The sequence below is a fragment of the Amblyraja radiata genome, chromosome 26 (genome assembly GCF_010909765.2).
Source record: "Amblyraja radiata isolate CabotCenter1 chromosome 26, sAmbRad1.1.pri, whole genome shotgun sequence".
Taxonomy (NCBI): domain Eukaryota; kingdom Metazoa; phylum Chordata; class Chondrichthyes; order Rajiformes; family Rajidae; genus Amblyraja; species Amblyraja radiata.
The window spans coordinates 26615576-26674485 of NC_045981.1; the positions used below are offsets into that span (position 1 = coordinate 26615576).

At 43.6% G+C, this 58910-nt stretch overlaps 1 protein-coding gene across 1 annotated transcript; it reads right to left on the minus strand.

Annotated features, from left to right (window-relative positions):
• Nucleotides 1–208: 208 nt before the first annotated feature.
• Nucleotides 209–58216, minus strand: evpl (envoplakin). Its single transcript, XM_033044537.1, has 22 exons — nucleotides 58022–58216; nucleotides 39542–39629; nucleotides 37251–37405; nucleotides 36323–36434; nucleotides 34092–34223; nucleotides 32835–32876; nucleotides 31010–31171; nucleotides 29456–29563; nucleotides 28671–28766; nucleotides 25315–25437; nucleotides 22242–22388; nucleotides 21730–21884; nucleotides 19957–20108; nucleotides 19555–19712; nucleotides 17325–17503; nucleotides 16130–16268; nucleotides 15630–15823; nucleotides 13329–13479; nucleotides 7906–7989; nucleotides 7261–7371; nucleotides 5718–5810; nucleotides 209–3967 (listed from the first exon to the last, which is right to left on the minus strand). Exons 1-22 carry the CDS (start codon nucleotides 58072–58074, stop codon nucleotides 530–532), a joined length of 6072 nt encoding a protein of 2023 aa, XP_032900428.1. The 5' UTR covers nucleotides 58075–58216; the 3' UTR covers nucleotides 209–529.
• Between the last annotated feature and the right edge of the window lie 694 nt (nucleotides 58217–58910).

Consider the following 58910-nt stretch of genomic DNA (forward strand, 5'->3'; position numbering starts at 1 on the left):
TATCTCTGCCATAAAGGTCATGAGACATAAATGATGAAAAATAAATGCTAGCTTTGCCAATTCTCTCCAAAACACCAACATAAAGAAAGTAACGGCCTGTGATGTCATGTGATAAATGTATTTTAAACCTCTGGCTTTAAATAACTTTTGGTTCTGAAATAAATATAGTTACTTTAAACCTTTGATTGAATAGAACAAGACTCAAGACTTATTCATATACTTGTTTATTAATGAAATTATTTGATGTCGCAATGAATTATTTGAGGCGTAGAGTAAACTAATGTTTCATATCATGCATGTTACAATTCTCCACACAGTTATTATAGAAATGTTGCAGAGAGAATGATAGCATTAAAATTTCCCTTTATATAAACCTTCAAGTACAAAAAGAGATGAATGGAATGGCCTTAAACCCATGGTGAAAAAAACAAAGAGATAGGTAATATAATTTCAAACATTAATAAGAGGAAGTTTGGTGAATCAGTTGCAGGTAATACTAGCAACACTCAGTGGTATCTGTTGGCAGTGATTAATACAAGCTAGAATATTTGTTAGTGAAGCGGTTTGGCGACTGATTGCTGGAAATTGCAGTGGGGTCCGACTTGACCGGGAGAAACAGGAGGCCGGAAAACTCATCCCTCTTGCAGCGCCTCATTAGTTCTTTGTAATGGACTCTCTCATTAGTGTTGGGATCAACAAGATCCTTTACATAGTTGGATTCTTCACGCAGGCCCCTGGCAGTGTTGTTATCTATCATCTTTGACTGGAGGGCATCCGTGATTGATACTCGGCCAGAATGATTGGGGTCTACCAGGCCACCAGTAAGATACTGAGCTTCCAGATACTGGCGGCCACTATCAATAGGTAGCCAGCCCTTCTGAAGGGCCACCCCGACAGAAAGACGTTCATGTGTAACGGGGTCTTCTAACCCAGTGAATGCCTTCTGTGCATTGACCAGCCTTTGCTCATGGGTTTTGTCAATCAGGTGCCTCTCTATTGCTTTATGGACTGAGTGCCTTTCCAAGTTGGAGATATCGATGATTCCACCTGTGGCTGCCTGTGCTTCTAATAGCCTTTGAGCAGTGATGGGCTCTATTAGTTTCTTGTACAAAGCATTTGTGAGGGATAGCTTTGAGTTGGTGGTATCATCATGCACTCCAGCGATGGGTTGCTGATCCCGTTCAGTGTGAGTTCTGTAGGATGAATAGCTTGGGCTAGAATAGGATGGTGTTTGATATGATTGTAAAGAACTTACTGAACTTACATGCACTTCTGTTGGCTTATTTTCATCTGCTACCAGCAGTGCAAACTCAGATATTGGGATATTTCCTGCCCTATAACTCTTCAGCTCATTCTTTGTGATTCTTCCATCTTTCAAGGCAGCCTCAATAGAATATTGCTTCCCACTTTTCTTGTCACGAAGGACGGAGCTTTCTCCCGATATCCCATGGGTGAAAATCTCCTCCCAGTCACATTCCATCTCCTGGAGTTTGATGTATTGTTCCCGATCTATTATATTTAACTTGTAAGCCTCATAGGGTGACAAATCGTCTCCAGTATTTGGATCTACAATAGAAATCTTTGTGGACAGGTTGGTCTCCCTCATCTGGACGTCATGCTGACGAGATTCTTCCCTGTTGATCTGAGAGGACAGCTCTCTGATTTTGTAATCTTTCTCGTGGAGTTGGTCTCTCGCCATCATGATCTCCTTCTCTATCCATGACAGTTTATCATCCAGCTCCTGCTTCCTTTGTTTTGCTTTCACATGATGCTGACTCAGGCGCTTGTACTCCTCTTTATGGACAAAGGTCTTTTGCTCGCTTTCAGACTCCAGCTTCCTCAGATCATTCTCCAACGATGCCTTCTCACGGAGTGCATTATCTCTGGCCTTTCTCAAATTAGATTCTTCCTGGGATTGTGTTGCCTTCGAAACTTCGAAATTCATATGCTTGTCTTTAACCCTTCTTATCTCGTCTTCTATATCCATCCTTAAATTCCTCTCTTTGTTGAATAAGTCCCGAGTGCGTGCGCGATCCTCCTCCAAGGTCTTATCTTTTTCTATTCGGATAACTTCTTTGCAGACAAGTTTCTCTTGGGATTTTTCTTTGTGTAGAATCTCCAATTGTAGTTTAAGTTTCTTAATATCTTTGTCCAAACTAGTGGCTTTATTTCTTTCTTGTTTTAGATTCTGATGTAGAGTTCCAGCTATTTTATCCAGATATGGATCTTTTTCCACCTTGAGGATTTCTTCAGTGACAATAGTCTCTTCTATTGATGGAGCAATGTTTCCTTTCCCACGTATTGTGAATTTGATTTTCTGCATTTCATTTTTGACCACCTGGTGAGTAGCCTTTTCTTCATCAAGGTTTAATTCTTTCTCTCTTTCCTCTACCAGAGCTTTCAGATGCTGAACTTCTGTCTCCAGAAGGCGTCTCTGCTTACGTTCTTCATCCAAGGTGTTGCCCAGGCCATCATGTTCCCTGGCAAGTTTTGGATCTTTTTCTAAACGAACCATTTCCTGAACAACAATTTTCTCTTCATTCTTCTGTCTCTGCAACAGAGCGTACATATTCTGCAGGTCAAAGACTGTTGCCTCTATATTCCTCCGCTTCTCCGATTCTTCACGGAGTATTGCTTGGATTCGTGTCACTTCTTTATCCAGCATTGGGTCATCCTCATACTTTACAATATCCTTGGTCACCACTTTGGTCTCAATCTTTGAACGTTCTTTCCGCCATTCATCTCTTTCAGTTTTCAACCTCTTAATCTTCTCCTGCATATCACCATTCTCATCTTCCATTTGAGGGATCTTATGCTTGAGTTGATCAATCTCTTTTAGCATTTCTGGACTTTTACGGAGCTTCACAACTTCTTGGGTAATATCTTTATACTGAATTTGAGGTTTCCTATCTTTCAGGACTTCCAAGTCTCCTTTCGCAATGGTGATTTCCATCTCTATATCGCCCCGTCTCTTTGTAGTGTCTCGTATTTCTTTTTTTAATTTTGTAATCTCTTGTTCAGTTTCAGGCAGGACACGGAAATTCTCATTAACTATTTCCTTTATTTCTATTTTTTGTTTCTGGTCAGCAATAATTCTGTATTTCCTCTGCAGCTCACTTAGTTCTTTCTCAAGGAAACTATTATTGTGGTTATCATCCTCACAAAGGCTTCTGAGCCTGACTAAGTCCTTTTCAAGTTGAGGATCATTTTCTATCTTCCTGATTTCCTTAATCATGACCTTAGGATCAGTCTTTCCAGATTGTTTCTTCAGGGACTCAATCTGAATTCGAATGATGCGTATCTTTTCAATCAGCACTTCCCTTTTCTGACCCTCATCATCAATCTCATTCATTAGACTTTTGGAAGCATTCTGCAAAGTTGGGTCCTTTTCAATCTTGACTTTTTCAACCACAACAACCTTTTCTTTAATCTTGAATGGTTTCTGCTCAACAATGGTGACCTCTCTTGTGAGACGATCCCACTCATTAACAGTTCTTTGCTTTTCCTTTCTCATAGTACTGATTTCACTACGTAGATTTTCAGCTTCAGCATCTAAAGCAGGGCTTCTCTCAATTTGTGTCACTTCTTTGGTGAGCAGACCAGTTTTGGCATTCTTCTGACCATCTTCCAGCAAACTTATTTTCTGCTTGGTGGCATTTACATTACTCTGAGTTTCCTGGCTTTGTTTCCTCACTTGATGGATCTCATTGCGTAAGTTGGAAAGGTTGGCCTCTGCCTTGGGGTCTCTGTAATATTCAATCACCTCTTTCTCTTCCGTTTTATCCACAGGTCGACTTGTTTTCAGGAGTTTCAGCACTTTAGTTTTCTCTTCAAGAGTTGCTTCGATTAATTTTGTCTTCTTTACTTCATCGTTGTTTTGTTGCTCGTAGTTGGCTCTGCTGGCAAACAGTCCAGGCGATGATTGTACATTCTGTTGCATAACCACTTCTATTGGACTTTCTTGGTGCTTTGGAGAGATAATAATAAGTTGTAGATCAATGTTTACAGCACTGCATGTTATTTATCCCAACAATCCCTTCCATCCAACACCAAAGCCTAGTCTGATAACCGCATCACCATGGATCATCCAGTAATTTGATCAAGTCACCATTGGTAAACTGATTCAGAAGATTAAAATACACAGGATTCACAGTGACTAGATTGTATGGATTCAGAACTGGCTTACTAAGGAAAGGGCATTATGGTTGTGGTAGAGGGGTGTTATTCAGGGTGAAGGTCTGAGACTAGTGGAGCACCAAAGGGATCTGAGCTGGGACCTCTGTATTTTGTGATATATAAAAATGATTTGCATTTTGAAGATGACACCAAGATTTCTGGGGTTGCGGGCTGCTAGGAAGGCTGTCAATGAATACAGCCGAATACAGATCAGCTGCAGAAATGGGCAGCGAAATGTTCAAGAAGGAACTGCAGATGCTGGAAAGGGCAGATATGGGCAGGGAAATGGCAGATGAAGCTTAATTCGAGCAAGCGAAAGACCCTTAGCAGCATTAATGTACGGAGAGAACTTGCAGTCCAAGTCCATAGCTTTCTGAAAGTGGCAACACAACGAGATAGTGGGGTAAAGAAAATGTATGGTGTGCTTGCCTTCATTGGTGGAGGCATTGAGTACAAGAGTCAGGAAGTCATGATGCAGCTTTATAAGACTTTGATTTGGTCACATTTGGAGTATTGCTTAAAGTTCTGGCCCCCCCATTACAGGAAGGATGTGGAGCAGGTATGGTGATGTATGAAAATAATATTTGAGTTTGATGGCCTCTTATTGTCACCATGGAGCCACAACAGACCTGGTTTCCTGGATAACAGTGTTATGGAGTCATGGGTTCTCAATTTCTACTCCAGAACCTCAAGGATGTACTCTATGTAGTTTCCCCAATGCTACGTTAAGGGAGATACCAATCTCTAGATAAAACATGAAACCAAAGAAGCACCTGTCCTCTCACATAATATCCACAATGTAACACAGGAACATGGTAGTTCTAATCAATGTCCAAGGCAGCAAATGTTACTGAATAAAAAAAAAGGTAATCCGGTGGCCAACTCATTGTTCTTCATAGGATAGTGCTGCACACAGATCAAAAACCATAACATCATTTAAAAGACACTTGGACAGGCGTATTTGCCAAATTCGGGCAAATGGATGGACATCTTGGTTGGCTTGGAAGTTGCCTGTACGGTGTTTGTGGTTTCTCCCTGTGACCACATAGGTTTTCTCCCTGCTCCAGTTTCCTCCCACATTCTAAAGACGTTCAGGTTTGTATGTTAATTGGCCTTGGTAAATATTGTAAATTGCCACTAGCATGTAAGGTAGTGCTAGCGTGTGGGGTGATCGTTGGTTAGTGCGGACTCAGTGGGCCAAAGGCCTGTTTCCACACTGTGTCAATAAAGTAAAGTCTAAAATAAAATTGGGCCGAAGGGCCTGTCTCTGTGCTGAATGATTCCTTGTCTCTAAATACCAAATGCAAATCTACACTGTGAATTGAAAAGTGCACTGAGAAGCCTGAAGGACACTGTTCTTTGAATGCAATTCTCTATAGCCCATTAGGTGGTGATTTATGGATCTTGATGGACCTTGGGCTATTGAGTACCAGAGTGTCAGGAGGATTGGACCAGAACCAAGGAAGGGATCAAGCCCATGAACAGTGTGTAAATATGAGTCCCCAGGTGTTAAGAGCATCAGCAGATATCACCCGCATTACCTTTTGCTTAACATTTCTCACAAACTCCAGCTGGTTCAGCAGCTGATCGTTTGACGTTGAGACTTCAGCAAAGTGTTTGACCATGTCCTTCTCCTGAAAAAGAATAAAATATTGTTATTTGGGAGTTGCATTCATTCATCACAGGTGTGTCATGGTGCGAGCAAAGGTGATAGTGGGGGAGGGGGGGGGGCATTAAAATCACATAGTACAGTACTGGAAAAGTTCATTCAACCCCTTGTAACCATGTTGACTCTTTGAACGATTATTCAATTAGTTCCACTCCTTTCTTCCTTCCTGGAAGCCTGAAAGTTCTTCCTTTTCAGAAATACACGCAGTTCCCTTTTTAAATATGTTCCAGTCAAGTAAAGATTTAGTAAGAACCCAAGGGGCAACTTTTTCACGCAGATGGTCGTAGTTATATAGTATGAGCTGACAGAGGAGTTAGTTGATGCAGGTACTATAACAACATTTAAAAGACAGGTCCATGGATAGGAGAGGTTTAGTGGGATAAGGGCCAAACATGGATAAGGGCCAAACACCCCCCTCTCCCTCTTTCCCCTCTCTCTGTGTCTGTCTCTCTCTCTCTCTGCCCCTTCTCTCTCTGCCCTCACTCTCTACCCCCCCCCCCCCCCTCTCTATATGTGACTGCAAGTTGGGGGCTATGCGTCAGTAGATAGGGTGGTTATGGGGTAAAAGGAGCAAATTAATAATATTAATATAATATCAAGTAATTAGCGTGAGTGCGGGGGGGAGATAGTTAGTGTGAGTGACGCTGCATGCCGCCTCCCCCCCCCCACAACCGCACGTTGGGGGAACAAACCCAACGGGTCTGCACTTGATCTAGTATCTATTATATCTTCCCTTAACCATTACTGCTTTAAGGAGAGTAATTCAAACTTCTCTAGTTCTATTTATTTCAGTATCCTTGGCACTGTTCTGAAAAACATTTCACTGAGAGGTCCATGGTACATTACTGGGAGTACATCAATCCCACAGATATCCACCACCTAAAAACACGAGTCATGAATGTTTGGACAAAGCTCATAATTCATGTGCCAATCACTGGACATGTCAGGGCACTGACAAAGCATTGGTTCAGAGTCAAATACACAGTGGAACATTACATCACAGCCCCTGATCCGTTTCATCTGAATGGGATTCTTGCAGTTGCACTTAAAAATGACAGGTGCATTGCACGAAGTTCACACAAAAAGTGTTTGTCGGGTTGGCAGAATTTAAAGTCACTTCTGATCAATGAAAGCATACATAGATAACACAGAGTAATAGCATATAGAATGTACAATACATCAGAAAAACAGATCTTTGAGACCATCTACTTGGAACCAACAATCATGCTTGCCAGGTTTTCATCCAGCCACCTGTCCCCTGCCCTATTCGATTTCATCCAACTTATCAACATATTTCTCCTACTTTTATCCCTTTTATGTATCCATGTTTGTCCCCAAGACCACCTTGTACAAGCAAGCTGCACATTCGAGGCATGCTCTTGGTAACGAAGGTTCTGTCATGATTATATATTTACCTGCTCTTTAACGTGGTCTTGCAGAGTCGTAGTTCTCAGCTTCTTCACGTTGGATGAGCCAGATGTGGGGTCCAGAGATGATTGGTACTTGTCATTGTTAGTCTCGTAGTTCTTTGTTAAAAATTGAGAAGAACATCATTAATTTAATGAATTCTGGCTCAGTCCATTGAGTGCTAACAGTCCATCTAGCCCAACACCATCTTATGAAGAGCGGACCAAGCAGTAGGATTCACTAAACCAAGTAGATGGGTCGGAGCAAAAGAATGGAAGAATACAAGTTTGAGCAGAGCAGGAGTGCAGCATCAGATGAAGCAAAGTTTAACACTATTGAAAAGCATATGCCTTTATTACAAAACCTCTGGCCCACCTCTCTTTACCCTAATGCAAAAAAATGACTCTTTCTTCATTGTAAAATGATAGTTTGTTTTTTGCTAAACAGTTTTTCTTGAAGCCTGGCTGCTTCTAAAGCAGGATTCACCTCTTTAAATATCTCCTTGATCCAGAGTTCACTTTCGTCTTATCATTCTGAGAGGAAGCTTCCTTCTGAAGTCTGTTATGGATGTAATTTTATCCTTTGGATTTAGAAGCAACAATTCATACCCTGTAATGAGGAACTGGGTGAAATTTCCCAAAACTAATACCTACCTTCAGTGTCGACTGCAGGTCTTGGGAGAGACGGACGATCTCATCTTTCTCAATCTCTTTCTTCTTGATATCATTCACCAGTTTCTTAAAACCAAAGATGAAATCAACATGGTGAAATCAGTTGGTCTCCAACATGAGCATAGTAGAACATAGAATACTACAGCACAGGAACAGACCTCTTACATGCCACTATCATATCTGCCTCCACCACCACCACTGGCAGTGAGCTCCAGACAAAAAGTGAGTTCGGTATTCCGAAAAACGCAAGGAATCATGGGATTTGTCAAACTGGCTATAAAGAAAATGCATACGAAACACTGGCTGCATAAACTGTATGTAAATTTGTAACTTTATTCATGACTTATATATATATAAATATATTTAATCTGAGGGACGGGGGTGCCAGGTGGCGAGAGAGCGGGTGTAACAGCGAGAGAGAGAAGGGGCAGATGCCAGTGGGTGACAGGGGAGAGCGCGCACAGGCCCGCGCTTCATCTGCAGCCCAGGTCAAGCCCTTGTCCACGGCACCGCAGGCGCTGCCGAGCCACCACTGGATCGCCTCGTCCCATCCCGTCCTGTTTCCACCCACCACCCCATGGTGTTCTATCCCCGCCCTGGTGCCGGCCAGAGATGTTCAGAGCGACCCCGTAGTGGCGGCCCACAGGCCCGCGGCCGGCGCGGGCAAAGGCACCTGCTCTGGCCCCGGCCTAGCTCCAATTCGCAAGGTAACCATTCCTTGTCTCCGGGGATGCTGCCCGTCCAGCCGAGCCACTGCAGCACCCTGGCCAGTGCTCAGCCCCCACTGGCGCCGGGAAGGTTGGCCGGCCGCGCCCCCTGCCCCACCCAGCGGCCTTCCCAGCGCTGGCTGAGTGCTGGCCGTCGGCGGGGGTGCGTGCGGGGTACTGCGGCGGCTCGGCTGGACGGACACCATCCCCAGAGAAAAGGAATGGGTGACGTTTCGGGGAGAAACCCTTCTCCGGAAATGTTGCCTGTCCCGCCGCGGCGCCACATGTGCGTCCCTGCCGGGGGCCGGCGCTCGGCCCCCGTCGCCACCAAACCTCTCCGTCTGAGCCACAACACCCTCCACCAGCAGGGACTTTGATGCCGGAAGATTACAAGCAGCTCCGACTGACTCACTATTTGTAATGACATGTTCTCCACCGAGGGGACAAACTGACGGCCACTGGACAGGGAGAGACCACTGTCAGGGAGAGACAGGGACGGCGCCCCCGCGAACCGGGCTGGAGCCGGTGCTGAGGCCCCCCCCCGACCACTGCAAGCCCGGCCTGACACCTCCAGCCACCTCCAGACGGGGACTGGACACCCGGGGGCGGGGGATGGCCCAACGGCAGCGCCGGAGACCCGCGCCCGACCCCAACCATGGAACCCACGGAGCAGCACAAAGCACTCACTGAAATGAAGGGTTGATAACCAAAGTTAACAGACAGCAGATCCGCCCCCTCCAATGTTTATCTCCAGTGACCTATGATTTGAGCACGTGCAGTCGGAATACCGAACTCGCTTATTGCCACTTTCTGTAAAAAAATTACCCCACATATCTCCTTTAATTTGATTCAATTTAGAGATCTAGCATGGAATCTCCCAACGGCCCAATGAGACTACACTGATCATTAATCATCATTTACACCTGTTTTATGTTATCCCTCTCCCAACACACTAGGGGCAACTTACAGAGGCCGATTAATGTACAAACTCTTGGGATGTCTTTGGGATGTGGGAGGACCGGAGCACTCAGAGGATACCCACGCGGTCACAGGGAGAATGTGCAAACTCCACACAGACAGCACCTGAGGTCAGGATCAAATCTGGATCTCTGGTGCTATAAGGCAGCAGCTCTATCAGGTTTGCCATTGTGCTGCCTTTTAAGTTTTCTCCTTCTGACCTTAAAATTATGGCCTTTCGTCCCCGACAGTTCTAGTCTGGGGGGAAAATTCTGACGGCTAACCTGATCTATGCTTGTCATAATCTTATAAACTTCTATCAGGTCACCCCCTTAGGCTCTGATGCTCCAGCGGAAACAATCCAAATTTGTCCAACCTCTCCTTGTAATGCAGACAGCATCCTGGTAAAATTCCCCAGCACTCTCACCAGAGTATCAGTTTAAGAATCTCTAAACCAAACTTGAGATGCTATTATTTCCATGTATGTGGTGGGGACCGCCAGCTTAAATTATCTCAGGGCGCTTCCACCCACCTTAGTCCCAAGATCACTCTATGCCAAGCTCTGGTTGGCTTTAATGAGGTGTAGGTAGCCCACTGTGGAGGTTCAGGCCTAGCAAATATTGTGTGCTTGCCACTTTGTTTTAGCACAGATGAGAGCGTAGTCCTATCAAGAGATGATAATTTGCTTCTTTGTTCTTTAGAGTGCAGAAGACTATATCCACACATAAGATCCTAGTGAGGCTTGACAACATAAATGCTGCAATGTTTTTACCAGTGTAAGAGCCACAATCTAGGGGACATTGCTACAAAATAAGGGTCCAGTAATTTAAAACCAAAATGCATAGAAATTACTTCTCTCGTGGGTCATAGAGTCAGAGTCATACCTTGTGGAAACAGGCCCTTTGGCCCAACTTGCTGATGTTGACCTGTGCTAGTCCAATCTGCCTGTATTTGGCCCATATTGTTCTAAACCTATCCTATCCATAAACCTATCCTATCCATATACCTGTCCACTTAAAGGTCATTCCATATACCTACCACACTTTGTGCAAGAAAGTTGCCCATTAGGTTCCTATTAAATCTTTTCTCCCTTACTTTAAACCAAAGTCCTCTGGTTCTTGATTCCCTTACTCTGAGTAAACGACTGCATTTACCCTAATCATCCTCTCATGATATTATGCACCTCTATAAGATCATCCCTCATCCTCCTGTGCTCCAAGGAATAAAGTCCTAGCCTGCTCAACTTCTCTCTGTAGATCAATACAATATAATACAAAATTTTATTCCATATCATTTGAAATTCAGTGAGGCTCAAACGAAACTCAGTTTCCACAGCCATACAAACAAAGACAATTCCTACAAGACATACACACAATTCAATTTACACAAACATCCATCACAGTGAATCTTCTCCTCACTGTGATGGAAGGCAAAGTATTTTCAAAGATCAGGCCCTCGAGTCCTGTCAACATCCTCGTACCTTCTCTGCACCCTTTCCAGCTTAACAGCATCTTTCCTATGATAAACACAAAGTGCTGGAGTCCGGCAGCAAAGGATAGGTGACATTTTTTTTCCATCTCCACTCCTTTCCAACTTCCGCACAGACCACCACCTCTGCAATTCCTTGGTTCACTCATCCATTCCCACCCAAACCACTGTCTCCCCAGGTACTTTCCCCTGCAACCACAGGTGATGCAACACCTATTCTTATACCTCCTCCCTTCATTTCATCCAAGGACTCCGGCAGTCCTTCCAGGTGAGGTAGAGGTTCACATGTACTTCCTCTAACCTCATTTACTGCAGCCGGTGTTCTCGATGTACATCAGTGAGATCAAACGTAGACTCGGCGACTGTTTCGCTGAACACTTAAGCCGATGCTTATGGGATTTCCCGGTTGCCATCCATTTCAACGCCCCTTCCCCTTCTGAACATTCTGTCCTGCCTCTTCTCCATTGAGGCTACACACAAATTGGTGGCACAACAGCTCATATTTTTGCTTGGGTAGCTTACAACCCAGCAGAACGAAGTAGAATTCTTTAATTTTAAGTAATTTCTGCTAATACCCTCCCCTTCCTCCTCCCTAGTCATTTAACCATTTCCACTGTTCAACACATTTGTATCCCTCTTGAGGTCAAAATTTTCCTAGCCAACAATGGGCCTCTCAGGGCTCCAACCTGCCTGAGGTCATTTGTGGCCGGCCCTGATCGGTCCTGTACTTTTCTCATCTCCAGCACATCATCATTGTTTCAGACTGAAGAAGGGTTCCGACCCAAAACGTCACCTATCCTGTTTCTCCATAGATGCTGCCTGGCCCGTTGAGTTAATCCAGAATTTGTGACTATCTTTGGCGTAAACCAGCATCTGCAGTTGTTTTTTTTTTACTGTTTCAACATCTTTCCTATAGTAGGCTGACCAAAACTGAACAGAATACTTCAAATGTAGCCTCACCAATGTCTTGTACAACTGTGACATGATCTCCCAACCTTTATACTCAATACTGACTGAAGAAGACCAATAATGAAATATATATGAGGTGCCGAAAGCCTTCTTGGTCATCCTGTCTACCTGGGATGCCTCTTTGAAGGAACTATGTACATGCACTCCCAAGCACTCCTTAATCCCTCTGCTCTATAACAGAATCTGGTGAATCTAGTGAACAACACCCAACTAACAACAGTTGCTGACATGACAATGTATCAGGCTTTATTTCCCAAACTGCCCATTGTTTTTAAAAGGTATATGGGCAGTGGGCAGGTGCTATAGACAGTGGGCAGGTGCTATAGACCTGCACGGGAAGGTAGACGCTCCCGCCCCCACGAGTCTCGGGCAGATGGGGCTCCTCAGCCTGGGAAGGCAGTCCATCTAGGAGAGGGAAAACTCTGATTTAAAAACTCCACTGCCTTGTGGCCATATCCAGTCATGGAAAAGGCTCCAAGAGTAAACCTCAGGAAAATCCGGAGACAGAGTCCCTAAGGCAGTTCTTCATTGTCTACAACCTCGCTCTGGCAGCCCCTGCGACGGCGCTGGTGCCAAACTGTAACGGCGCTGCTGTTCCTTTGGATCGATCTGCGACGTGGAGAGGGGGGACGTGCTGCATGGGCAACAGCTTGTCCCTCACATGACATCGCCCAGGCTTGCATCCGACAATGCATCTCCCATGATCAGTCATGACCGAGGGGGGCCTACTACTACGTATACTCAATATACTCAATTAGAATGTTGCCTGGGTTTCAACAACTAAGTTACAGAGATAGGTTGAATAAGTTAGGTCTTTATTCTCTGGAGCGCAGAAGGTTAAGGGGGGACTTGATAGAGGTCTTTAAAATGATGGGAGGGATAGACAGAGTTGATGTGATCAAGCTTTTCCCTTTGAGAATAGGGAAGATTCAAACAAGAGGACATGACTTCAGAATTAAGGGACAGAAGTTTAGGGGTAACATGAGGGGGAACTTCTTTACTCAGAGAGTGGTAGCGGTGTGGAATGAGCTTCCAGTGGAAGTGGTGGCGGCAGGTTCGTTGGTATCATTTAAGAATAAATTGGATAGGCATATGGATGAGAAGGGAATGGAGGGTTATGGTATGAGTGCAGGCAGGTGGGACTAAGGGGAAAAAATTGTTCGGCACGGACTTGTAGGGCCGAGATGGCCTGTTTCCGTGCTGTAATTGTTATATGGTTATTACAAAACATGGCTAGAAATTAAGGTTTGAACGCTTACTTTCTTATGTTCATAAAATACTTACCTTCTGAGCTTCGAGCTTGGTTTGGACTTCATTGAGGCTGGCATTCTGTCGCACTTCATTGTTAGGAAGATTGTCCACCCAGGTATTATGTCCCTGCAGGGATGTTTTGTAACGCTGCTGGGCTATGTCAGCATTCTGAAGCATTTCCTCTCTGGAAAGATCACAAAGAACAAGGTGAAGTTCTGCGGTGGATCAACTAATGGAGGCTTTAACCACCAGAGGTTCCCATTTGCTTTCATACCAATCGAGAATAATCCTAATAATCACCCAATAATCCTAATGACCCCAGGATGTCATTTTATAAGATCATGGCTAACCAGCTAGATGTTTGTTGAGTTTTCTTTACATTCAAAAACTTGGATTTTTAAAGCCATACATCGATTGTTCAGATTGCTGGACCGGTTTTACAAAAGCATAGTAATAGTAATAATATATCTTTATTGTCATTGTAAAAGAACAAGATTAGGCTTAAGAACTACAGAAGAAAAGGATAGGAACATCCTGGTTAAAGATTATGCAAGGAAAGAAAGAATATACCATCCCGTCCTCAGGCACTTTCTTCTGAAACACCAGTCCCAACACCTCCTCCCTCAGCTCCATCCAGGGACTGAAACAGTCCTTCAAGGTGAGACCGAGATTCAAATTCACCTCCTCCAACCCTGTCTATTGCATTTGGTGTTCTCAATGTGGCCTCCTTTACATCCATGAGACCAAGTTGTCAGCCATTTTAATCCCTTTCCCAATCCCTACATCAACCTGCCTGTCCTTGGCCACCTCCAACTGAGGGTGAGGTCAAATGCAAACTGCATGAGCAGCACCTCATATTCCACAACCCATTTTCAGGTAATCTGCACCTCATCTGTCTCTTTCTCCCTTCTCCTATCTACCTTAATCTTAGAGTCAAAAAGTTATATAGCCTGAGAACAGGCCCTTCTGCCCAACTTGGCCACGCCAACCAAAATGCCCATCTACACCAGTCTCATCTGCCTGCATTTGGCCCATATCCCTCTAAACCTATCATGTCCATGTACTTGTCCCAATGTTTTTTTAAACTTTGTGATAGTACCGGCATAGCCCTCTCATGCACCTATCCCACCTTACCCCACAGCCAACCTATCACCACCCTGTTTCCCCCGCACCCTCTTTTACCACTGGTTATCCCTCCCCTCCCTCTATTGTTCCCATCTGCGGCCACTCCTCATACTGTTCTATTCTTCACTTTCTCTGTCTATCAGATTCTCGAATCTTTGGTCTCCACTTATCACCACCCAGCCTCTTATTATCTCCTCCCTTGCCATTGCCACCTGACTGTTAACTGGTAATTAACCTCTCCTCACCTCTATTCACCGTTTATTTGCAAGCTCTCACTGCACCCCACTTCTCACCTCTTTATTCTGGCTTCTTCCCCTCTACTAGATGAAGGGTCTCCACTACAAACTGTCCATTTCCCTCCACAGATACTGTCTGACGATTTGAATCTCCCCTGGCTGCTCTCAGGTTTTTGTTCCAGATTCCAGCACCGACATTCTCTTGTGCCTTCATAATAGATATATTTATCAAGTAATAATTCTTTTCGCCTGTCTTAATTAGTGTACATTCGGTGATCCCTCATGTCCATGTGAGACACTAGCATACCAGAATGGTAGTCACTTTCATTTGTATAAAGTACAGATAGTTGATTCATTAAAGGCTCATAGACACCATCTCCCAGGCCCTCAGCCTCATTCATCTTCAGGGAAAGACAGTGGATATACCGAAGAGTATTGCGTCCAAACAACCCTACAAGTCAATCATCATCCTGTCTTGGAGCACATCACTGTTCCTTCGCCACTGCTTGGTCAAAGTCCAGAGATTCTCCTTGAAGCAACACTATGGGAGTAATTTTGCCATACTGCAGAGTTCAAAAACCTGACCACCTTTTGGACCAGGTAGATCAAACATTTGTAGTTTTTAGAGATACAGCGCAGAAACAGGCCCTTCCGCCCACCGAGTCCGCACCGACCAGCGATCCCCACACATTAACACTATCCGACACACGCACTAGGGACAATTTATATTTATACCAAGCCAGTTAGCCTACAAACATGTACCTCTTTGGAGTGTGGGAGGAAACCGGAGCACCAGGAGAAAACCCACGGGGTCACAGGGAGAGCGTACAAACTCCGTACAGACAGCACCCATAGTCAGGATCAAACCCGGGTCTCCAGTGCTGTAATGCAGCAACTCTATTGTTGAGCACTGGTGCCACTCTAGGGTTGACCCGATAGTGTTCATTAACTTTTACAAAAGTGCATGATCTACCTCAGGTCCAGTTGATCATTGGCATTCCGAAAGCGGGTGTTTAGCTTCTGCACCTCGGTCCGTTGTTTCTTGATGTCAGGACAGTATTCCTGGAAGTCAAGCTCCAAAGGTTTGCAGCTATCCTCGGCCTTTTTCAGGTCCTGGTTCACTTTCTGCAACTTATCTTCATCGTTGTTTAGCTCTCGTCTCAATCTCTGAATGAAGGAGAAGCAATGATTTGGTGAACAGTTTCCTCAAGAGAAATTACCTAGAAATTCACATATATTTGCATTATTCCTTTCTATTTCATGTTGTCTTTATTCTTGTTTCATTAATGTTTGCTTTAAAGGACTCAAATGTACAAAATATGAATTGGATGTCGAGGAATCCGTATTGTGCTTCTGCATTTTGGGGTCAAATATATAGAAAGGCAAGATTGATGGTGGGAAGGTGAAGTTGAGCTCAAAGACAGCTTTCACTGTACATTGTGCCAAGTTCCACTTAATCCACTAGGCCATTACCTGTAGCTCAGTCTTCCTCTGCTCCATGGCATTTGCACTCGTAGGAACTGCAGACTCCTCTGCAAGATTGGATTCAACTCTCTTAATGGCATCATTCGCTTTCTTGATGCTGTTTTCCAGCTCTAACTGAGACTTTGATCTGAATAAGATATAAGAAAAAAAAAACAATTCACTAAAATGTATAATTTAGATCTTGAGGATAGACAGAAAGAATGGCTACTTACAGTCTGTGACCTGCACATTAACCCATTAATTTTAAGAATAATAAATAGTAAAACGTGGGCTCTAACCAGGAGATGAACCAAATGAAACCCTATTAAACTGATCATGATTTATCGGTCCCAGGTTACGGGAGAATGGTTTGATACACAGTCCTATGGTGCATTCACAAAGTATTGGGCTATACGGCAGAGAAACAGGCCCATGAGGTCAACTCATCCCTGCCAACCAATCTGCCGAAGCGACCTGGTCCCACTTGCCTGTGCCTGGTCCATATGCAGGCACACAACAAAAGCTTTTCATTGTACTTCGGTACACAAGACAATAGACAAAATAGAAACTGACATCCCTCCGAACCTATCCAATCCTTGTTGCTGTCTAAGTGTCTTTTAAATGTCATAATTTTATCTGTCTCCCACTTAATCCAGCTATTCATCCTAATTTCAAGTCAAATTTCACTACACCATTGGTGTATGTGATAATAAATGTCCTTTGTATCCTTTGTATCAAAGCTTGGTATGTCCTGAATCCTGCCCTTTCCCCAACACTGCAAGTCTCTCCTCCTCAAACATTTACCCAATTCCATTTTGAAAGTCACCATTGAATCTGTTTCCAACACCCTTCCAGGCAATAGAATATAATCTGATCACAACACCTCAGGCCTAAAACATCATTTCCATTTCCACTCATTTTTTTTGGCCAGTTATCATAAATCTGTTCTTCTGATTACCCAGCCTCCTGTCACTACGAATAGATTTTCGTTATTTACTTCCATCAAAGCCTTTGTTATTTGGAGCAGTTCTGTGGAATCACTCCTTAACCTTTATTGACATATGGATAACAAGGCCAGCACCTCTACCGTTGATCGATTTTCTCAAGTTCTGAGTTTAGGCAGGCGGCATTAGGAACCAGAAAAGTTGGAGAACTCGAAGGAACAGAGCAAGAAAGACAATGGAGATGGGTGCCGTCTACTCACTTGTTCTGGAATTGGTTGGCCAGAGAGTTGACCCGTTTGTACTTATTCATCACATTGTTGAGCTTGTTGGGAAGCTGTGATGCAGAAGGCCCCGTGGGCTTATTCAGAAGGAGCAGATCACACTCTTTCTTTACGGAATCCTTCTCTGCACCAATCTTCTGCAAGCGGTTATCTATACTCTGCAAATAGAGTCAGCTGGGTAAGTAGACTGTGTGGCATGTTTCAGTCAATCTTCACATGTAATCCACCAAAGGAACTAATCTTTCATTTTCCATTCAAAACCAATATGCCTCACTCAGAGTGAACATTATCCTCCATGCCCTTCTGTTGAAAAACACCACAGCATACTAAAGCAAGACATGGACACCACAGAAAGTGGTCTTCCAAGCCATCAGCCGTCGCATACAACACATAATCCTCCGAAGTGTCCAACGGGATCCCACCACAAGCCATATTTTCCCATCTACACTCCTTTCCACCTTCCGCAGAGACCATTCCCTCTGCAACTCCCTGGTTAACTTATCCCTTCCAACCTAAACCACCCACTCCCTAGGTACTGACCACTTCAAACGCAGAAGATGCAACACCTGTCACTATACCTCCTCCCTTGACTCTGTCCAGAGACCCCGACAGTCCTTTCAGGTTAGGCAGAGGTTCACTTGCACCTCCTCCATCCTCATCTACTGTATCCATTGCTCAAGATGTGAACTCTTGTACATCGACAAGACCAAACGGAGACTGGGCGATCGTTTCGCGGAAAACCTTCGCTCAGCCTGCCTGAACCTACCTGATCTCCCGGCTGCTGGACACTTTAATTCTCCTTCCCATTCCTACACAGACCTTTCTGTCCTTGGTCCATTGTCAGAGTGAGGCAAATTGGAGGAACAGCATCTCATATTTCGCCTGGGCAGCTTACAGCCCAGTTCTCCCACTTCAGGTAGCTCCGGCATTCCCTCTCTCTCTATCCCTCCCTCACCCAAGTCGCACCAGCTTCTCATTTTCACCCTTCAAACAGCTAACAATGGCCTGTTTGCTTTATCATCGTTACTTTTTTGCACGTCTTTCATTCATTGTTCTATATCTCTCCACATCACCATCTATATCTCTCGTTTCCCTTATCCCTAGCCAGTCTGAAGAGGGGTCTCGACCTGAAATGTTACCATTTCCTTCTCTCCGGAGACGCTGCCTGTCCCGCTGAGTTACTTCATCATTTTGTGTCTATCTTCACGTAATGATTGCTTTCCTAGAAAATCTCCATATTTTCTGTAACGTGAAACTTCTTTTCCAATTGATTCCATGTTATAAGTGGAGATGCATTCTTAGATGAAAAATATCGGTGTGCAAATATCAATGGAGATTGCCGTATCAATTTCCAAAGCAAATCCTTCAAGTTGATGTCCACTGTGAACTGGCAACATGCAAGTAGACTGTGTGGACCTTGATAAACTAGTTCAATCTCCTGTATAGAGATTTTGTAGGGCAGCCAGATGTTAAATGTGATTGATTAAAAATCACTGCATTTGAAACCTTTCCCCACTATCCCCCAAGGTTACTTTCACTGCTTTACCTTTTGGAGATGTATCTGTCTTCTATCTGATTAATTCATTTTATTCTCTTTACATATACTTTAGATGGATCTGCTGCAGCTAACATGCCCTCCCCATGATTGCTCCACTGGCACCACCACCATTTACATCATGCAGCTTCACTTGGCCTCTGTCTGATACCAATATTCCTTTAGAGATACAGCACAGAAACAAGCTCTTTGGCCCACCAAGTCCACACCGACCAGCCATCCTCACACATTAACACAATCCTACACACACTAGGGACTTTTTACACGTATAGCAAGCCAATTAACCTACAGATGTGTACGACTTTGGAGTGTGGGAAGAAACCGAAGATCTCGGAGAAAACCCACGCGATCACGGGGAAAACATACAAAATCCTACAGACAGCGGCCATTGTTGGGATCGAACCTGGTTCTCTGACGTTGCAAGGCAGCAACTCTACCGCTGTACCATCGTGCCGCCCTCTCCACCCTTGTTCCCTCCATTCTTCCAGCCTTTCTGCAACGCATGGCCTAGTTTCTAACTTGTTTCTGTTCTGATGAAAAGTCATTGACCTGACACACATTTCTTGTTTCCATCTCCACTGATGTTGCCTGACCTGTTGGTAGTTCCAACATATTATCTTTTCACTTCAGGAACACGTGTTTGTCCAGTCCTACCTGCTGGTCCTTAAGACGATTGGCAATGTCCTGAGTGGGGGCATTTCGGTTGATTGGCGTGTGAAGCTGGGACAGCACCTCCTTCTCCGTCTCTCCTAGGTCGTCAGTAATCTTGTTGAGCTTGGACAGGAGATCTTTGGTGCGGGGATCATCTTTCCCTGATCCAAGCAAACAAACAAGCAAGCGGTCAAGCAACGCAGGAGAGATAGGTAGCAGAGATGATAGTTGTGTTGGAAAAAGGGCTCAGGTCCATGGTTCAGGTAAGCATACAGGTTCAGCATAAAAGCATTGAGCACCACAACACTATCTGTTGACCAGTGTCTGGATCTGTCACTTGGAGACAGACTATTGACAGAAAATAATGAACAAAAGACATAGTACTCCATTAATGTCCTCCCTCACCTGGTGCTGCTGACTGGTTCAACAAGCTGGCCTCCTTGGCTTGGAAGCCCTGGTATGCAGGGTTCGTTTGCTTCAACTCATTGTAACGGTTTTTCAACTTATTCTCAGTGTCCGATCGCTTCCTTTTCAAATCATCCAAGTCCTTTGCCAATCTAGGAACAAACAGCAAATGCTTACTAAACTGTTCATTGTAATTGTACGACTGTAAAGATTTTGATGGGCTGTGTGCACTGAAAGCAAGACATTGAGGATGTTTTTTTCAATGTCCAATTCGCATTGGACCTGCCATGAGAGTGTTTGGTAGAGCAAAGCAAAGAGAGATGATTGCATGTCTGACCACAATGTGCTTGTCCTGGCAGTGGTGAGATGGTGTTGAGAAAGATCTACTTAACCAATAGCATATTGGTACAACTGTGGCAGAGCCATAGTGGGAGGTGACTGTAGTTAAACAGTGCATTAGACAATGTTCTTCATGGTAGGCTGCTCTGGAAGGCTCCAGATACCATGGGATCCAAGGAGAGATAGCTGAATGAATAGAACATTGGCTTCATGGGAGGAAGGAGAAGGTGATGGTGGAAGGTGGAAGGAATACTCTGGCTGATGAAGGCCAATGTGCCAAAAGCCTTTTTGACCACCCGATCAACCTGTGACTCCACCTTCAAGGAACCATGCACCTGCACTCCTAGATCCTCCTAGATGTTGCCAGGATGTAAGGGCCTGAGCTATAGAGAGAGGTTGAGCAGGCTAGGCCTCTATTCCTTTGAGCGCAGGAGGACGAGGGGTGATCATATAGAGTTGTACAAAATCATGAGAGGTAGACGCACTGATTCTCTTGCCCAGAGTAAGGGAATCGAGAACCAGAAGACACAGGTTTAAGGTGAGGGGCAAAAGATTTAATAGGAATCTGAGGGGTAACTTTTTCACACGAAGGATGGTAGGTGTATGGAACGAGCTGCTGGAGGAGGTAGTTGAGGCTGGTACTGTAGCAACATTTAAGAAACATTTAGACAGGTGCACGGATAGGACAGGTCTGGAGGAATGTGGGCCAAACGCAGGCAGGTTGGACTAGAGTAGATGGGACATGTTGGTCGGTGTGGGCAAGTTTGACCGAAGGGCCTGTTTCCACACTGTATGACTTGATGACTGTAACAATCTTACTTGCAACAGCAATTGGGCTGTGTACAGGGAGCTTGTTTTACCTTACAAGTAAATCAGAAGTCCTTGCTGGTATGTAGAATGACTCTGCGGTTCACAAAGCCCAGGGTACATGGACTTGGCCTATGGATGATTGTGTTAAAAGAAAAGTACTCATTGAGAATTTGCTTAGGGGCTCCAATGATCAGTTCCAAAACTTGGGGCAAGCCCTGAACACAGACTGGAATGGGGCTTTTCTCACCTCATGCCAATGGACAAGGAAATTTCCTGTGCACTGGAAACTTCCTGGAATCCAGGCTCATTTTGACACAATTAACAATCTCACCAAGAGAAACCAAAGAACTGTGGTCTTTTACCTGGTTATCATTCTATCGTGTCAGAACATGTCAAATATCTCGCTGAAAAGCCATGTATTTCAAATGAACAACCTCCTTAAAGATTCAATCAAGCGAGGTAAACATGTCCGTTGGTTGATTCAGGAATGGTAGAGAGTCTGTCCAATTTTCAAAGGAGTACCCTGAGTTTTTACATCTGGATTGCCACAATCAAAGAGCTTGCAAACAATCACCACACAGGCTTGCATCTTGGTTTTGTAAAGGGATAGTTAAAAGAGCTGACCTGTTTGCTTGAGCAATGGCCTCTGGGTCAGGAGGAGGGATGTTGAAGCAGACTGAAGGGACACGTTTGGTCTCTTTCGCACTGTTCTTCACAATCCAGTACTCAGGGTCATCATTGTTCTGGAGTGTTAGCTTCTCGCCGCGGCTGACTTCATTCTATAAAAGACAAAAAAGTATTCTACTCAGTCATCCTGAAACCATGGTGATGATATCAGTCAGCCTTGCTGGCACTGCTGGTCGTCCTCACTCTAAAAAGCTTGTGGTGGTTACTCAACTCTTCAAGTGTAAGGAATAATTCATTGCAATTCATAGTGGTGCGAGAAGCAGCGTAATGGCGTCACAGCATCCAGGTTCAATTTCAGGCACTGTTTCTATAGAGCGCTCTCTCTCTCTCTCTCTCTCTCTCTCCTCCTCCTCCTCCTCCTCCTCCCCTCCCCCCCCCCCCCAGTTTCACACCAAAAATACGCTGGATGGTGAGTTAATGTGCAGTTGGTTTTTCTTTCTCTTTCTCACCTCTCCATCGTCCCAGTCACACAAGGCAGCCATTGGGAAGGGTTTGGAAACGAGAGTGCGCCGAGCTTTCAGTGGCATGACCTGCTGGCTCCGCCTCTTCAGGTCATTCATCTCTTTGTCCATTTGGATAATATTTTTCTCATCATCCTGAGAGAGATGAAGAAATGCGAGTTAGGATCCTGTACAGCAGGAAAGAGGGATAACAATTACAGCACGGAAACAGGCCATCTCGACCCTTCTAGTCCGTGCCAAACACGTTTTCTCCCCTAGTTCCATATACCTGCGCTCAGACCATAACCCTCCAGTCCTTTCCCGTCCATATAACTATCCAATTTATTTTTAAATGATAAAAACGAACCTGCCTCCACCACCTTCACTGGAAGCTCATTCCACACAGCCACCACTCTCTGAGTAAAGAAATTCCCCCTCATGTTACCCCTAAACTTCTGTCCCTTAATTCTCAAGTCATGTCCCCTTGTTTGAATCTTCCCTACTCTCAGTGGGAAAAGCTTATCCACGTCAACTCTGTCTATCCCTCTCATCATTTTAAAGACCTCTATCAAGTCCCCCCTTAACCTTCTGCGCTCCAAAGAATAAAGCCCTAACTTGTTCAACCTTTCTCTGTAACTTAGTTGCTGAAACCCAGGCAACATCTAGTAAATCTCCTCTGTACTCTCTCTATTTTGTTGACATCCTTCCTATAATTAGGCGACCAAAGTTGTACCCCATACTCCAGAATTGGCCTCACCAATGCCTTGTACAATTTTAACATTACATCCCAACTTCTATACTCAATGCTCTGATTTACACCAAACTGGATCTGGGAATCCAGTCATAAAAGAGACTGGGAATCAGTATTTCAGTCAAAACATACAACGGGTATTGGGAATCTGGTCAAGCAGGATTGGGATACAGGAATTTGGTCAAGCAGAAGTGGGATATGTGAATAAAATGTAAATAAGAGTGAGATATGGGAACCGGTCAAGCAGGAGTGGGAATCCAGTCAAATTGGAGTTGGATATGAAAATCCAGTCAAGCAAAATATAAGAATACAATCAAACTAAACAATGGGATATAGGAAATCAGTCATAGTGGACTGATGAATTTTGATATCTGCACAAATAGACTAGAGAGAGGGGGATTGATGAAAGAACTGCAAATTAAAACACTCCAGATTTTGATTCCGTTTATAATTAGATTGCTAACTTAATGTATTCTGATTTCCTTTTTTAGCTTCCTCCTCCGTTCCCGAAACTCCTCCAAGGATATACTTGATCCCAGCTGCCTATACCTGTCCCATGCCTCCTTCTTACTCTTGACCAAAGCCTTAATTTCCTTCGTCATCCAAGCTTCCTTTTGTTTGCCTGCCTTGCCCTTCACTCCCACAGGGACGTGCATATCCTGAACTCCTGTCAGCACACTTTTAAAAGCACCCTCATTTCCTGACGTTCCTTTTACTTCATACAACCTACTCCAATCAAATTGAGCGAGATCCTGTCTCATACTCTCAAAGTTAGCCTTGCCCCACTTTAACATTTTAACTCATCTGTCCCTTTCCATAACTATCTTAAACCTTCGAATTGTGGTCGCTGGTCCCAAAAGGCTCACCCACGAACACTTAATCCACTTGCACATCCCAGTTTCCAAGCATTGCCCCCTCCAGTGTGGGACCCTCTATCTATTGCTGGAGGAATCTCTCCGGAGCACATTTAGCAAACTCCTCCCCATCTAAACATTTTGCACTATCTTGTCATTATTGGGAAAGTTAAAACCCCTACCATGACCACCTTCTGAGACCAGCAGCTGCCTGCAATCTCCGAACACATTTGCTCTCCTAGTTCCCGTGGCCTGGAGTACATCCCCAACAAGGTGATCATCCATTTCTTGTTCCTCAGCTCCACCTATACAGCATTACTAGACAAACCATCCGTAACGTCACCTCCGACCACTGCCGTGACTCTTAGCCACTAATGCAACACCCCCTCCTCTTTTACCCTCACTCCTGTCTCCCCTGAAGCAGCTGCACCTTGGAACATTGAGCTGCCAGTCTTGCCCTATGCTTTGCTCTTAACCATGTTTACGTAATGGCTACAATGTCGCAGGTACCGATCCATGCCCTGAGTTCATCTGCCTTCTGTCAGGCCTCTCGCATTAAAATAAGTGCAATTTAAACCACAATTCTTTCCTTGCTTCCTGCCTTTCTCCTGCCTACCCTGTTCTCTTTACTTTTTCAAATCACCCTCCATACCAACTTCTACCTTCTCGCCTGCCTCTGTCCCGTATAAAATCCCAAGTCCCTACCAATCTAGTTTAAACCCATTGTATAGCACTAATGAACCTGTCTGCCAGCATATTTCTAAACCATGGATGGAATCGGTATGGAGTTTGTACCTTCTCCCCGTGACCTGCGTGGGTTTACTCCGGTTTTCCCCCACACTCCAAAGACGTACAGGTTAGTAGGCTAATTGGCTTGGTAAACATTGAATAATGGCCCCAGTGTGTGTAGGATAGTGTTAGTGTGCGGAGATCGCTGGTTCGTGAGGACTCGATGGGCCGAAGGGCATGTTTCCGCGCTGTATCTCTAAAATAAACTAAATTAAAAATACTGCAAAGAGCAACAGACTGAGTGCAGAACCGTGTAAGAATTGCCCATTTCAAAACAGCCATCAGTTATTTCACTCTTCTTCCCTTCACTGTGCCAATAACAAATGCAATTTTCCGTTCTCCCATGGACCCCTCTGCTGCTTACTTTTTTACTATGTGACACCGGAAGAAAAACGGTTTAAATTCAGACTAGATCAAGTACACTGGCCTCATCAACCCTCCTTGTTACATGATGAATAAATCACATTGTAATAAACCATGTGCTGTAAATTTTCTTCCAGGTTGCGGGCATTTGTGTACGAGATGCTGAGTTCATGAAAACTCAAGGTGGACCCCTACAAACACTAAAATAGTGTCTTCATAACATTTTGCCCATCAGGAATCTCAACGTTATGGAATACTACTTCCAGCCCTGTGGGATTGAAAGGAACCAGGTCGATTAATTGAAACCAAGCCCAGCAGCACTCACCCCAAACTGTTGAAGCAGATCAGACATGGTCCGAGGATTGTCCTTGTACTTGGAGAACTTACTGTCCAGCTCTGTATTGTGCTTTTTGATGGACTGATTGAGAGTGTCTGCGTCGAACTGAAACTGGAGTGGAAAAGAAAAGATAAACAAGGTTAAGAGAGTGTGAAGCCACGAGGAAAGAATGAGATCCACAAGTTGAATAAACAAAACAATAACTTGCATTGACATAGTGCCATCCTCATGATGTTTGCAGAACAGGGAACTATGCAGCACAGGAACAGGCCTTTTCACCCACAATATCTGTGCCAAACATGATACCAAGTTAAACTAATCCAAAAAAAACTGATCCAAATCCCTCCATTCCCTGCATATCTGTGTACCTATCTCAACACCTCTTAAATGCTTCGATCATATCTACCTTCAATCTGCATCCACCACTCTCCATTTAAAAAAACTTGCCCCCCACATCTCCTTTAAACTTTGCCCGTCTCATGGTAAAACTGTGCCCTTTAGTCTTTGACATTTCTATGCTGGGAATAAGGTCCGACAATCATCAATGCCTCTCATAATTTTAAATACCTCTATTAGGTCTCCTCTTTACCTCAATCAATCCAAGTTTGTCCAACCTCTCCTTATAGTCCTCTCTAATTCAGGCAGCATTTTGGTAAACCTCTTCTGCATCCTCACAAAGGCCTACACAGCCTTCCTGCAATTGGTTACCAGAAGTGCACACAATAATCCAAATGCAGCCAAACCAAAGTTCAGTTGCAATATGACTTTCTAACTCTTATCACCTGACTGATGAAGGGAAGCATACCATAAGCCTGTGGCAAAGGATCATTAACAAACACATTTGACACCGAGGCACTTAAGAAAATCTCAGGGCAGGTAAACAAAACCCCTGCGAGACGGAAAACATTTGGTGAAGAAAGATAGGTAGAGGAACCGAGAGGTTTGGAGAGTTTTGGGAATTAAAAATATGGTTAACGGTAGTGAGACAAACACGAAAGAGCCATTATCTCAGAGGGCTGAGAGTTGGAGAGAATTTAAGATAAAGGTGAGGCAAAGATCATAGCTTAGAATGGATGAAATAAGTTCATGTACATTTGTTCTTGGAGCAGAATTAGGCCATTCGGTCCATCTAGTCTACGCTATTCAATCATGGCTGATCTATCTTTTCCTCTCATTCTCATGCCGTCTCCCGAAAACCCCTCACATCACTATTTGGGAATCGTGTACCATCACTCCAAAGTCCCTTTGCACCTCTGGTTTCTGAATTATTTCCCCATTTAGAAAATAGTCTACGCTTTTAAGCCTGCTACCAAAATGCATGACTCCAAACTTTGCTGTGCTGTATTCCATTTGCCCATTTTCCAAGTCCTGTCCAAGTCCTTCTGCAGAGTCTCTGTTTCTCTACACTACCTCATCTTACACCTATATGTAGGAAAGAACTGCAGATGCTGGTTTAAATCGAAGGTAGACACAAAATGCCGGAGTAACTCAGCGGGACAGACAGTATCTCTGGAGAGAAGGTATGGGTGACATTTCTGGTCGAGGCCTTTCTTCAGTCTGAAGAAGGGTTTTGACCCGAAACATCACCCATTCCTTCTCTCCAGAGATGCTGCCTGTCCCGCTGAGTTACTCCAGCATTTTGTGTCCACCACCGTCTGCAAACTTGCCCACAAAGCATTCAATCCCCTCGCCAAATCGTTGATATACAATGTGAAGAGTAGCAGCCCCAGCACCGACCCTTGCAGAACACTACTAGTCACTGGCAGCCAGCCAGAAAAAGCCCCCTATATTGCCACTCTCTGCCTTCTGTCATCCAGCCAACCTGCTACCACGCTAGTATCTGCCCTTTGATACTATGCGCTCTAATCTTTAGCAGCCTCACTTGCGGTACCTTGTGAAATGCTTTCTGAAAATCTAGGTAAATAACATCCACTGCCTCTCCTTTGTCTAGCCTGCTATTTGCTTCCTCAAAGAATTCCAACAGGTTTGTCAGGCAAGATCTCCCCTTCACAAAATAATGCTGACTTCGGACGATTTTTTCATGAACTTCCAAATACTCAGAAACCTCATCCTTTATAACTCAAACAAAACTCTGAACATTAATAGCCGATTGCACTTTATCTGATTATTTATGTGTGCATATATATATATTCAATAGTATATGGTCACACTGATCTGTTCTGTATTTATTTATGCCTACTATATTCTGTTGTGCTGAAGCAAGGCAAGAATTTGATTGTCCTATCTGGGACACATGACAATAAACTCTCTTGAATCTTGGACTCTAAAATCTTACCAACCACTGAAGTCTGGCTAACCAGTCTAACCGGGGTAATATTTGCAATTTTCTAATCATCTAGATACTCTCCTGGCGAGAGTTTAATATTTCAAATTGGGATGTTTCCAATTGGCAGCCAATGCTGGGCTCACAGGGTGGTGGATGAAGGATACAATGGTCAACCTTTAAACATTGCAAGCTAGTGTGAGATGATACTTGGATATAGCACACCCTGAAGAGGGATTCACAATAAGGTACTGTGCTCTGTCCCCTATCACCCGCCTTGTGCTGCAAGGTAATTTGATGTTGGGTTACTCCCTGTAATTCAAATGCCAAAATGTTTGGAATTTGTGAGTCATCTTCTTAGCAAGAACCCAAACTGAGTCTCCAAACAAAATGATAAGAACTTAATGAAACCACGTAGCACATTAAACAGGGCAAGTGGTAATGCAATACAAGGATAAGACCATGCTTTATCTCTATATAGGATGCAATGATTGTATCATTTTCTGGAATGCCGAATGTGCGGAGTAAATTATCACCTAACATGACATACATTTTAGGGATGAGATAGAGGGGGCAATAAATGTGAGGGAAGGGAAAAGAGAGGAGGGGGTGACAGTTCTTCTGTTGAGGAGGTGGGGGGGAGGGGGTTGGGTAACAGAAATATCAGTTGCAAATCACCACCTCCACTGCTGGGAAGTGCTGTTTGCAACAGTGCTGCCAACAAATTGATCTAAGCAGGCTCCTGAAAGACCATAGAAAGAGGTGTACAACACAATCCCACATGGAAGGAATGCGTCCAGGTCCCAATCTAAGCTAGTTTTTTGATGTTTTGGGCACAGGAAGGTTGGAGAATAGGGTTGGGAGGGAAAAATAGACCAGCCATGATTGAATGGTGGAGTAGATTCAATGAGCTGAATGGCCTTATTCTGCTACTGTGTCTTAAGGTCTCATATTATTGTAAATGTTCTGCTTTTCTGGATAATAGATGCTATATATCCAGAAGTATCCAATGTAAAGATGGAGCCCAAGGCATCCACACTGCCTCCCATTAGTTGGTTACCTTTCTGTAATCCTCCACATTCTTCAGGTGTGCCTCCTGGCAGATGCAGAGATTCAGAAACTGCTGCCATTCATTTTTGACTGCATCCTTGTGAGCCTGAAAGAGAGATTCTGCCAATGTTAGGATTTCCATCCAATGCATACAGGGCAGGACTTTAGGTACCATGTCAAAACACAAAGGTTCACTTCAAAAGACATTCAACGTTCCTCAATGGTTAAATTGTCCAAAACAGTTGCACAATGTGATAGTGCAGCTTTATGAATGATCGACCCTCCCTTTCCCAGATATGCATTTTCTGGAGGCAACCGTTTAGGGAGAACTCCCGGGAATATCTTACTGCATTTAAAACTCTGAACTGGATGGTTGACTCTGATCAGTCATAAGGCCACGTGCTGACTAACAAACTTTATCTGAGATGCTCTCACTGGTGAAGATATCCCAACATCTACTTTGTCAAGTTGCCTCAATATATGTTTCACTAAAGTTATCCTTCATTCTTCTAAACCAAAGAATTTGGATCTAATTTATTTAGCAGTTGATGATAGGAAAATTCTTTCATTCTAGGAATTAGCCTAGTTGACCTCTGTGGCATGGAAATATTTGACCTGATTTGATATTGATCAGATTGGTTTCTTTGATAGTTTTTGTAATTTGATAATGTTTGAATTATTTTGCTTTGATCGGACTTGATTTGTACAGATCAATAATGAATCTGTTAATCCCTGGTGTGTACTTAAGTGAGTGATCTATACAGTCCTAGAAAGTGAGTGGTAGATGAGTTGTACTTCAATTGCAGGGCTGCCTGGGTGCTTCAGTTTTATCAGGCGCTCTCCATCATCCTGAATTCTGTTGACAGCTTCTTCTTCAGACAACAGCCCATTTTCTTTAAAACTCTGGAGGAAAATAAGAAACAGAAAATTGTAATTAGAATTGTAATTGGTTTTATTAGCCAAGTGTGAAAAGAAAACAAGTATGCAAGTCAAACGACGAATTTGATTTGCCATACAGTCACACCAAAAATGCAACAAAACACGCAAACACATAAAAATGTAACGTAAACATCCATCACAGCAGTTCCTCCACATTCCACCCCAAAATGATGAAGGGCAATAAAGTCTTATCTTCTTTCCCCCTTTTCCTCCCGCGGTCAGGGGAGTCGAACCATCCGCAGTCGGGGCAATTGAAGCTCCCGCAGCCGGTGATCGAAGCTCAAAACATTTTTTATATCTTTTCTCGATGGAGATGCTAATTTTTCCTAATCGTTTCTCCGTCCGCACTGCGGCCTAACATCGTGGAGCTGGCGGCCTCTTGCTGGGGATTGACCTTGGGAGCTCCAACCGTGGGAGCCTGCTGACTTTAACATCGTGGAGCTCGTGGTCCCTGGTTAGGGACTGGCTTCGGGAGCTCCCGAAGTTTCCCCCACCCCCCACATAATACAAAGCTAAAGATACACTAAAACATACATTTAACAACAGAGTAAACACACCAAAGAAGGAAAAGGACAAGAAAGACCGTTGGCGAGGCAGCCATCGTTTGGCGCCACTTGAGATTATGCAAATCGCATCCAGTACATTAAGGTACACTAAGCTATACTTATGATTTATATCTTGGATTCAACCCTTTGCATAATCTAACTGGGAATGATGAAGAATGGAAGTTGTGCAAGAATGTATTAGAATGGTCACGTTTGGGGTTCTCAAAGACTTTAAGAGGGGGGTTTCAGCAGACAATGGCGTAACACTGGTGACATAATGGAGTAGACCATTTTGGTGACGGAGGAGAAGAGATTATAAACACAGCTCAGTCTGAAACGCAAAACCGATGATGAAAAAAATCTGGTTCATCAGAATATGGTCCTGGTGGGAGATTAATTTACAGAAATAAGTGCATGAAATATCATGTTATCATTCTTAAATTAACTTTTATTAGCCTTGGGATGTTTTAACGCCTCTGTTCACCCAGTGAGATTGTAACATAGCTACAAGATTTATTTTAATCCTTGTACCCAAAATAATTGTGAATGGGTTATTTTGGGAGTGAAGGAAAGAAAATATAAAGTATTTAAATAAAACAAGCTAACAGTTCATTCTGTGTCAAAGGTTAGAATAGACAGTAAATTATATTAGTATACAGATATATCACAAATGTAACATCTAGTTCACCAGTATTAAGTTATTTAAAACATTTCACTGATGTTAACAAATGCAATATGTCACCTATCCATTTTCTCCAGAGATGCTGCCTGACCCACTGAGTAAATCCAGCATTTTGTGTCTAGCTTTATATTAATATTGCCAGTGATAATTTGTCAGTCCACATTTACAGGAAGCGCCACTCACCTCGTATTGCTTGCGTACTTCCTCAGGCTCCAACTGCCGGTCACTCCAGTCCTGCTTCTGGATCTTCTCCTGTTGATCACTCATGAACACGAGCTGCTTGGTGCAATCCTGCACGTAGCCATAGAGACCGTCCAGTTGGTGCTCACGTAGCTTGGAGGAGTCCTGAGTAAAATCAAAGGCAACCTTTCAAGACATCTCTCTATAACAGAGTACATGGATAGGACCGTTTTAGAGGGATTATGGGCCAAACGCAGGCAGGTGGGACTAGTGTAGAAGGGACATGTTGGCCAGTGTGGGCAATTTAGGCCAAAGATCATGTTTCCACGCTGTAAGACTATGTCTACAAGCAGTAATGTCAGGAACCCAACCTGAAACTGTTCATTCCCTCCACAGATGCTGGCTGACCTGTTGAGCTCTCCAGCAGTTTGTTCCAGCATCTACAGTTTCTTGTGGCTCCATGACATCATCATTGACGCTGGACAGTCTGGGTATGGGGTAGTCTGGACACAGAGCAGTCTAGGAATGGGACAGTCTAGGCACTGGACAGTCTGGGTACTCTGGGAACCGAACAGTCTGGACCCTGGGCAGACTGGAGACTGGGAACTGTGGGCACCAGGCAAACTGGATACAAGGCAGTCTGGACACTGGGCAGTTTGGGTTTGGAACAATCTGGGTACGAGACAGTCTGGACTATGGGCAGTGTGGACACAGGAATCGTGGGCACCAGGCAAACTGGCTATGCGGCAGTCTGGTCCCAGAAAGTTTGGAGACTGGGAAGTGTGAGTACCAGGCAAACTGATTGGTGGGCAGTCTCAAGAATTGGGCAGTCAGGACCTGGGCAACCTAGACATTGAATATTGTGGGCACCAGGTAAACTGGATATGGGTCAATCTGGGTGCACGGCAGTCTGGAACCTGACAGTTTAGAGACCAGACAGTGTGGGCAGTGGGGAAACTGGGTACCGAGCAGTTTGGACACTGGACGGCCAACACACTGGGCAATCTGGACCCAAACTGTCTGTACAATGGGAACTGTGGGCACCAAGTAAACTGGGTGCAGGGCAATCTAGACACTAGACAGCCTGGTCCCAGACAGTCTGGACATTGGGAAGTGTGCGTATTAGACAAACTGGGAACTGGGTAGTCTGGGTTCTAGAAAATCCAGCACTGGGGAAATAATAACTGAGTTAATAAATAATAAAAGTTACCCTTCAGGTTCCTATTATCCTGAGGGGACCTTTGTAACACGAAGAGTGGTGGGTATATGGGTCAAGCTGCCAGAGGAGGTAATTGAGGCAGGTGCTATCGCAACGTTTAAGAAACATTTAGACAGGTACGTGGACAGGATAGGTTTAGAGGGATATAGGCCAAAACAGGCAGGTGGGACTAGAATAGATGGAACATGTTGGTTGGCGCAGGCAAATTGGGCCGAATGGCCTGTTTTCATACTGTATGACTCAATGACTCAACTGTTTATGGTGTAGTGTATGTTCATTCGTTGTTTTTCCATTAGTATATAGTTATAGTGGACAATTGGTAATAACGGACACCATCTTCCCCCATGTGGTCCATTATAGGGTTTACTGTATAAAATCATGAGAGACAGAGTTAGGGAAGACAGTCGGAACTTTTTTCTCCCATGGTAGAAATGTCCAACATTCGGGGGCGTAGCTAAAAGGTGGGAGGGGGAAATGTAATGGAGATGTGCGAGACAAGTTATTTACACAGAGAATGGTGGAGCCTGGAACGCATTGCCAGTGGTGGAGGCAGGTAAGATAATGTGTTGAAGATGCTTTTAGATAGGTACACAGGAAACTGTGACTCACCACCAGGTTTTTATATTGATTCTGAACAGTCTTGCGTCCCTCCTGTTAGAAAAAAAAAGTAATTAATAATACTCCTGTTTTTGGCATTTAGATAGTTTATCAACACTAGGGTGCAGTCTGGTTTGTAGATTCTTGAAAGACTTGGTGGCTCTTTTAGCTGGTACCTGTCTATCTGGCAGAAGTCATCTTATTACTCCAACCCTTTGTTCACTGAGTCTCCTTTAGCTTTCGTTTGCTAATTACTGTGATCGCCTATTTTCAGCAAGTCTTATATCTATAACAGTGGCCTAGCTATTACACTGCTGAAACAGCATAATCCACCCAGGCCAATTAATGATTTCAACATAATAATGACCATGAAAGCTCCTGGTTGCTATAAAAGACTAAATTACTTCACCAATATCAACATTTTTGCTGGTGAACAATGCATTTATGGGCCACACTGTGCCTCACAGTGTCAGGCATCCAGGTTCAACCCTGACATCTGCTGCTGCCTGTGTGAAGTTTGCGTGTTTCCCTGTGACCCCACAAATTCCCTCAAATACATTGGGTTTGGTTGGTTAACTGGCAGCTGTACATTGCCCCCAAGGGTGTAGGTGATTGGTAGAATCCAGGGAGATGGTGGTGGTGGGGGTGGGGGTGGGGATGGATGGATTGATGAAAATGTGGGGAGAGTAAACATAGGATTAATGAGTTTAAGAAGGAACTGCAGATGCTGGAAAAGCGAAGGTACACAAAAAAGCTGGAGAAACTCAGCGGGTGCAGCAGCATCTATGGAGCGAAGGAAATAGGCAACGTTTTGGGCCGAAACCATGAAGGGCTGCTGCACCCGCTGAGTTTCTCCAGTTTTTTTGTGTACATAAGATTAATGAGAATTGGTGCAAACTTGGTGAGCCAAAATGCCTCTGTGCCATATCTCTGTTTGACTTTATGACTGTGACACCTCCATCTCTTGAGGAGGTTGGTGGAGTAGGTTCAATTGAATCAATCCAGCCAACATCAAAGGGGGAATTTTGGATAAACAGCTAAACTATTTTTGGACAGAATTAAACGGCTAAACAGCTGAACCTAATAATGGAGGGATTATTTCCCCCTTACCTGCTTCTCTGTATTTCTGTATTCTCAGAAATTATAGACACTGCAAGTTCCGAAAGCAGTGCAAAATCCGAGGGCCTGACAATCTCCAAATAAAAGCTGGAATCGAGTAGCGATTGTCACAAGATCCATAATTCAAACATCTTGACTGTTCTGCCTTACCTGATCAGGGATGGACTGGCCGTTGATCTGCGGCCCATAAGCTTCGATTTCTCTACTCAGGATGTTATGGGATGCAACCTGCTGTTCCAGTTCTGGCAGCTGTGGTCCGTAGCCACCTTTATTGATCTCTTGCTGTGAACAGGGAAAGAAAGATTGTTAAAAACAAAGCATGTGGTATAGGCGGCGTGCTTCATCGAGGGGGAGGTAGTTGGGAGTCGCAGTGCATAACATGATGACCAAAGGAGGGGAATCAGTGCAAACCAGGGCTATCGGGTGGGAATCATCATAAAATGAGGGGACGGAGGGGGATGCAAGTCAATCTATGCCACAGAGATTGTGGAGAGGGATCCATGTATGTTAGTGAATTAGTGGTTAAGGGTGTCTTCATATGGTAACCATATAACCATATAACAATTACAGCACGGAAACAGGCCAGCTCGACCCTTCTAGTCCGTGCCGAACACATAATCTCCCCTAGTCCCATATACCTGCGCTCAGACCATAACCCTCCATTCCTTTCCCATCCATATAACTATCCAATTTATTTTTAAATGATAAAAACGAACCTGCCTCCACCACCTTCACTGGAAGCTCATTCCACACAGCTACCACTCTCTGAGTAAAGAAGTTCCCCCTCATGTTACCCCTAAACTTCAGTCCCTTAATTCTCAAGTCATGTCCCCTTGTTTGAATCTTCAAACAAGTAGGGTGCGTGTCAATACATAATATAAATACTGGGTCTTTGCTACAATTTCTTGACACTTAGGCGTACTGGCAAGCCACAAAACTGCAGAATTATGAGAAGTGCCCACAGAATATATACAATCTTATTGAAACTTCAACAGAGGAAGTGCTCATTGGGGTCTTTGTGCCATCTCTATGTAGGCTCCCTTCCCCTGTTGTATCCCCAGAGCCACAAAATTGCTCCCTCCTCAAGAACATATCCAGTCACTTTTGAAAACCAGTAGTTAATTTGTTTTTAGAATATTTTACGTCAATGTAATCTGTATCACCGTATTGAATAAAGAACTTTGTTAAATCTCTTTCTAGCTTTGGAATTAACTATTTGTTTGCCTTATATATGCATCCTCCAGTCTTTCACCTACATGCTGGTGAAACCGTTTCACCTATTCTTGTCTACAAAGACCATATAATTGAATAAATGCTGGAGTTTCTTTGGTATTAGTACTGATGATCAGTACTGGATCTGGTTAAAACCCAGATGGTTCAACAATGTCCTTTAAAAAAGGAAACCGATTGCCAATGTTCAGCCTGGCTTGTAGATGACTACAGACCAACAGCAACGTGATAGATTTTTAAAATTTACCTCTGAGATGCTTCATTAAACCATCAAGGGCAATTATGGATGTGATAAATGCTGGCTTTGCAAGGGCAGAGACAATACCTCTATTGGACAAGTTAGAAAGTGCAGCTCTGTCTGCACTAAATTGGTGGCTTCACCTAAGTTGAACTGAATTGTTGGATGTTTGGAACCATTATCCTGGGGTCAAGAGATCGCTCTGTGTCACTGCAATTAGAAACAAGCGACCCTCAACATCCAGTGGAATTCCTAACCTTTGGTGATAGGACAAGGCAAAATCTGTTTTGACAAATGACATGGTCAAGCAGTGTGCATAAAATGTGCTATAAACCACTGTCTTGGTAATCTACACTTTGAGCCAAACATAGATGACTCAGCAACATATTATTCCATACATCAAAATACCACCTGATCACACTCTTGTCTCACGGCTGCTATCTGGAAGAAGATACCGGAAGGAGCCGGTTACCTTCAGGTTCAAGAAAAGCTTTTTCTCCTCAATCATCAGGCTCTTGAAACCCACTGCACAACTTCAACTACAATCCTACAATGGGAACAAACTTCTATGTACCTTTTATAGGTTACACTCACATTTAGCTTTGCGGTATTAGGATTTGGTTATCTAGTAATACTGATGTTATTGTATTATTGATTATTATGGATAGAAAAAAAATGTTGTGTTAATGTGTCTGTAAAGCTGCAGCATATACAAATGTCATTGTTCCAGTCCTGGTACATATGACGATTAAACACTCTTGATTCTTGATGTTAGGAATACGGCACACCATCAGCAAGTGCAGAAAGAAAGGGATGAGTTTGGATAAGTTTACGTTTCTCACATTGCCTCCTGTTGTGCGTATCTCACTGCAGGAACTGTTGGGTAGGCTCAGAGTGAAGGATAATACTCTACCTGCTTCTGTGCCAGGACATCAGACCAATCAGCCTTTGGCAGTTTCAGCTTCTCATAGAGATCTCGATATACTGAGCACTGCTGTACCCAACGTTCATGCATTCTCTTGACGCTAAACAGAAGCAGACATTCAACACATGTTAAAAAACAGACACTTCATACCCGCTGGTTAATCTTACAATTCAAATTTCACCATTACTGCTAATGTTTTGTGTGATGTCATTAAGTCCAGCCTAGTTCGCCTAACCTGTGTTAGCTCAACATCGGCTTGACTTCTAAACATGTGACAATGAACTAAACTCAAGATTGTCATAATGAAATGGAAACTAATCTGTCACCTTTACGTTATTTATCATTCCTCACCCACTACAATCTTAACATAGTTAGGAAATTAGCTCTAGCCCTGTGATTTCTGCAGTCCTTCCCAATGGTGACATTTTTTGAATAATCAGAAAGGTAGTCAGGGAGGGTGGGTTAGGGTTATTTTGTTATTATTATTTACGAAAAAACAAAATGGAGGGGAATGTAATGCCATACGTCAGATGTACTGTCATTTTTTTTCCTCCAATAAAAATTTTAAAAAAATTAAAAAAAAGAAAGGTAGGTAGTTTGGTGATTTTAAACAGTGTAATAGTGCGAATGTTAAATACGAGAAGGCATAATTTTAAAATCAGAGGGGGGGCAATGCTGAAGGAAATGTTTTTACACAGTGAGTGCTGATGCCTAGATCACACTGCCAGAGTTGGTGGTGGAAGTAAATTCCGGCAACTTGAGGTTACTTTTACTTGAGGCTAGCTTTACATTTTGAGATTCTGCAGACCTCAGGCCCTCTTTGGGCACTGACACTAACTAAATCCCTCTGGATTTTTACTCAAGGCCTTCACAATAATGACATCGTTCTCGAGAACACCGGAAATGTTCAACTCACTCGACTTCAATCTCATTTCCCTGCGGGTGTTTCAGGGTTTTTGTCTTGGCAGCAGCCAGGAACAGGTCCTTGAGCAGTCCTTCCGATCGCGCTAAATTACCATTGTTCACAGCCTCGTATTTGAATGCCCGGTTGTTTTCATAGTTGGACTTATCCTGAAATCATCAAGATAAAACAAAGCAGATCTATCTACAATTTTTGATGAACATCACATCTGTACACACATCCCCATTCCTTGTCTCTTCTATCCTGAATCACAACATTTCAAGGAGTTATTTCAGTGAAGTTCCACAGGGATCTGTGCTGGACCTCTGCTATTTGTGATATATGTTAATTGATTGTAAACGCAGACAGGTTGGTTTAGTAAGGTTGCAGGTGACACATAGATCAGCTACTGAAACGGATGAAGATATTGCAGATGGATTTTAATCCGAGCAAGTGCAAAGTATTGCACTTTTGGGGAAAGTATACAATTCATGGCATGACCCATAACAGCATTCATGTCCAGAGGGATTTTGGGGTCCAAGTCCATAACTCCCTGAAAGTCGCAACATAAATGGAGTGATAAAAAAGGCATATGGTATGTTTTCCTTCATTGGTCAAGGCATTGTGCAGAAGAGTAAGGAAGTCCTGATGCAGCTTTATAGGTTAGGCCGTATTTAGCATATTGCATTCAGTTCTGGTCGCCCACAAACAGGAAGTATGTGGAGGCTTTGGAATAGGTGCAGAAGAGGTTTACCAGAATGATGGTAGGGAATTGAAGAATGCAGGTGAACAGAGGGATCTGGGAATAACTGTGCACAGTTCCCTGAAAGTGGAATCTCATGTAGATAGGGTGGTAAAGAAAGCTTTTGGTGTGCTGGCCTTTATAAATCAGAGCATTGAGTATAGAAGTTGGGATGTAATGTTGAAATTGTACAAGGCATTGGTGAGGCCAATTCTGGAGTATGGGGTACAATTTTGGTCGCCTAATTATAGGAAGGATGTCAACAAAATAGAGAGAGTACAGAGGAGATTTACTAGAATGTTGCCTGGGTTTCAGCAACTAAGTTACAGAGAAAGGTTGAACAAGTTAGGGCTTTATTCTTTGGAGCGCAGAAGGTTAAGGGGGGACTTGATAGAGGTCTTTAAAATTATGAGAGGGATAGACTGAGTTGACGTGGATAAGCTTTTCCCACTGAGAGTAGGGAAAATTCAAACAAGGGGACATGACTTGAGAATTAAGGGACAGAAGTTTAGGGGTAACATAAGGGGGAACTTCTTTACTCAGAGAGTGGTGGCTGTGTGGAATGAGCTTCCAGTGAAGGTGGTGGAGGCAGGTTCGTTTTTATCATTTAAAAATAAATTGGATAGTTATATGGACGGGAAAGGAATGGAGGGTTATAGTCTGAGCGCAGGTATATGGGACTAGGGGAGAATACGTGTTCGGCACAGACTAGAAGGGTCGAGATGGCTTGTTTCCGTGCTGTAATTGTTATATGGTTATATGGTTAGATGGCTTGATTGAGGGGGTATTAGTTATCTTGCAGGGAGACCTGATAGAAGTAGAATTATGAGAGACATTGATAGACTGTCAGAACCTTTTTCGCAGGATAGAAAGTCAAATACTCAAAGGCATAGCCTGAAGGTGAGAGGGTAAAGTTGAAAGATGTGCAGGCACATTTTTAATACAGAGGGTGGTGAGTGCCTGGAACGTGCTGCTGGGGGTGGTGGCTGGGGCAGATACCATAGTAGCATTTAAGAGACTTTTGAATAGGCATATGGATATATGGGTAGTCACAGTGGCGCAGTGGTAGAGTGGCTGCCTTACAGCAAATTGCAACGCCAGAGATCTTCATTCTCCATCCTCTGGTTATTAACCCGTCTACCTGTATAAATAGCGAGGAATGGGACTGGAGTTATCTTTCAAGAAGCCAATCCAAAATCTACAGTTAAAGTTGATGCTCTCAAAGTTGAGGCCTTTGAAAGAGCTCCACTCAGCCTCCTGATTAGATGCCAGAAAATGGCATAGAGCACATTAATGAAAAGCAAGGCTCCATCGTCACAGGTGACCTGGTTGTTGATTGTTGTTTATCAGATATTACTGTTCACCACTGTCTCATAAGTTTCCCTCCACTGCAACAAGTTACTGCCCTTCACAAATATTCAACTGCCTGTAAAATGCTGAGAAGTTAAAAATGGGGCAACACAAATGCAAATTCTTTGGTTCGCCCAACCACTGTTTCTCATGTTATCCCACTTGCAGCCTTGTTGAAAGGTTTGCATTGTGATCCTGAAGAAAGTATACTCACCGCCCGCAGTTTTTCCTCTGTGTCCAGAATGTCCTTTTCCACCTGGTCACCATTTTTCTGCATCTGCGCAATCAACACAGGAAGTTCGCTGAAAGGGAAACAAGAATCGTCAGAAGAGGAGATACTGTTTGAGATCCAGGGCAGATAGCAAGATAGAATGTCACCCCACAAAGAGGTCAAGAGTGTCTACAGTATTTAACACATGCACTGAATATGAACAGAACAATGAAATTCTTGCATCTACAGGCAGAGGATGCTATTTCAGTCATGGTGGTTTTGCTAATAATCTTAAAAAAACGTCTCCAGTTGTCGCCACCCACCAACCGTAGTCATCAGTGCTTCATCTACTTATCGAAATCCCTTTGAAAGTCGCAATTTCATCTGTTTCCCCTCCATTTTGGCTATTGCATTCCGTGCTACATAGCATTTTTGGCAATTATCTTCATTCTCCATCCACTGGTTATTAACCTGCCTACCTGTATAAATATTTGCAACAGGGTGGCTGCAGATGTTTGAAACATCTCTATTAAATCTCCCGTATGCTCTTTGTCTCGACGCAGAACAATGCCATCTCCACAAACTAACACGCAATCCCTAGTTTAGTGAAAAGAATGGCAGAACCTGGCTCTGATCTCCTTGAAGTTGACAGGTTGCGCGGAAGTTTTGAGAGAGGGAAGAGTGGGAAATTCTATTAATTTGGGTAGGTTGGTCTCTAACGCAAGATTTAAAATCTTTGTGAAGAGGCCATGGTGGCTTACACCACAGAAAAAAAGTATCTTCAGCTTATTGAGTCCACACTGACAGACCATTCATTCTCCATAATCGCATTTCTTCCTGCTCCACACATTCTTATCCAACTTTACATTTGGGGTAATTTACAGTGGTCAGTTTACCTACCAAACCAGATGAAACACACGTGGTCATAGGGAGAGCATGCAAATATTGCATAGCACTCAAAGTCAGGATTGAACCCAGGTCTCTGGCTCTATGAAGGAGGGGCTCTATCAGCTCCACCACTGTGCTGCCCACAAGAATGTAAAATGAGAATCCATCAGAAGTCTGTCAGATCCTGGAATGCTCTCCTTTGGAAAGGTGATGGACTCTGATTCCATTATGAATGTTACAGGATATTTGATGTTTAGTGAACTTGAATGGGTTACAGACAGTTGGAAGTGATATGTAAATGCTGTGATTTTCTTCATTCTTTTACAAGATGTGGGTGCTGTTGGCAATGCCAGCATTACAAGAATCTAGTATTGCAATTTCATTTGAATTATTTTTGAGATACAGCATCAAAGCAGGCCCTTCGGCCCATTGAGTCCATGCTGACCATCGATCACCAGTTCACATTTGTTCGATGTTATCCTTCTTTCTAATCTACATCTGACACATTGGGGGCAAATTTGTCGAGGCCAATTAACCTACAAGTCCGTATGTCTTTGGGATCTGGAAGGAAACTGGAGGACCCAGAAGAAATCCATGGCAATCACAGGGAGAATGAGAAAACTCTACACAGACAGCACCCGAGGTCATGATCAAACCCAGATCTCTGGCACTGTGAGTGTTACAGGGTGTTACAGAGAATCTACTGTTACTAAGATTATTTTTTTAAATTACAGATATATTTAAATACATAAAATTTTAATTTCTCAAGCTAATGTGGTGGGCTTGAGACATATATTCATGTCTCTGGATCAGTGGGCCATAACTATTGCTGATCCAGTAATGGATAATCCATAACATCATATCCTGTTAAATGGCTTAAATTCTATTGGCTTTTTATGGTCAAATGTAGTGAGATAGAGTGAGACATTTTGGTTTGTGCGCCAACCAGGCAAATCATACCAGACATGATTATAATTGGTAGTGCAGAAGAGAAAGGAAACCGAGTGCAGAATATAGTATTGCAGCAACAGAGAGAGTACAGATTTTTTTTAAATGTAAGGCCCACAAGGTGATAGATTGGAAGATCAAGAAATTCATCCTGAGCATATGAGAGGTCTGCTCGAAAGTTTGATAACAGTAGGGAAGAAACAATGATTGAATCTGGTGGTACGTGCTTTTAAGTTTATGTATTTTGTAACCCAAGAATGAAATGGACCCGGCAGGCTGCGTCGCCGAGAATGGAGATGGACCTGGTGGGCTGTCTGCAGCCACATGCAGCAACAGGCCTGATCTGCCGCTGTGAGATGATAAAACTGGCCAAAGAACTTTTGAAACATTGTTGGCGCCAGAAATGTGCCGACACTTTGTGTATTACCCAGGTGAAGTCGGCTGTATGGTTTTACCGGATTGTATGGATAAACAAAGAATTTCACTGTACCTAGGTACATGTAACAATAATATATCATTGAATCATTTACCTGCTGACTGTTTTCCCAAGGCAGGGTGAAGTGTGAATGGAGTCAATGTGGGGTGAGGGAGAGGGGGGGGGGGATATGAATAAGAAATGAGGCGGGTTTGTCATAAGATCTTAAGATCATAAGTGATAGGAGCAGAATTAGGTCATTTGGCCCATCAATTATGGCTGATCTATCTCTCATAAAAACATAGAAAATAGGTGCAGCAGTAAGCCATTCTGCCCTTTGAGCTAGAACCACCATTCAATGTGATCATGGCTGATCATCCACAATCAGTACCCCGTTCCTTCCTTCTCCCCATATCTCTTTATTCCACTAGCCCTAAGAGCCCTATCTAACTCTCTTTTGAATGCATCCATGGGATCGGCCTCCACTATCCTCTGAGGCAGAGAATTCCACAAATTCACAACTATCTGGGTGAAAACTTTTTTACTCATCTCAGTTCTAAATGGCCTCCCCTTTATTCTTAAAAAAACTGTGGCCCCTGGTTCTGGACTCCCCCAAGTTCTGGAACATGTTTCCTGCATCTAGCTTGTCCAATCCCTTAATAATTTTATATGTTTCTATAAGATACCCTCTCATCCTTCTAAATTCCAGTGAATACAACCCCAGTCGTTCCATTCTTTCATCATATGACAGTCCCGCCATTCTGGAAATTAACCTCATGAATCTGCGCTGCACTCCCTCAATAGCAAGAATGGCCTTCCTCAAATTCGGAGACCAAAACTGCACACATTACTCCACTCTTAACATTCACTCCCTCCAACACACTGAGGTTCTGGTCCACATCAGCAAGAAAGTCTACTTCAATAAGTCACCAAGATTTCTGCAGTAGCACATCCCCAACCTCTACCAGGTAAAGGGGTGGGAACAGCAGATGCCCCCCATTAAACCATCAGTCTATAACAGTGCTGTAAAATTATACCCCCGTTATTGTCACAAAATCTATATAGTCCTTATTCTAGACCACTCCAGGAGACCTTTCAGAACAAGGCCTGTAATAGGTTAAAGAAAGCACCAAAAGTACCATTTCCCAAAGACTAATCAGGGTTAACCACTTGAGCATGATCTCACCATTGAGGGTCACATCAGGAGCACAAAAAGAAAAATTCTCCCACACAGATGAGAAAAAACTTTTTCACCCAGAGAGTTGTGGATTTGTGGAATTCCTTGCCACAGAGGGCAGTGGAGGCCAAATCACTGTATGGATTTAAGAGAGAGTTAGATACTCTTGGGGCTAGTGTAATCAAGGGGCATGGGGAGAAGGCAGGCACGGGTTATTGATTGGGGGCAATCAGCCATGATCACAATGAATGGCGGTGATGGCTCGAAGGGCCGAATGGCCTCCTCCTGCACCTATCTTCTATGATTCTACATAGGTGTATCTCAAACTCAGCATGACTGGGTTTGGAACCTCCAACTCTCTGACTAGTTTCAAACATTATTCCTTATGCAACGTGTGTGAGATTGTCAATAATGGGGGATAAAAGCGAGGGGGGGGGGGGGGTGTTGTTAGAGTTGTTAGAGGTGAATTGGAGAATTCAAGTTCATACCATTGGATTGTAAGTTACCCAAACGGAAAATGAAGTGATGTTCCTCAAGTGTACGTCGCCTCACTCTGTCAGTGGAGGATGCCAGTACAAAAAGGTCAGCATGGGAATGGGAAGGGGAGTTAAAGTGGTTAGCAACTGAGAAGTAGGCTTTGGTGGACCAAGTGTACATGTTCGGCAAAATGATCAATGAGTCTCCACTTGGCCTAGCCGATGTACAGGAGGCCACAGCGGGAGCACCCTATGCAGTAGATGAGGTTAGTGGAGGTGCACGTGTACCTCTGCCTCACTTGGAAGGAATGCTGGTGTCTATGAATGGAGGCGAGGGAAGAGTTATAGGGCCTGGTGCTACAGTATATCTCCTGCAGTTACAAGGGAAAGTTCCTGGGGAGGGGTTGGGAAGGGATGAGTGAATCAAGGATTTGTGGAAGGGCCGGTCTCTGCAAAAGGTAGAATGGGGTGGAGATGGGAAGATGTGATTAGTGTGGGATCATGGGAGGTGTGGGAAATGTTAGAGGATGATGGGTTGGATGCAGTCGGTGGGGTAAAAGGTGAAGTCCAAGGAAACGTCCTGCCTGGAGAAGGGGGAGCGAGAGCAATACTAGGGGACACAGAGGAGATGGGGGTGAGGAATGTATCTATGGCATCCCAAATCGTTGATATAGATGACATACCACCAGGTGGCGCCATATGATGGCAGCCTCGCCAATGGTATCTCGTCCTTTTTCTTCATTTGTTATTTTTAGTCTGTTATTAAATGTATGTTTTAGTGTATCTTTAATTTTGTATTATGTGGGGGGTGGGGGGGAGTGGTGGGGGAAACTTTTCTTATCTCTTTCCTCGTTTCCTCGTATCCTATCTCCGTCCGCACTCCGGCCCAACATCGTGGAGCTGGTGGTCCCTTTGCTGGGGATCGATTCCATTCCCATTCACTAGTCTCAGGCCTCCAGGCTGAAAAACAACCTTTCACCACCACCCTTGGCTTCCTTCAACCATCGTCAATTCTGTATCTAGTTAGCTAGTTCTCCCTGGATCCCATGTGATCTAACCTTCCAGGGCAGCTTACCATGCAGACCTTATAAAAAGACTGTGTTGAAGACAACCCCTACAGCTCTACGATCGTCAACCTTCTTGGTTACTTCTTTAAAAACCTCAATGAAATTCCTGATTTTGATCTCCCGTATACAAAATAATGATGACTATATTGAATGGAGCTGTTCCCAAACCATGCTGTCATCTCCCCGATAAAATTTCTATGGCGCATCTGTAGAATTTGGTTAGAGTTGTTGGGGGAATGCTCAACTTTCTCGGCCTTCAAAGGAAATAGAGGCGTTGGTGTGCTTTCTTGGCCATTGTTGCGCTGCAGGCAGTCCAGGACACGATGCTGGTGATATTTACTCCTAGGAACCTGAAGCTTTCACCCATCTCAACTTCGGCACCGTATGTATACCACTTCGCTTCCTGAAGTCGATCACTATCTCCTTCGTCTTGCTGAATTGAAAGAAAGGTTGACACCAAGTCACGAGGTACTCAATCTTCTTCGTGTACTCCGCATCATCATTATTTGATATATCCGGCCCACAACGTCCGCAAATTTGTAGATTTAATTGGATTTGTACTCGGCTGTACAGTCGTGGGTGAACAGGTAGTAGAGAAGGGGGCGGAGGACACAACCTTGCGCAACATCAGTGTTGAGGATTATCGTAGAGGATGATTTGTCCCCTGTCCTCACTGATTGTGCTCTGTTGGTCAGGCAGTCAAGCATCAAGTTGCAGGGGTGAGTGCTGACACCAAGTTCCACGAGATTGGCGATGAGCTTAGACAGGATAATATTGTTAAAAGCAGAGCTTTAGTCTGTGAATAGAAGTCTGATATCGGAAGCTCTCTTATCCAGTTGTTGCAAGGATGAGTGTAGGGCTAGGGAGATGGCATCAGCCATGAACCTGTTGTGGTGGGAGGTGAACTGCAGTGGGTCAAGGCCACTTGGTCACCTGGATTTAATGTGTTCCATAACCAGCCTCTCAAAACACTTCATGATGGTGAATGTCAAGGCCGTTAAAGCATGAGATGTTGCTTTTCTTTGGCACCTGGATGATGGTGGTCTTCTTGAAGCAGGTGGGTACTTCACAACTGAGTAGAGAGATAAAAGATGTCTGTGAATACTCCCATTAGTTGTTCCGTGCGCTTCTAATAACCTGGCCAGGGACTCCATCCAGGCCAGTTGCTTTCCATGGGTTCACCCACAAGAATGTCAGTCTAACTGTGGAATTCATTGCCACCGACGGCTGTGGAGGCCTAGTCAATGGATATTTTGTAGACGGAAATTGACAGATTCTTCATTAGTAAAGGTGTCAAGTGTTATAGGGGAAAAGGCAGGAAAATGGGGTTGAGAGGGAAAGATAGATCAGCCACAATTTAATGATAGAGTAGACTTAATGGGCCGAATGGCCTAATTCTGCATCTGGCACTTATGAACTTCTGCAACAGTGCCCTGGGAAGAGGCACACTTGAGTCTGATGAGTATAGAAAGTGTTGTTCATCAGGCGAGGCCTCACTATCATTATCACCAGTGTGTTGCCCGACTTCACTTTGCAGACAGTCATAATATTCAGACATCGCCACATTCTGTGTGTGTCCGATAGATTACACAGGGAATCAAGTTTGACCCGGTATTGTCTCCTGGTATCTTTGATAGCTTTGTGAAGATCATAGTGAGCTTTCTTGTATCGCCCGAGATCGTTTGACTTGTATGCAGCAACCTGGCCTTCACCTGTGAATGTGCCTTGCGGTTCATCCATGGAATACTCCGAATGTCTTCGTCGGCACGCCCTCCTCCATGCACTTGGTGATGATGTCAGTCATGGCAGTGGCATACTCATTCAGGTGAGCTGCAGAATCCCTGAATACGGACCAGTCCACTGTCTCAAAGCAGTCACGTAGGATGTCATCCGTGTCAACTGACCAGCATTGAATAACTCTCTGTACTGGCTCCTCCTTCTCCAGTTTATGTTTGTAGGCAGGGAGTAGAAGCGCAGCTCAGTGATCAGATTTCCTGAAATGTGGTCGAGGGGCAGACGTTTTTATTTATTTGTAGCAGTGGTTGAGGGTGCATCTTAAGGCATACATAAATGTGCAAATTTAGCAGGTGTTGGTTGCACTCAGACTCTCCCTGGTAACAACAAGGTGGTTGAATGGCAAATATTTGGCAACTCCCTTCAACAGGCATATGAGACTCTCACCTCGTCAATGACACAACTAGCTGAGGTGTGGTTGTTCCACCCCTCCAGGCTCCTTCAGTAACACCCAGAATACTGATTACAAATAAGATTCCTGCTCTGTCAGTATCTAGGCGTATTGGGCACAGTATTCTGAGAGAAATAAAACATTTTATTGATCTATATTGGGAGCACCTCAAGTCCTTTTGCAGCCACTGAAATTAGTCATAGTCATGCAACACATAAACGGGCCATTCGGCCCAACGCCCATGCGACCAAGATGCCCCACCTACATTAGTCCCATCTGCCCTCGCTTGGCCCATATCTGTCTAAACCTTTCCTATCCATGTGCCTGTCCAAATGTCTTTTAAATGTTGTTATAATACCTGCCTTAACTACCTCTTCTAACAGCTCATATACCCATCACTCTCTGAGTGGAAAAGTTGCCCCCAAAACTAGCCCCTCTCACATTAAACCTTGATTTCCCTAACTCTGAGATTGTGCTTTTACCCTATTTATTCCTCTCATGATCTTTTACACGTCTATAAGATCCCCTCTATCCTATTTCTCTCTGAGGAATAACTTCCAAGACACCCCAGGCTCTCTCTATAGCTCAGGCCCACGTCCTCGCAACATCCTCCCAAATTTTCTTAGCTTTAGTTTAGTCTAGTTAAGAGACACAGTGTGGAAACAGGTCCTTCGGCCCACCGAGTCCATGCTGATCAGCGATCAACTGTACACTAGATCTATCCTACACACTAGGGACAATTTACAGAAGCCAATTAACCTACAAAGCTGCACATCTTTGGAATATGGGAGCACCCAGAGAAAACCCACACAATGTCAGGGAGAATGCACAAACTCCGTACAGACAGCTCCCGTAGTCAGGATCAAACCCAGGCCTCTGGTGCTGCAAGGCATCAATGCTACTGCTGCGCCATTGTGACGCCCTGCATAATACAGGCATAATACACAAAAGACAATTTGAACACAGCAAGGTCTCGCAAATATCATTATGATAATAACACAATCATCTGTATTTCTTGTGCGACAATGCCTACAGAATAATTATTATTGGACCATCTATCAGGAGGAACCTTCCTGCGTGTCTTCAGAATAATAAAAAGTGGTATTTTATATCCAGTCGGGAGGTTTTGAGTTACTGCCCAGTCTGAAAGGAGGTACCAGTGGAGGGAATCTCCCTGACTCCATCACAACAAATGTCTGGAACATTTCAAATACTTAGATCACTTCACCCTTCAATTTTTGAATATTGAATGGATTACAAGCCAAATGTTCTTATGGGTCCTTGTTACTTGTAGTTCTTCCTCTGCATGCTGAAGTGTTAGCCTGGGTCAAGAATTTCTGATGTGGAGCTTGGAATTTATTTTCCTCTGACATAGGGGTAAACGGCTAGCACTTACACTATCTATTCCACTAACTAAACTCCAAGAGCTATGTAGATTGGGCACTGGGTAACCAAACTTAATAGCAGCATCATCACAGATGCTTAAATATCAATATAAGTCAACTATATTTGTCACATACACATACAAGATGTGCAGTGAAATGCCTGTGGGATTGTGCAAAACAACAGAATAATTACAACATAAATAACAAGAATAACAACAAAATAAACCAAGGAACTAATCATTGATTTCAGAAAGGGGAAGCTGAGAGACCATGCACCATCTTTCGTTGGTAGGTCAGTTAGCAGCTGCATGTTTCTGGCTGGTAACATCATGAATTACCTGTCCTGGGCCCAGTAGAGAGATATAACCAAGAAAAGGGTGCATAGTTTAGAGATTCAATGGGTCAACGAATATTCATACACGTTTCTACAGATGTACTGTGGAAAGTGTCTGGTTGATCACATCTTGGTACGGCAATTCCAATGCACAGAGGCACTGTCTCCCCACCATTGAAAGCATCTACATTGTCTCAGGAAGGTGGCATCTTTCATCTGGGCTAAGGATCACGAACATCTGGGCCATGCTCTTTCACGCTGCTCCTGATGGGCACAAGGTGCAGAAGCCTCAAGTTGCATATCACTAGGCTTCAGAAACAGCGACTTTCCTAAAACTAACAGACTCCAGAAACCAAGTAACACGACCCTAACCTTGCTTGGCAATAAAACACTACCGAACACTTCTTGCATGACCATAGTCTTGATTTTTCTATAAATGTATTTTGCACCAATATCTCGGTTTATTTTGCAGTCGTTGTTTTGTTTTACTGTCCTGCTGAATGTAACATGCAATTTATGTATAATTTTGTATTGTTTATGTTTGTGTGTGTGTGAGAGAGTCCATGTTCCTACGATGCTGCTGTGAACACGAGTACCCGCACCCCACTGTACTTGTGCGAATGACAATGAACTTGACTTGATTACCAAATGTGGTTAATAAACTTTTTGTGTTGACAGCATGACACCCGATCTTTACGTGAACTGGTACGGAAGCTGTAATTAATGGTCAAAGACATCGAAAGAAGAAGCACTTAATGCAGGCCGGCCATCCCTTTCACTAACTCAATTGCAACACTCTCAGCTCTTCATTAGTGCAGATCGAAGATGGACTTGGGAATTACTACATTATCAGTTGCACTGCCTTTCCCATCAGAACACAGGCATATGTGGGTAAAAAATCCTAAGTTCAAGAAGAGCAGGTGAGGTCTCACTGGAATCTTGGGTGATGCATTTGCTCACGGGCAAAACTAACTTAAATTTCTTACCAATGTCGTAGTATTGTCAATAATGCTGTTTAGCCCATTCATACGGATTGTGTTGACTTATGCAAACTTATCCCCACCTGAGTATGTTCCTCAGCCAACAAGAACAGAATTTTTGGTCATTTCCACAATGGTGTTTGTTCAAATACATTTCATAAGCTATAATGTGCTTTGGGAGATGTTAAGTTTGTGAAAGATGCTATTATATAAATGCAGGACACAATGCGCTGGAGGCCAGTCAGCATCTAAGGAGGGGATGGATAGGTGATATTTAAGGTCAGGATCCTCCTTCAGACTGACTAGTGGGAGGGAGAAAGCTGGAAAAGAGGTGGGGGTGAGACAAAGGTTGGGAAGTGATAGGTTAATACGGATGAAAGAGGGTTTGATTGGGTGGAGTAAGTGACAAAAAGGGGGCAAATAAGGAGAGTAGAAAAGTAAAATATGAAGGCAGAGCAAGGGATATCGGTAGAAGGGGATGGATGGAGGTAAAGGGGGAGCAGAATAGTGGGGGGAAATGGGTGCGTATCAGTGGGCAAAAAGGGTATCAGATAAGCAAAGAAGAGGGGCGAAATATAAAGGCAGGGGAAAGGTATTGGTGGAAAGGGACAGTGGGGAGGGGAAAGAGGTGGGATTAAAAGGGGATTATGGAATTTGGGGACGCGAGACAAGCAAACGGAAAAGGGGAAGGAGCCAGGTGGCTGGGAGGTTAGTGTGGAGATGGTGGGAGAATTGCTTGCGCAGTGGAGTGGAATGGGAGGTGGGGGAGAAGGATATTACATGATATTGGAGAATTTCCTCGAGCACTTTATGTTTTGCTCAGGATACCAGTATCTGCAGTTCCTTGTCTAAATGCAGACTCCTTCCATTCTGGAGCGGAGATTACAGTAATCCCTCAAATTGAGGAAGATATGCATCAGAGGAACCTGAATGAAATTTGAAATCTCTGGAAGAGTGACAAAACCTGAATGTTGTAAGTATGAGATCTAAGACTGGAATGTTGAATTATAAGAAATTCTGGAATTCAGATAATCAGTCATGTCTTGCATTGAATTTCTCCAGCATTCCCTTTAGTCCTCTCTGCCCTTTTAATGTCGCTTGAATCTTTCATTTTCTTTAACATTTCCTGTTCTGATGAAAGGTCATTGACCCAAAATGTTTCCTCTGATTCTCACTTCACAGTACTTGCCTGATCTGCTGACTATGCCTGATTTTATTGCTGGGTTAAGATTTATTTCAAAGAAAATAGATGAAGGCAGAGTTGTGGATGTGGCTCACATGGACTTTAGTAAGGCTTTTGACAAGGTGCTGCATGATAGTCTTATCCAGAGGTTAATGCATAAGGGGATCCAATGCTATTAGCAAACTATATCCAACATTGGCTTTGTGATAGGAAGCAGAGAGTAGTGGCTGATAGGTGTTTTTCTGAATAGTTGGTGCATTTCAGGGATCAGTGCTGCGATCTTTGCTATTTGTAATCGTTGAGAACGCAGAGGGTATGAATGATAAATTTACAGACAGCGCAAAGACACTGAAGAAGGCTGCCTAAGGATACAGCATGACACAGATCAGATGGAAAGTTGTGCAGAGCGAAGGAAGATGGAATTTAGTCCATACAGATGTGCGGTAATACAGCTTGGGAGGTAAAATTCTGATACAATAACAGGGGACACCTTGGGCTCTAAGCCCATAGTTCCCTGAAAGTGGCCAGACTGGTGGATAGTTTAGTGTAATAAGCATTTGGTATGCTTGCATCAGGAAGCAAAGTTGTACATATACCCCAGTTTATACTGACGCCGCCGAAGTAGAGATAGTTGAAAACTTCAGATTTCTAGGAGTAAATATCACCAACAACTTCTCCTGGACCACCCATATTGAAGCAATGGCCAAGAAAGCACACCAATGCCTCTACTTCCTAAGAAGGCTTAGGAAGTTCAGGAAGTCCCCAAGAATTCTCAGCAACTTCTACAGATGTTTCATGGAAATCATTTTATCGGGAGGCAGCACAGCATGGTTTGGGAAAAGCTCCATCCAAGACCGCAAGAAATGCAGAGAATTGTGGGTGCTGCCCAGACCATCACACAAAACCAACCCCGCTTCCATTGACTCCATTTATAACTAACACTGCCATGGCAAGAACAGCAGCATAATCAAGGATGAGTCACATCCTGGTCAATCTCTCTTCTTTCCTCTCCCATCGGCCAAAAGATATAGAAGTGTGAAAACGCACAGCTCCTGATCCAGTGAGTTACTTCCCAGCTGTTATCAGACAACTGAACTATCCTACTGCAATCTTGAATTATTCTCTACCTCATTGGAGACCCTCAGACTATCATTAGTGGCTTTATCTGGCACTAAACATTATTTATGTTATTCTCTTTATCATGTACCAGTACACTGTGAATGGCTTAATTGTAATAATGAATTGTCTTTCCACTGACTGATTCGCACACAACAAAAGCTTTTCACTGCACCTCAGTACATGTGACAATAAAATAAACAAACTTTCTTTCATTGAGGCATTGCGTACAGTATTGGGATATCACGTTGCAGCTGTACAATTGGTTATACAGACACACCCTGACGTGTAAGGGTTACATCCCGTGGTCTCTTGCGCAAGTCAAACGTTACGCAAGTTGGAAACGGATGTGCTACGATTACATTTACCATTTGTACTGCTTATGTACTATATTGTACAGCAAACATTGTGTAAGGAATAAAAAAATTATCCGATCTGAAGTTGTGGAAATATCTGAAAATTAGGTTTGCAACACGAACGTGGAAACAGACTGAGACAATTTTTTAGGCACATTATTTTATTTGAAAAATAAACAAACTAATCTTGTTTAAAACCTAAATTTAAACTTTAGGGCATTTTTAGATCATGTTTTACACAATAACTATGTGTGTGGACGTGTTGATGAATAAATTCAGTTGATGCTGTTGAGCCTGCAAAACCTGATATGCAAAGTACCTAAAAATTCAGTTTGCTAATTAAAAGCTTCCAACAATGGCAGAGAATTGTGTTACTGTGTGGCAGCTCTGATGCGTAGACCAGGTGAGGAGGGGGCTGTGGACCCCCAGCAGGACCAAAAACAAGACCTGTCAAAGGGCGGATGAGCTCCTCGCAAGCCAACGACCATCCACACTTCAGTAGAAGTTGTGATCACTGTCGTACACAGCATTGTAAGGCATCGTGCCCATTGATGTTTTCAACCATGATGATGATGATTTACTTCCATTTGGAAGGAAATAGACTAATTAGGAATAGCCAACATGGCTTTGTACGTGGTAGGTCGTATCTCACTAAGTTGACTGCATTTTTGAGGAGGTGACAAAGAAGATTGATAAAGGTAAGGTGGTGAATGTTCTATACGTAGATTTTAGTAAGGCTCTTGATAAGGTCTCTCATGGTAGGCTGATCCAGAAGATTAAGATGTATGGGATTCTGGATGCCTTGGATTCAGAACTGGCTTATTCATAGAAGTCAGAGGGTCATGGTGGAGGTTAAATATTCTGACATTAAACTACAAGTTGGACCAGCTGATGATCTCAAATAAGAGCAGGTTGATTCTCCAAGGTACCATGTTCCTTAGCCAAACTATAATAAAACAAACCTATTAAGGGGCACAAGACCCACTTGGTTTCCTTGTTTCACCATAGGTGCAATTTTATTGGTGTTCATTTGGTTGTACAGTTGGGGGACATGGTGAGATTGTGCAAAGTGCTATAGAAATGCAATTTCTATCTTATTTTGCAACTTATCCCAGTTAGGGAAGCATTTTGAAGGTGTCAGCTGTCTCATTGCCTTGGGCTAGGGAGAGGGATAAAGAACATGAGTCCAGGTTCCCAGTCCTGCCTGATATCCAGTGTTTGAATGTACAAGTGTATGCACTTTTTCAGGAAGAGGATTGAGTCCAGCTCTCTCAACATTGGGGTATGAAGAATGGTTACCAGCATGGGACACCCAAAGAACAAGCTCAAACTCAGAGGCCAATGTTCCAAATGAGGCATTCTCACTGACCCGAGACATCACCTATCCATTTTCTCCTGAGATGCGCCTGACCCACCGAGCTACTCCAGCACTCAGGGTCTTCTTTTGTAAACCAACATTCCTTGCTTCTACTATTTTTGCAGACCTGTTTACTGAGTAGGGCAAAGAGTTTCCCCTATCCCATGTGACACTGGTTGATCAAAGGCAACAACTGCACAAAAAGGATGGTTTGTGTTCAGGCGAGGTCATGAGAGAATATTACACGTCACTGCAGATCGATGGGCTTGAAAACACTGAGGTACAGTATTTAATTACAAATCCTAAACATTCATTTGCTCCACGACTGGTTTTCAGTGGCTGCACTCTCAACCATCTCAAAAACTGCAGTACTGCAGCTAGCCACTCGGGTAACTCCATCAGACGTCCGAGATGCATGACATTGACCTTTATAAGGACAAGAAGAGCAGATGCAGAGGAACACTGCCTCATATTGGTTCCTGTCTAATGCACATATGTCACCAATCTGAACATTTCCACCGGACCTTCATTGTTTTTGGGTCTAAATCTTGGAACTCCCTCCCCAACTGCACAGTGGAAGGACGTTGAAGAGAAGAACTGCAGTGCTCAAGAAGGCAGCTTATGACAACCTTCTCAAGCGCAAATAGGGATGGGCAGTATTTGCCTGCAATATCCTTCAACAGATAGATTTGTACAGAAACTGGAATAATATGCACCCATTTATTATCATTTTGCTTTTGTTTTAACTTGCTCCCATTTCTGGTCCAGGAAAATACCTACCCCAACACAATCTTAATTTCCCTGCCATTGTCGGCACACCAAGCACGACTTTAACATCGTGTAGCCCGCAGTCTCTCGTAAGAAGAGGCCAACTCGGGAGCTCCAAGCCCTGGGGAGAGTTTTGATCACCCTGACGGGGGCTTCGATCGTCAGCTGCAGGGGCTTTGATCACCCTGGCTGCGGATGGCTCGACTGCCTCGACCGCGGGAGAACAAAGAGGAACAAAGAGGAAGAAGACTTAACTTTATTGCCTTCCATCACAGTGATGAATGTGGAATCCACTGTGATGGATGTTTATGTTAACTTTTATGTGGTTGTGTGTCTTGTTGCTTTTCACTCAGTCTGGCTGTATGGTAACTCAAATATCACTGTACCTTAGTTGGTACATGTGACAATAAACTGACCTTGAAATCTTGAACCTTGAACCATTATCACTGAATGACATTCACTTCCTCGATAAAAGGAATTTGTGTAAAGCGTGTGGAACCTACGACGTTCATTTTTCATACACCATCCAACAAAGAACCAGCATTACACAAAGTTGCCAAGCATTTTATGAATTAAAGTGTTCCTCTCACACAAGGGTTTGTCCACCTGTATGAAGGCTGGCTCTGCTTCAACAGCAGATCTCTCCCACATGTATGAGAGTTTGTGGCAATCTTGAACCATGGTGATCTCTTCAAGTTTAATAATAACTGTACATGATGATAGTTTGGGACACTTAAAGCAATGGAATGGATGAGAGAGGGATGTGGGGATATGGCTGTGGGCAACATACTTCAGACATGTATGCACGCCCCATTACCCTCTCATTTTCTTTCATCTCCATGTCAGTCATAGAGTGATGCAGCATAGAAACCGGCCCTTTGACACAACTCATCTATGCAGACCAAAATGCCTACATGAAGCCAATTCAATTGCCTGTGTTCGGCCCATATCACTCCAAAGCTTTTCTATCCATGTACTTGTTCAAAAGTATCTTAAATGTTGTACTTCTACCTGCCTCCACTCTGGCAGTTCCTTCCAGATACCCATTTGCCACTCAAGTTCCCTTTAAATCTTTCCTCCATTACTTTAAATCTCTGCCCAACTCTGGGGAAAAGATGACCATCTACTATATCTATATCTCTCAGTTTTATATGCTTTTATACAGTCACCCCCCTGACCTCCTTTGTTCTAGGGTAAACAGTTCCAGCCAATTCATTCTCCCCATTTAGTTTTAGTCTATTCCCAGCAGCATCCTTGTGAAAGCTTTGTGCACCTTCCCTAATTTAACCACATCTTTACTCTTGTACTGTTCTATGGGACTACCATGGAGAGTGTACTTTACTGCAGCAAGGTCTGCACGCATCTGCCACCACGAAACATGCAAGAGGGAATCTGGAAGTCATGCAAACAATGTTTTAAAAGGAAAATTTCTCAATTATATTTGTGAGTGTTCCGATTAGCTGTTTAGGGCTACATATTAATGATGCTGGGCATCTATTACACAGGGTGTTGATTGTTTGTACTGGGTTTGCCTTTTGACAGCACTTGACACCATCAGAGTGAAATTTGCCTTCTGTTTCCCCTGGTATTTGTAGTGAGGTAGCTATGCCCACCACCCTCTCAGTACATCCTCCCTGCAGTACAGAGGTTGAGAAACGACTGTGATCACACCCTCCCTGGATTGAGTCACAGTCACCCTTCTGAACTATTAGTTAACAATTTTGATAATAATGCATCTGAAGAATGGGGTGTAGTCCTCTCTGTTGCATTCTTTCTCCCCACCCTGAATTCCTGTCATTCTTGCAGGTGTTTTCACAGGCAGGTGGCCTCCATCAGAATGGAAAATCACTGGTAAGCTCACAAAGTAAAACTACAACCTTTTGAACATTTGGCTGCAAATGCATTGGCAAGGGGTTAGGTTCACATTACTGGAGATTGCACCTGACCCAGCTCTTCCCTTTGAAAAAAAACGTGTAAGCATCCCTGACCACTCAGCAAGCATTCGGCAAGTGTCCAACAGTTAATGACAAAATAAATGGATGCACTGGAGGGCTGGGAAAAGATAGCATCTAATTACAGTATCAGTGCATTGTAAAGTACCTCACAGTTAATGCAGTTGCTGAAATCCATACAAAGCAAGATCCCAAAAATATAAAATAAGATTAAAGACAAGCCCCTTGTTTGCTGCAGAGGGATGTTAGCTGAAAAGCAGAAACATGCCTGCGTTTCTTTCGATAAGACTACCAGCATCCACCTTATAAATGGAGGAAATACATCATCGAAGCTTCAGTTTAACCTCACCCACAAGATAAAAGCATTCTGGGTATTGGAAGGGAGTGCCTGTCTCAGTTCACCTGCCACAAACAATCCACTGGCTCTTCAACATGCAGCCAGCTGACTTTGCAATAAAAGTATCACCAACATGCATACGAGTGCAACTAAAATAACATGCACTATTTAGCATTTTTTTACAACTTCAGGAAATCCTACAAAACTTTACCCGTGCTAGTGAAGGGCAGACACTGTTGTGAAGAGGGAAATAGGACCGACAGTTGTATCCCACAAACATGTTCATCGAAATGGCCAGGTTTCTCCATTTAGGACCATGGAAAATAACCAGTTGAGAGGGTGTTGGGGGAAGACAGAATTCCCATATATTGCACTTGAAAATCATCTGCATGCAACATTTGTCTGAAGGTGTTTAAACCCATGATGTTTTATCCCAGAATCCTCACAGAGTTATACGGCAGATATTCTATAGATGCTAATCATTACGAATCACTTTGCATTCAGCAAGTTGCCTGAAGAACTGTCCCGACCTGAACTGCCATTTTCTCCAGAGATGCTGCCTAACCCGTTAAATTACTCCAGCATTTTGTGTGTGTCTTTTTGTATTATGCAGATTGAATGTATAGCTTGGTGCCAGAATGATCTCGAATATTCAGTACAACAGAATGAGTTGGATCAATTCGGTGTTTCTGAAGAGGATGTTGTGACTGCCAACCTCGTCACTAATTTACTAAATACAACAATCATCGGGCATTCTGAATTTCCTCCTTTAAATCCATCGCAAAGTTGAGGACAAAGAACATCACTGTCATCATTAAATTGAGTCGCTGGATCCTATGGTAAGCCTACTGTACACAGCCTGAATCCACACACTTCTCCGACTTAGATTTGAATTTATGGAAATACTTAGCAGCAAGAATGGCTCAGCTGCACGGTGTTCACATGAAGTTGAAGATATTCCTACACTTCTCAAGTGCACGGTTCCTGAAGCTCTCACAGTTTACTTCCCACATACACAACTCCCAAATTGTCCCATTTAACAATGCAAAACTCACAAAACGCGCAGCATGAATGGGCAGGTGTTTGAAAGTGCAGCTTACAAACATATCCACAAAATTCAGCTTATGATACATGACTCGCATCGCAAAATAATTCTCAAATTTGCAGTTAATAAACCCTGCTTCAGCAACCACAAGACTAATTGCACATTTTATCCACCTGAACCATTTGTTCCCACATTTACCACCTCGGCAGCTCGGTTTTACATTTATCACCTCAACCATTTGTTCCTGCATGAATCCACCCAGCATTTTAGACCAATCCCACAGTTACTTGCTTCCTGAATACAGAAACGCTGAAGTAATTCAGCTCCTAACCTGTTCTCCCACCTGCAGCCTACCCATTCTCCATTCGGTGAGGAGTTAGACACTCAACTAATTTACTCTGTTTAAAAAAAAAACGCAGCTTTAAATCATAACGACGCATATTCTCCCACATCCGAACAATCCATTCAGACTGCCGGCTCTCAATACTTCCCAATTTGAAGGATTGCCACTTACCCGGATAACTTGTTGCTCGAAGAGATCTTAAATGTGCTCTTTTTCGAGAACATGTTTTCTGATCTGTGAATCAGTTCTTACACACTGCTTTCTTCGTAGATCTTTGTCAATCTGGGATAGGTGTTCCTTGCACACAAGGACTGTGCGTGTGCGCACTAATCAGTACAGCACTCAATTAGTTCTCAGTTTTGAGGGAGGCTCCCTTTTAATGACAGCTGATCTAACAAAGATTAGGAATAGTGTTCAAGAAGGAACTGCAGGTGCTGGAAGATCGATGGTACACAAAAATGCTGGAGAAACTCAGCGGGTGCAGCAGCATCTATGGAGCGAAGGAAATAGGCGACGTTTCGGGCCGAACCCCTTCTTCAGACTGGTGGGTGGTGGTGGTGGTGGGAGAAGGAAGGAAAAAGGGAGGAGGAGGAGCTCGAGGGTTAAGGAAGGGGAGGAGACAGCAAGGGCTAGCAAAACTGGGAGAATTCAACGTTCATGCCATCCGGACGCAAGCAACCCAGGCGGAATATGAGGTGCTGTTCCTCCAATTTCCGGTACTCCCGGAATAGTTTCAGGTTGATGTGAAACTCGCAGAACTGGTTTTGGAATGAATAACAAAAGACAGAGTCACCCACTCCACCCCTCCCTGCCCAATAAATCACAATCAAAGGAATCCAAAGTTCTAAATCTCAGTGAGCAAACCTTGCTGCAATTACTTGGCCATTTAAATTGAGAATAATGTTGACTTGGAATAATTATTTACTGCACTTGATTGCCAATTTATTTTGTCTTTGGTTCTGTTCCTTGCCACTGATTACATCCCATTTTTTCTACCTCCCATTTTGTAAGTGAGTTTGAAGTTCAGCCAGATTGTTGCCAGATTGATGATGTCCTGCAT

Bases quoted from the DNA above. Each gene is read 5' to 3' on its own strand.
- evpl (XM_033044537.1), bottom strand. From the start codon at position 58,074: ATGTTCTCGAAAAAGAGCACATTTAAGATCTCTTCGAGCAACAAGTTA. The intron at 32,877-34,091 runs GTAAGGCAGAAC...TTTTTCTAACAG, and splicing joins GCCAGTCCATCCCTGATCAG to GAGGGACGCAAGACTGTTCA. The intron at 13,480-15,629 runs GTAGATCATGCA...TGATCTTTCCAG, and splicing joins AATGATCAACTGGACCTGAG to AGAGGAAATGCTTCAGAATG.